General features: G+C 41.3%; 3 long non-coding RNA genes across 3 annotated transcripts; 1 reads left to right on the top strand and 2 right to left on the bottom strand.

Annotated features, from left to right (window-relative positions):
• Positions 1-16,040: 16,040 nt before the first annotated feature.
• On the bottom strand, positions 16,041-28,215 carry LOC123478013 (uncharacterized). The gene is made up of 5 exons (XR_006653108.2): positions 27,970-28,215; positions 22,761-22,909; positions 21,652-22,338; positions 17,369-17,560; positions 16,041-16,182 (listed from the first exon to the last, which is right to left on the bottom strand). It is a non-coding gene; the product is annotated as an uncharacterized lncRNA (long non-coding RNA).
• A 1,577-nt stretch (positions 28,216-29,792) lies between these two features.
• Positions 29,793-55,100, bottom strand: LOC128780638 (uncharacterized). The gene is made up of 3 exons (XR_008426579.2): positions 55,027-55,100; positions 53,739-53,965; positions 29,793-29,982 (listed from the first exon to the last, which is right to left on the bottom strand). It is a non-coding gene; the product is annotated as an uncharacterized lncRNA (long non-coding RNA).
• Positions 55,101-57,478: 2,378 nt separating this feature from the next.
• Positions 57,479-68,236, top strand: LOC123478012 (uncharacterized). Its single transcript, XR_006653107.2, has 3 exons — positions 57,479-57,590; positions 66,659-66,696; positions 67,398-68,236. It is a non-coding gene; the product is annotated as an uncharacterized lncRNA (long non-coding RNA).
• The last annotated feature ends 3,853 nt before the right edge of the window (positions 68,237-72,089 follow it).

Below are 72,089 nucleotides of genomic sequence, written 5' to 3'. Positions count from 1 at the left end.
GGCTTAAAATGGAATGAATTTTGTTTTTCAAAAACCTAGCAAACTAAATGAATAAATAAATAAGCAAACACACAAACAAGCAAGCACATAAGCAGATCCCTAAGCCATTTAATATTTAGTGTAGATACTTTGATATGCTTCTATTTTTTGCTGGTTTGATTCTAGGGATTTAGAGTAAAAGATATAGGAATGAGGGTAGTTCCTGGCAGGGGGCCCTAACCCCTGGGCTAGGGACCAGTAAGTCCTCAGCAGGTTAGGAACCGGGCAGAGCAGCAGGAAGTGAGCTTGAATGTCATGCTCTCGAATTATCCCGAAACCATTCCCCTCACCACCTGCCCCCACCCCTGCAAAAATTGTCTTCCACAAAATTGATCCCTGAGGCCAAAAAGGTTGGGGACCGCTGCCAAGAGTAGAGTAAGAGAAGGTTCCAATCAAGTGAGCAGAGATGTATGGTGAAAGATTTTCCTTTAAGGGCATTGATTATTACATAATTCCATGTAGTATATATATATATATAACTGAATATAATAGTTTAATGCACATATAAAATGTATGGCATATGTTACATATGAACTTAAAAAATCCCAAAGTGGGAAATCGGTTGATTGTGGCTTACACAAACAATGGGATGCTGGTAGCCATTGGCCAATAAGAACCGTAATGTGCGTAAAACTTGTTGATGCGGAAGAACGCCTATGATGGATTTTTAAAAGGTAAGAAAGGGAAAGCAAAGCAGTTTAAAAACAATGTGTATTTTATAAATCAAATTTTGTTTTAAAAATCTATTTCTTCATATATCTGTATGTCTATGTATTTATAGAGAAAAATTTAGAAGTTGAGTTGCTGAAGGTTTAATAGTCATTATCTCTGGTGATGAGATTGTGCACAATTTTTCTTGTTGTTTTTATTTTCCCCTTCATAGACTGTGAGCAAAATAGAGACATTCCATAGAGTTGTATTTTATGATTTATTATTCACCCATTATGTGTCAGGCACTGTTCTATCTGCAAGGGATAAAGTGGCAAATGAGGGACTTGGCTCCTGTTCTCGTGGAACTTGTGTTTTACGAGTGGGTATATCAGTCAGAGTTCTCTGGTCGCAAAGGACAGAAACCATTTTGTGTAGTTTAACTAGAAATTTGATTTATCAAAGGACACTGGTCACTACCCAGAATTGTTAGAAGACATGGAGAAAGAGATTCAAGTCTAAGCTTTCAGGAGCAAATGCCCCAAACCGTATCAGAGCGCCGATCTGCTACGGTGGCTGCCTTTGCTGGTGCCGCTGCGAACAGGAAATGAAAGGAACTTGACTTCACTGCAGCTGCTACTCCTGCAGCACCAATGCTGCTTCTGTATCCAGAACTTATCTTTGTAACTCCTGCTACTCTTGAAAGCTGGGCCCATAGGTTGCCCCCTGCCCCAGCAAAGATGGAAGCTCCATGCATAGGTGGAATCCAGGGTGTGGGCAGTCAGATGATTGCCAGAGCCTGGGTCACGTGTTTGCATCCCAGCTGTCAAGGAGGCTGGGAATTTGGGTTCTGAATTTTGGGTTCTGAGTTTATATGCATGACGATGGGGGCAGTCTGCACATTGATGAGACTGAATTAATAATGTGGTATAGTAGCCAGGAATTTGACAAAGTGCTTGTAGGTTGTTTATAGTAATCAGAACTTTTGAAATTACATGTAATGGAAACCCAATTCAAACTAGGTTAAGGAAAAGAGGAAATTAATTGACTCACAAAACTGAGAAGTCCAGGTTCATAATGGCTTCTGTTGTGGTTGGGTGAGGGACTCAGATGATGTCGTCAGGCATCAGTCTCTTTCTTTCTTGTCAGATTCTCTTGTGTGGAGTGTACGATGGCCCCGAGGACTCACACACACCACCTTAAAATCATGAGCACAAACAGAAGTTTTCTCCAGGCGTGAAGGTCTTTGGTCCAGTTGGGATCACATGCCTGTCCTTGCACAGCTCCTGTACCAGGGAGCAGGGTCATATGCTCACCTGATGGGCTGAGGGTGAGGCAGCTCCACTCCCAAACACATAGAATATGTTCCCCACAGATCGAAGTTATTCCAGCTCCATGCCTTACTAGTTACATTCATCTTGGGCAAGTGACTTAACTCTCTGAACCTCAGTTATTTCATCAGTAAAATGGGAATAATAATAAGATTGTCTACATCATAGGGTTGTTATAGGGTTTGAGAGAATTCTTATTCAGAAAAAAATGTCTGTCATTTTTGGTAAGTGTTTGCTATTATAACTGTTCTGTTAGTTAGAAGAAAGGAGAAGAAATGACAGGCAGGTGAAACTCTACTCAACCCTAGATCAGGGTGCTGAAATGTGAGTCCTGAATTTAAAAAGGGGTCTTGGCTAGAGACTGCTGAGTGCAGGATTTCTGTCCGTTGCAGTGCTCAGTGAAGAGAGGGGAGCGGTGTGGGGCGGGAAGGAGACGAGCCAGTAGAGAACACAGCTCCATAAGCGGCTGACACAGCACTGGTGTTCTCACGTCACGCTCTGTGCACCCAAAGTGCAGTCTCCCACGTTAAACATGCTCATCTTTGGTCACTTTCCTGCCTCTTGTCTATGCCCTTTCTTGAGATTCTTCTGAACTCTACACACTTTAATAATTTTAAAAGATAACAGATCACTTGACTACATTAAAATTAAAGGTTTTTGTTCAAATAAAGCAAACTGTAAAGTTAACAAATTGCTAACAGATTAAAAATAAATGCAATATCTGAAACTGACAGGGATTAGTGCCCAGAATATGAGGAACTCCTAAAATCAAAAAAGTAAAGAATATGAACAGAGATGTAGAGTTATCTTTATCCCTGAGATACCCACGAAGAGATCCAAAATGTTATCTATATAAGAATATTCCTAGAAGTGATGTTATAATAGCACAAATTTGCAGGCAACCTAAATATTCAATAGTAATGTTATAGGTACTGTAAGTACTAGTTAACAAAAGCTATGAACTACATGTATAAATAGCAACATGAATAGATCCTAAAAACATAGTGTTGAGTAAAAAAATAAGAAACAAAATGAGATCTGTAAGCCAATACCTCTTGATGAATTAGAAATGCAAAATACATAAAATAACACTATACATTTAGCAAGGATATGAGCATGTTTAAGGGCAAGTATATTAGAGTGGATGGCTTTGAGAGAAAAGGAATGGGAGAGAGAAGAGAATTGAAAAGAAAAGTAAACTTTAAAAAGGTCTCTTTTCCCATTATCTCCTCAAAGAGAATATATATGTGAGAATTTGTCAAATCTTAACTAAGCCAAAAACTTGGGTAAAGTATTACCTTTTTTTTTGCTGCAGAATAGTTTTGTATGTATGTGTGAAACCTGGAAATTCTCTCTCATCTCACATCTCATATTCAATTAATTAGTATATCCCTTTGTCTCTTCCTTCAGATTATATCCAGAATGTAGCTTCTTTCCACCCCTACTGCTACCACCTTATTCTAATTCATTGTCTCTGTGTACATCGTATCAGGGTTCAACAGGACACCTGCCCGTGGTTTCCCATCCGACAGACTAAAACCCTTGGATACATAGGTCTGCAAGGCTCTGCATGATCTGTCACTGCCCCCATGCCAGTGCACCTCTTGGACCTCAAACCCTTTCTCAGGGCTCTTGCTCTGGCCACTTCCTCTGCCTGGCACCAAATCCTTGCTCAAGGTCATCGTCAGAGAGGCTTTCCATGACCATTCCCTCTAAGATAGTGAATCCATTTTTTCCCTTCCAGCTCTATCCCTGTTTTATTTTTTCTTCATGACGTTTATCGCCACCCGACAGAGTACTCGTTGCCAGATGCCCCAACCCTGCTAGAAAGGAGGTGCCTTGAGGTTAGGCATGTCTTTAGTGTCCTTCTCAATTTTGAGTGCACTCAGTGAATACTAGCTGAAAAGCTAAACTGATGACTGAATGAAACAGGAGGAAAAGAGAGAGACAGAGACAGGTAGAGAGAGAGAGAAAGGAGAGAGACTTGCTTTCCTTTGGAGCTGCCACGCTTGAAGTAAGAATGATTCTTTTGGACGACTCCCTCACCTTTTCTTCCCCCATTTGACTTCCTCCTTGGCTTTCTTTCAGGAGAGGGGACTGACCCGGAAGCAGCTGCAATATGTAGTAAAGACTTATTCTGACTCTGCTCAGGAAGGGCCACGTCCTGTGACATGGGAGACCTGCAGATACCCCCTGATCTTTACCAACACCGGGAAGAATTTGTACGTCTCAGGAAGCTAAATAGTTTTTCAGACAGGTGTAGATAGCACCAAAAACAGATGTTAAAACATTTTTTTCTAATGTAAAAGCACATGTTCATTGCAGAACATCTAGAAAACACAGGTAAGCAGAAAGTAGAAAGTATAAATACCCAATAACTTCAGTATCCTGAGATAACTTCAGGTAATATTTTTATTTATTTCTTTGCAACTTATTTTTCTGTACATATTCACTCCTACATGTTCACATCCACCTTCAAAAAAAAAAAAAGAAAAATGGGACTTAAAAAATGATACTTTATCAAAATAGCGTTTTACCTCTTCCCACTCCCCCCACCCCAAAATAACCCTAGTTTAATCATGAGGAAAAACATCAATTTTTTTGAGAGACATTCTACAAAATATCTGACCAATAATCTTCAAAACTTTCAAGATCATCAAAAAGAAGGAAAGTTGGAGAAACCATTGCACCCAGAGGAGCCTAAGGAGATATAATGACCCGCTGTTATGCAGGGTCCCCGGGAATGGTATCCTTGAACGGAAAAAGGACATTAAGGGGAAACCGAGGAAATCTGAATAAAACATGAATTAGCTAATAACTACTTATTAATATTAGGTCATTTATTGTGATAAATGTGCCACACAAATGTAAGATATGAATCCTGGGTAAACTGTGCATGTGTTGTGGTGGGGGAGGAATATATGGGAATTCTCTAGACCAGCCATGTTCAACCCTTTTCATCTCGCTGCACACACACACTAATTACTAAAATTCTGTGGCACACCAAAAAATACATTTTTTGCCCATCTGACCAAAAAAAAAGATATAATTTTCATCCACTCACACTGGGTGGCTATTTGTGTTGGCTATTGTCATTTTTAATCGACAGCCTGAGGGAAAAGAGGTCAGTACGCCTGACTAAATAGTCAGGTATTGCACGTTTTAAGAATTCTTGCAGCACACTGGTTGAAAATCACTGCTTTATACTATCCTCACATTTATTCTGTAAATCTAAAACTTCTAAAGTTAAAATTTTATTTTAAAAGTGGCATTCAAAATGCTGTCCCTACAATGTATTAGTGCCCGGCGTAGGAGGTCCACAGAGAAGGATTGCTTCTGGCAACATCTCAAGTTTAGTAGAATTTTCCATCACCGCTCAGTCTAGCCCCCTCCCTTGGCAGCAGTCACTATCGAGTGAAGCAGGTGGATAGAACTCGCTGCTCCCCGTGAAGGAAAACCTGCGTGTAAGTAGCTCTCTATCAGACATAGCCCGAGGATTTACTTGTTTTGCCACGTTAGGTTTCAGCTTGGAGCTCAGGCGTGGTATTTTAAGATCCCTGGCCTTTACAGGAAAAGGGAAGCATGGAAAACACATCAATTTTTATAAGACTACATGTCTAACAAAAATGATTTACACGGAAGTGAGCAATTGGGCAAGACTTGGAAGTCAGCAGTCCTGCTCAGAGAACCGTCTGCACGGAATTTCCTTGTTTTAAGAGAATCCTTTTGCATAGTCTGTGAAAAGGTTAGCTTCCCTCTCATTTCCTCCTCTGAAAAGGGTGAAAAATGGGATCAATTTTGCAATCAATTCACCACAACAAGAAGTAATAAATAATACATGTGTATTTATTCTATACTTGCATGTATACGTTTTTTGTATTTTATGTATAAGATATATTTATATATAGCTAGATCTAGTGCATTATATCATCCAACATACATTAGATCATATTATGTGTTAGCTATCCCTCTCTTTCTGTCTCTTTCAAGATTAAGAAAAATACCCATAAAAAACACCTCTCCACTCATCACACAATTTAAGATAGGGACTGTTTCAGTATCTTTGAATCTTCCTCGTACTCCTCCCTAATCACATCACTCACCCTTTCTCTGGAGGTAACCACCTTCTTGAGTTTTACAGTTGTTATTTGCTTCTTTTCCTTACATATTACCAGACCAAAAAAAAAGTACATCTCTGAACAATATCTTTTTCGATTTGCACATTTTTGAATTTACATAAATGCAATTAGATTGAATGAATACTTCAGTGACTTGTTTTTTTCACCCAACAGTATGAGCATTTTTAGTGTATGTTTGTTTGCTGCTTATGCTTTCTTATCTATAAAACATTTTGTAATAATTTACATCTGCTTTCCTATTGGGCTATGATTTTCTTGTTAAATTTTAGGTGTTTTGAAATATTTACATTCTGGATAATAATCACGTATGGGTTGTATTATGGCTAGTATTTTGTCCTAGTTTGTAGTTTATGTTTTAGCCTTTTTTACAGTCTTTTGAAAAAAGTGCTCTTAATTTTCATTTTAATTAAATCCATCAAAAATTTTTTTTCTACTTTGTGGGCTTTGTGTCTTGTTTAAAAAAGCCTTTCCTATTTCAAGGTCCTTAATATATTCTCTATTATTTTCTTTTAAAAGTTAAAAATTGTTTAGATTTACATTTACATGCTTATCCAACTAGAATACATTTTATGTAAGATGAGAAAAGTAGTCCCATTTCATATTTTGAAAATACTTGTCTGCTGTCTCCTGATTTTTCAATGCTCCTATTGAAAACTTAATTTTTAATCTAACCATTTCTTTCTATCTAATATATATTTTTTCTTTTAAAGATCTTTGTTATCGTAACCTGTGGTTTTATCATGATGTATCCAGGTTTAAGTTTCTTTGCTTGTGATTCGTTGGGCTTCCTGAATCTGAGCATATGTGTTTTTCATCCATTCTGGAAAATTCTTGGTTAATATCTCTTTTAATATTTCATTTCCCCCATTTTCTTTATTGTTTCCCTCCGATATCTTAGATGTAGTTTACCTTCTGCATCTCCCTTCTAAGTACCTCAGTCTGCCATGTGGCACATTATATAGTCTCTCTGTACTGCGTTCTCCCTGTACTTCAGATCTGTCTTCTGGTTCACTAATTTTCTTGTCAGCTCTATCTTATATAAAACATATCCACCGAGTCTCTAATTTTATTCAGTATACTTTTCTATGTTTAGAAGTTCTATTTGGTTTTTGTTCATACTTGCCTGCTCATTAAAAATACTTTTCAATATGAAAAACTTCAAGCATATCAAAGTAAAAAGCATAGTATAAAAAACCCTATGTACCCTGCATCTAACGTCAACAATGAACAATTAAAATTCATGGCTAAGCTTGTTTTTCTTTGTTTCTCTACCTACATCCTTTCCCACTCCAGATAATTCAGACATCATATCTGCAATAGTTCAATGTGGATCTCTAACAGACAAGGATTCTCTTTGAAAAACAAACAACACTACTATTTTTTGACCCTCTTAATAACCTATTGTAATTACTTAATATCAAATATTCCTAGACTTTAAAATTTTTTCTGGTTGCTTGGTCATACTTTTAGTATCCCCTTTAATTTCTTTGACTCTATTAAATATATTTAATTAAAATCTAATTTAACTTTTCATATATATATATATATATATATATATTCCTGTGGTCTGATACTATTATTTCTGCTGGCTCTTATCCATGGCCATTTGTTTCCTCATGGGCTTGTGATCTTTTTCCTGTGAGCTTGTGGGCATTGAAACTTTTCTGTGACAATCCTTTGAGACTTGGATTAAGGTTCATTTCCTCAGAGATTTGTGACTGCTCCTTCCAGGTACTTTGGGTCATTACAGACCTGCAATCATTACATTAGGTTCTCAGGTTGGGTGTTTCATGCCACCCAAGTAGTGTGAATTTTGACACTAAGCCCATATGATGGCCGCCTTAGAGGAGACTTACTTTCCTTCTTTACCCAGAGTCAAAGCTGACAGAGGAAAGAGTTTTTACTGAGGCAGTAATTTTATTTTTTCAGTTTGCCTTCTCTGAGGCTATCGAATTTTATAGGACTAGCTCTATGCAAGTGTCTCAGTTTGCCTTCCCAGCTTGTGTGAAGCCGCGGGCATTGCCTCCTGTCCCCAACACATGCTTATATTCTGTTAAAACAGTAACAAAAAATTCTTTATAACCATGTATTGGCAGATTTCCTGAAGATAAGATTTAGCTTTAATGCCCAATTATTGCTTTGAATTTATGCCTCTTTACTATTTTCATCCTATGAGTATTGCTTTCATTTTCTTAAACTCAGCTAAGCATTTAAAGTGATTTTATAAATATTTCAATCAGCATTTTAAGGTGTTCAATACTGGGATTCCTCAGGCTATCCACTGTAACACCACATTTCTAGAAAGAGTCAACCAAATCATGCCTTCAGCCCCACCAAATTGCCTGCCAGAAATCAGCCTTCTTCAGCCCATCAGTCTCCCTGAGACTTTCCCATTTGGGGTTAGGGAATGGGAAACAGTCACATGGTGGGTGTCGGGGGCTGTCTGCAGGTCCCATGGATTCATATCCTTTACACTTTGCACTCTTCTCTTCTGGCTGCTTCTGCTGAACATCAAACCTTTACTGCTTGCGATCATGTGATCATTGTTCACCTAAGATTTGTTAACACCTGTTATGTGGCAGGCCCCGTGCTAAAAACAAACAAACAACAACAAAACAAACCTTTACTGCTGACACCCTTCACAAGTTGCTCATTCTGCTTAGCAAAACTGCCTTTCACCTGTGACCACCACTGTTACCGCTCTTCTTGGTCTTGGCCTTGGCCTGAGACACTCTTCTTCCCTTTCTTACTTTATCCCAAACATTGGGTCAGCCCTTGTCATCAATTCTGTAAAGCACAGGAGGTATGAGAGACACTGTTATAACTTTGAGTTCTGCTTATAACCTCTGTCCAGGGCCAGACCCATTCTCAGGGCTTCTGGGTCACCTACCTCTCTGCACCTGGGCTGTCTCTTGCTCTTGTCCTTGAACGTCCAGCCCAACTTGGCCAGCCTGCTTACTCCTGAGTTAAATAAGTGTTTATTTTTGTATGCTCTGGGGGGTTTGCAGTTGTTTGTTATGGAAATTTATTATGGCAAGAGATAATTAATATGTTTATTAGGAAATCTTAGTCATTAATAATGCTTATAATTATCATTACAGTAAAATATGCAACCATTTTTCAAAGACCGCCTCATTTGGTGATCACAAAAACACTTTTCACCGTCATGTTTCACGTTGCATTGGGTGTCACATAAAGGCTTTTACTTAAGAAAGGGATTATTTAATTGATTTACTAGAAGGTAAGATGGAGAAGTATTCCTACCCAAGGTGACTCAGCAAGGTTCTGTTTCCAGGGCAGTTGGATTCAGCCACTCAAGAAGCGTCTTCATCAGAACTGCCTTCAGGTCCTTGACCTCTTCCATTTTCCAAAATGAAAACCCCAGTTCCTGACCATTGTTCTGGATCTACCCCAATTTTCATAAAACATCCCGTGGGATGTAGTTTGAATAATTAGGATTGACATTTTACTTGCAAGCAAAATAGAGGCCCTTTCCTTAGGAAACCACAGTCACGTGCATATCCTCCAAGGGCCTATTGTCCTCCAGATAACCTGATCTGTTTTTCCTAAATTTGCATTTTCATTTGATCATTGAAGATGAGTTGGTGTTTGTAACCTGAAACCTGTAACTCTCCTGATGGGTGTAGTTTGTAGTAGGTTACCACCGCGGGATCCTGGGGCCGATTGCTCACTGAACATTCAGTTTCCAGGGACTACCAGTTATTTCACAAAACCTTGCCACGGAGAATGAGTGCTCCCCCAGCCAGCAGTGAGGCTTGCAGTGAGGGAGTCTGAGGTTCTTCCACAGAGCCCACACCAATAGGATAAGAAAATATCAGTTGTTCAAAGAATTGTGTGTGTGTCTATTGAGGGGGAGAGAATGGAACACAGGGCGAAGTCCTTCACTGCCACCCCTTGGCACCAGCATGCCTCTCTCAATTAGACAGACAAAATTTTTGAATGAAAAACAACCCCGAATACTCTATGTCTTTTTGATAACAGGACAAGTAAACAGCCACTTGGCACACATCAGAAATGTATTTCAGTGTCCTGCAATGGCTTATGGCCCCGAAAGAGGGCAGATTTATCCAGGCACCTACTGTGTGCTGGGCAGTAGTCTGGGGGCCAGAGAGCTACAGAAAATGAGGTCCAGCCTCTGCCAACAGGGAGGATCTGTTCCATAGTGTTTGCTGTGTTCGTCTCTGTGACCCCAGGAGAGGGTTCATATTTTGGCCCTTTGATCACTTACTCTTAATAATACAATAGAGCTTTACCCACCCCTTATTAATTTCTCTCTCTCATTCCTTGATACTTGTGTTGTCATTTTTGTCTTCTTATATTTTTACTTTAAGTTGTTCTAGGGTTTGCATTTGGCACAGACACATTACAAAATATTCAATAGATGAATGCAGAAACAATTGTATTTTTTCACATGTCTCAAAATGAGTGGTTAATTTAGCAGAGTTCACAGGAGACAAGTGCATATGTTTGTAAGTGCGCACACCGAAATGCAAGAGTCTGATCTAATATGTATTTTAAGAATGTGTTTTTTCAGCTAAGGATCCTAGGTTGACTTGAATCAAAAGTTTGACTTACCTTTCCTCTAGTGTTTAAAGCTTGGTCTGAAACTTAAATACTTGGGTTCAAAGTATTTCAGCTTTTAATGAAAATCCTTTGGATTCCATCAAAATAGTAGATTAAGTATACTTATGCCAATCCCCTGCCTCACAAAATAGGCCTGCAAATCTATTTTAATAAGTGTTTTACATAAGTTTTCTCTTGAGAAATGGTTAATAGGTAAATTTAATATAATATGTTTCAGTTAGAAAAATAAAACATTTCTGAATGCATTTAAAATAATTTGTTTTATTAAGTGCATATTTTCATTACCCTTGAAATCATGAAAATTATAAGGAAATAAAATTATTTGAAAAAAATGTTTTGCCTTATTGGTGCACTTAAATGTTGTTTTTCCATATGTTAGTTATCATATGCCTATATATGTTATGAATTCATTGTTCTTATGAACTAAGATGAACGCTTGCTGTTTAGTGATATATTATTGCATTATCACCACTATTTGTAATCACTGAATGATACGCATATGCATCATTCACCTTTGTGTTTTGACTTAGATTCCTTTTTACTCTAAGTGACTGTTCAATCTAAAAGGATTTTAAAGCACTTTGTATCTACATATCCCGAATACAGATATAATTTGTCACCATGTAATTGAAGACCGTCTTCTAATTTGGGGGAAAATAATGGGTTGGGTGATCATATAGAATACAGGGTCCAGCACAAATAATACCCCTTTTTACTACAAAATCTTTTATTGCAAAATCATAAGCATTAATTCTGTAACAGAACAATATCACACTCAAGCACATCATATTACATTTTAGGTGAAATGTTCAAATTAAAACTATAAATTATTACACCCATATTATTACCCTACCAACCACACTCAAGCAGGCGTTACTTCTGCTGGACCCTGTATTCAATAATTATAGTACTGTAGACCTGGAAAGAGCCAAATGTAATCCAAGTCCTTCATTTTACACAGGTGATGACTTGACTCATAAAAAGTAGGTGATTTGTTCACCCTTCTAACCTTATATACAGTGGAGGAGCGCAGAAAGGACCAGGCTTTAGAAGGTAACAGCCCCAGATTTGAACCCTAGTTCTATTGCATAGTAGCTTTGTGGGTCATCTGTAAAACAGGGGTAATGAAACTACTCTTGCAACATGGTCTTAAAAATTAGATGAGGGTATATGCATGGTATATAGTAGGTGCTCAGTGAGTGGTAGTTGTGGTCATTTTCCTCCATCCATGTGAAGGAGGACAGTAATAACATAATGGTTTCCATTGCTGAGCCCTTTTTAGATGCCAGGCAAACACTTTATACACTCTCCTTTTGAATCCTCATAACAACCCTACGACCCAAGTATTATTGATATCATTGTTTATAAATGGATAATGTGGGCTCGGTAAGGTTAAGTAATCACTTGGGAAGTAAGAGGCACGGGCAGGGATCAAACCCACGTCTGTCTGGCTTTCCCCCACTATCCCACATACTTTCCCTAAGTCTTCTGGAATCAGGAGGCTGATTCTACTCCGTAGAGTCCTTCTGTCCATGTCTGTTAGACCAAAGCAGAAGCCATGATTAACTGTTGCAACAAAGATGATTAAAAATCTCAGAACTAATGCTTTGAAATGAATGCAAAGGGGGAAAGCTCCAAATTTCTGCAGTTTTACTTGAGACCCTCAAACCAAGGTGCAACTAGAAGACAGCGAGACAGATGTTTGACTTCCAGCTTACACAGTGGAAGTCTGAGTGCTCTGTATTTGTTTTAGAACATACTTTATAGTGGTTGCTGGTGAAATGATGGGAAGATAGAAACCCCTTTTAGCATTCAGAAATACTTTTTTGGGGTGCATTTTCATTTGAGTGGCAGTGTTACAATTGTCTTCAGAAGATGAAGTTTTTAAGACATTTGCGCTAACTTCCAATGTTACCTGACTTCCACGAGCTCTGCTGTAGTAAAATTCAGGTAAACACAGCGTGACCATGCTCCTGCGAGCCAGGTCATAAGATTAAAACATCCGAGGCCATGTTTTTTTCAGTCTAACAAAGCATGTAGCTGGGGTTACACTTACTGTCTTGGGGTTTTCTTGCTCTATGAAGACTCCGATTTCCTTGGTTTAGGCTGTCTAGTGACTCTTTGTTAGCCAGACTTGTCCCTGGAGATGGTAGTTAAAGGGGAGACTGCAGACTCTCCTGACTGTGCTGGGATTGTGCAGGTCCTTGGTGCTGACGTGGGAAATAGCCTTATTGCCAAGATGCGTATAGCCTGATTTGTAGAACAGAATGCCAACTTGTCACTTCACTGATTTGTCCTTTTGTCACCATTACTACCAGGGTGGGCTAAAAAAATAAAACCCAACAGAATTATCTTCTGGAGGGTGGGCCCCTTATAGCACAGGCTTCCCCTGCTAGGTGAGTGTTCAAGGAACTCATGTGCATCAGTGTAGCAGCTGGCATTGTTGTGAGAGGCTGTGTTCGGACTCAGTGAATGTTTTTTGAAGGCTCTTTCAACCCGTTTGCCCATCTCATGATGAGTGATTTATGAGCGCACCTGCCCACACCGTGCTGAGTGTTCAGCAGTTTTTGACCAAAAACTGCCTGTCCCCTGTGCCCCACCCTCCCTATTCACCCAATCCTGCCCTGAGCAACATTTTTTTGTTTCTCTAGATGAAAAAAGTCCTCAAAGGGAAACATTTTGCTGATGTGAAAGAGGTGAAACTAATAACGGCAGGAGCACTAAAAGGCATCAAAATCGACACTTTCAAAAACTGTTTTGAGCAGTGGAAAAAACATCAGTAGGTGTATTGCATCAGATGGAGACCACTTTGAAGGTGACTGAAGTGTAAACATGTAAGAATAAATACACAATTTTTCATAAATAAATTCCAGGTTTTTGGGTTCCCCCTTATATATCTGGAAAGACAAATTACAACCAGTTAATCCATCAACAGGTATTTTAGGAACATTTAAAGGGTATTGACTTTGCTATAGACACCATGGAAGTACAATATACTGGAATGATCAAGAGGTCTGGGGCAAGAAAGCTCGAGTCCCGATGATGGTGATGGTCACGATGGCAACAACAGGGCTGACCATGATAATGGTGGTGTTGGTGGTGACAACTTCCGATTTCTGAGCATCTTTCATGTATCAGGATCAAGGACCTATGTGTTTCTAACACTTCCGCTCCAACATGCCTCACTTCATTGTCCTCCTACAGTGCTCTAACATTGGAGAGGCTCTGTGGGTAACTCACATTAACAACCCACTGTTAGAAAGTTACAGGGTGAGGGATACCAGCAGCATGATATCAGAAATGTAAGTTGGTCTATGGCCATACCACCCAGAACATGCCCAATCTCGTCTGATCTTGGAAACTAAGCAGGGTTGGGCCTGGTTAGTACTTGGATGGGAGAAATGTACTGTATTTTTCAGACTATAAGGCACACCTTTTCCTGCCAAATTTGGGAGGAAAATGGGGGTGTGTCTTATAGTCCAAATGCAGCTTACCTGGCTCGCTGGAGGTGGAGTGGGGACAGAGGTGGAGTGGGTTTTTTCTCCTATTTTCCTCCTCTAAAACCTAGGTGCATCTTATGGTCTGGTGTATCTTATAATCTGAAAAATACAGTAAATTAAATCCCTTCCCTTCTCTACGCTTCCTCTTTCTGGTGATAATAATGTATCTAGGAGCTATCAAAGGGTAGCTGTCAGGGTCAAGTCAGAGGCTTATGAAAACTACAGGTGAATGGAAGACATTTCATGACTGGTAGTCATTAATCATATTATTACTATCGTGAGACATAGTCACGTCCTCTCGGCATCAAGGAAGAGAGTTTAAGAATATGATCAACAATGACAGATGCCAGAGAAAAGCCAAAAGTTAAAGAGACTAAGACTCAGGTAATGTTGCTTTGTTACCATGGAGTTGTCGGAAAAGGAAGTAAGGTAGGTCATGTGGCTGGGCATGAAGAGCTAACTGGAAATTCCTGGACCCTCCCTGTGCCTGCAGTACACTAGCCAAGGTCTTGCATCATGCTCTCTTTTTTATAGTTTCACTTTGGGGCTGTGCTCACCCCGATTTCCAAGCCTCATTTCCCTGGTCCTTGGATGGCCATGTTGGCGTCATTGGGGCAGACTCAGATCCACGTGCTCTTCGTCACTTTCTCCTGGAGCTGCCCTCCATGGCTCCTCTCCCACCCAGGCGAGGCTGATTCTGTTTCCAGGGAAGCTGTCCTCAACCTCAGTCCTGGGATTTGTGAGTGGAAGACACTAAAAAATTCTAGGCTACTGAAGCTGCACAAGGGTGGGATGATGAGAACCACCTCCTCTGTCTCCTGCTTGACTGTAATTGTCATCAGCTTTGTTTTCTAGCCTTACAGCAAACAATCAATAAAATGCTGTAAAATGTCCCATTTTGCAGAACAGTTGTTTCAGCAAATTTCAGTATTTGCTTTGGGCTGTGGTAGTTTGGAATAAATTTAAATTATATAAACAAAGTGTTACTGCTTCTGAATATTTCAGCTTTTATCTTTTTCCCCACGATTGCTCTAAATCTGAGGGAGAGCAGCCTTGGACGTCAGATGCCCCTTCTTGGAGACTGCACAATGAACTTGGCGGAAAAACATCTCAGAGCTGATTTTAATCAAATACTCCATGAATCAACAATCCTATAGAATTAAAAAAATAGACAATACATATTTATGGTAACATTTTCAAACAGAACAGAAGGGTAAACAGTGAAAAGTATGTCTTCTTCTCTGATTCCTCTCCCATTTTTTACAGCAAGTTGGTGGCATGATACAATCCAACCTGAATACAGATAAAATTTGAGGTTTTGTATTAAGAATAATGCATGTTTCCTACTTTATCAATGCTGTATATTTGCAAACTATGAAAGTAGTGAATGTCCTGACAAATATATATGACATCAACAACAGCAAAAGCCCAGACATAGACAAAGAGGACAGAGAGAAAAAAGAAAGCAAAATATAACCAGAGACATTGAAATAAAGAACAAACTGACAGTAACCAGGGGGGAGAGGGGAGGGGATACTGGGGGAAAGAAAGGGAAGGGTCATCAAGGAACACGTATAAAGGACCCAGGGACAAAGCCAAAGCAGGGAAGGATTGAGGGTGGGGGAGAGTGGTGGTGGGAAAATGGAAACAACTGTACTTGAACAACAATAAAAGAAAAGAAAAAAGAAGGCACTCAAGGTGGTGAAGCACAACCCTCTGACTCTGACATGGCCCCTTGGGTTGCACTTTACCATTTCTGCGTTACCACACACCTCGTTCACGAAACCACCAAGTCGGGAACGCTGTGGTGACATGTAGCGCAGAGTCAGACTCGTCCTCCATGTAACTGCTTAGAAAAACCGCCTCCTGTGATGGCCCCTTCGAATAATTCACACAGGCAGCCAAAGTCCTTTGCTCCAGCTTTACAAAAGAATTTCAGAAATTACTTGGAGGAAAACAAAATTGCCATGGTCATCTTGAATTTCAAGCAGTGTCTCATATTTCCCTGGCCCCATCCTGACACTGTTATTTCTTCCCAGCATGAAACAAAAACAGAAGTATCTGTTTATAATACCCTTAGGTAGTTTCTTACAAATACCTATTCTCATTCAAAAAAACAAAAACAAGTAACTGAAAACTAAAAGTCCAAGGAAAGCCTCAAGTCTATGTCAGTGCCCTCAGGGCGCCTTCACAATGTTTTTGCCTTTAAGCTCGGTTTCCTGGGGTCTACTGGGTTTGGCCCAGAGTAGATACAATCCAGGTTCTTCTCATGCCTTTTGTTTTTCGTTCACCTGCACAAGATGGTCACTGGAAATTCAAACACCTCTATAGAAGACACATACAACTTCCAAGTTAAAATATTTCACACATGGATCATAAATGAGAAATTCTGGATGGGATATCCCCCTATCCCACCCCTTCATCCTCCTTATATTCTCCAGGCTCTGAAGCTCTTCTCCAGTAGAACTCAGAAACCTAAACATTAGAAATGGATGCAATCTCAGGCCAACCAGAGCCAGGATGTAATCATTATTAACTCCTAATCAAGAATTTCTGTTTCAGTGACGGTTCTACAACGGTAAATGAGCAATTCAGTATGTTTTCTTCAGATCAGTTAGTTTCTGCAATTCTTCTCCACTCCCTTTTCCATAACCTAGTCCTTTTTTTCCTCTTTAATTTCTAAATTCACTTAAATTATATATCTCTCAATTTACATATAGCGAGTGACTTATCCTGGGATAGTCTGACTCTACAGAAATATGTAGTTTCTGGCACATAAATTTTACTTGAGTGTGGATTCTAAGTGTCTTGAGGCCAAGGTCTGTGTCTTACATTGTGTCTACAGCCCTGGAAGGACTATGCATGAAGGATGCGTGAGTTGGTAGATAGAAGACTAGGTGGAACCAGGGACAGATGGGTGGGTAGATGAGGTTGCTATGAAATATGAACTTGCCATATGAAATAAAAGTTTCAAGAATTGAAGATGGTCAAAGGAGCATGACCTAAAAGATAATCATAAAAGATTAAAGCAGCAGCTAAAATAACATATGCAGATTCCTTAGAAAAGTGAAAACCATAACAAACCATTAAAAGTTTCCAATACTACCGTAGCTGGTGTGGCTCAGTGGATTGAGTGCCAGCCTGTGAACTGAGAGGTCTCTGGTTCAATTCCTAGTCAGGACACATACTTGGGTTGCAGGCCAGGTCCCTGGTTGGGGCATGTGAGGGGCAACCGACTGATGTTTCTCTCACACATTGATGTTTCTCTCCCTCTTTTTCTCCCTCCTTTCCTCTCTCTCTGAAAATAAAGAAATAAAATCTTTTAAAAAAAAGTTTCCAATACTTTCTTTTTAAGTTACAGGACTAAAACCATATATTGAGTCTTTCTAAAGTTTTCAGTTGTGAAAATTAGTCTGCCTTCCAAACACGTTTAGAATGTATGACTTATCATCTGTCTTCTCTGCTATTTATTGAGAAAGGTTATGTTGAAAGTCATTAGAAAAGTAATTCTCTCTTGATTTTTCAAGAAAAATCCCAGATGTGACCTGCATATTGATAATAGAGAATTTAGTTGGCCAGCAAGAGCTGAATAGGATTTTCGTTGTATTTTCAATTAGGGTTTCTATCATTTTTCCCCCCTTTTTTCAAGGACAAATTCAAATATCTTCTTTCTTCCTGTCCATGACTGTTACTCTGGTGGGAAACTCCTATAGAATACAGAGATATTTTAGGTGGTTAAAAATCCAATTGACAAATATTTTTGTAAAAAATCCACCTTGAGATCAAAGTATCACATTCAGCTCTGAAACCTGATAAATGGGAATGCAGGGTAGGTCCCTTAATCTCTCAGTATCACTACCTGAGAAAGGCTGAGTGATTATGCAAATCAGACCCTGTACGTTAAGTTACTTTGTTAAAATGACCAATTCTGCAGTGGAATTTAATCACTTGAACCCTGGCATTTTTCAGACACCAGCTACCACGATCCAGCGTTCACACCGTCAGTCACATACCACCCTGCATCTATTAATGTCACCTGGGTAATCCTTTGCCCTGAAGTCATGATAATAAATTTTAATTAGTTAATACAAATGATGGCCCTTATTTGTTAAAGTAATTTGTGAGTGAGAGAAGGAAATTACTATGAAATATATGTTGTAACATCAATTTGCATTTTGACCAAATACTGGGTTGTATGTGGAACCCGAGGACAATATTAATAGGTTCTCTGTAACTTGTGAAGCAAAAACTTATGCCCAGGAGATAAACTTCCAAAAAACTACCAAAGTAAATATAAAATGACCATCACAGAACCAAGAGCATGATGATATTTAAACAAACTTCCCTTCTGAAATGTTTGATAGAATTCAAAGAAAATAACCACATCTCAGAGACTTTAGGAAAATATGCAAATTAAGAGAAGCTGGAAGGGAATTTGCAAACATGGAAACAGTTATGTTGGGCTGCTAGAATCACAAATAGGTTTTGTTCTTTTTTATTCCCCTATTTTATGAACTGTTGTAATAAAAAGAAAATGGCTCAATTGTGCACTTAGGTCCAGGGTTTGATTGATCAAGTCAGAGAGCTCTGGGCATCTGTTTTCTCCCTGGAATAGTCTACTGTTTGCAGAAGCTATTTGGGGTTTTTATTAAGACCTGGAGGAAAAGAAGAAAAGGTGTGTGCGTGTGTGCGCGCGCGTGTACACATTCAGTTCTTTCTTATAATGCTGTTCTTTTCAGCTACACGAGAGAGGGTGTTTTCTTTGTACACATTCTCTTTTTCTCCTCTGATGCTTGCTTTTTAGGACAACTTGCTGGAAAAAAATATCTAGTCAATAAGAGATCCCCTGGTTACAAGTAATTATATTTTCCTCTTCTATGTCATTGTCTCTGCCTTTCTAAAAACAATATTGTATTCTGAAAAAAAAATACACATGATTGCTATACCTTTCAGCCAACTTCCTGAAGCATATTAGTAGGTTAAGATAATTTTCAAGTCACTTGTCAAAGGTGATAAAAATGTAGCACTCTGTGTTTGTATAATCAATCCTCTACAAATAGTCATTCTGAGATAATAAACTGTGGCCTTAAATTGAAAAATAAAATTGAGGGAGAGGAATAGTGGATGAAGTAAGGAAATATGGATTCAAGTTCTGACTTGGCTACTTTTAGTCTCCCAGCAGATTTTAGACTCAGTTTCCCCATGTGTGCAATGGCCAAAGTGTTCTGACCCTTTTTTAGAAGACTTATGTAAAAATGCTCTATAAGATTGGCTGTTTTGTGGAAGGTTTTTTGTTTGTTTGGTTTGGTCTGTCTGCAAACCCAAAGAAGAAGTTTCAGCTCTTCTCTCCAAGAACAGGCCCTGCTCATCATAACACACTCCAGCACATGTCCTAGCCTAGAAAACAATAGGTTTCATCCTCCCTGGTGCTGGCACTCGCCGACCTGGGCCTGCGTGCAATCAGAGACCCCTCACGCTGCTGAGAGAATTATTTCCAGTGACTCAGGATGCTTGCTGAAGCCAGAGGGACCATCTAAAACCACCGTGTCAGGCTCTAAGTCTTTCCAAACAAGACCTCCTTCCTGGCAATAGACTGAATCACTCTCTCACAATAATATTCCATCCACCAAAATGTCTCTGGAGGACATTTTGTTTATTGTCATCTGTGGAAAATAGAAAGCCTGAATGAAGCTTTCTAAATTCTTTATTCATTTGGCAGGGTCTTGAAACAAGTCACAGCTAAGGGCAGAAAGAATAGAAAATGAACCCCGGGCTGACTTATGAAATATGTGAGCTTGCAGTTGCCTTGACATCCAGCTCCTTTATGATCTGTCCTTTTGATTGGGAAATATTTTACCTTCAGCATTTTCATGTGATTGTGTAGTGGTCGTTGTTCCCAATAAAAGATAAGGTCTTCGGGGCAAGGCTTCCTTTCCTTCAAGGATATAGCAATGGAAACAGGAGAGTTCTCAGTTTATCCATAGGCTGGAGGGAAAGTTCTAACAGTCTCTGAAATATCCAGTGAAGAGACAGGCAGGCGTTTAGTGGTGGGAGGCCCAGGATGAGGACGAAAGAATGCAGTGCAAAGAGGGCTCTGTAGACTTGGGCGGGGGGGAACACCTTCAGGAAGGTTTTGTAAACAGGAGCCAGAGATGAATTGTCTACGTTTAAAGACAAAACAAGGAGAAGCGAAACAGTGAATGAAGATCTGGCTGAGGGCTGAGACTGACTTTTTCTAAGGTGGGAGCAATAGAAATTTCTTAATGACCCCATAGGGTTGCTGGGTTGCTGGACGTGCTAACACTCCAATTTTCTCCATTAAAAGTGGCAAAACAGATCCATTTCTGCTGACATGAAACATATAGGAGAATAGATGTTAATCTTATAATCAACCAGATCCATAACAGTTACAAAATAGAAGTACCACGAATGAGAGAAAACTGCAGGGAGTTAAAAGGACATACACGTATCTTCTGTACAACGGTTCTAGGTGTGGGTAAAAGGTTTCCTAAATATAGGGACCTTTAACTGATAGGGACCAGTAAGATCTCCTGAGGTGTGTATGGGAGATTGGTAAATCCTTAGGAGACAGCCTCAGAGGGACACTTCTGTGATTAGGAGGATGATGGAGGAAAGTTCTGTCATGGATTGCAGATTCCCAAGGACTGAGCAGGAAGGTTTGGAAGGGAAGGAAATCATGGGAGGCTGGGTGAAGGCCTCATTCACTCCCCACCCCTTCCATAGCAAGGGATTAATGGAGTAATCCATTCTCTGCTTTTGCTGCCTTGTCCCAAAGTTGATCTGGGATTTTTTTTAGCCCCTGACCCTTACCCAGCCTGTTTGTCAGAAAGAATTAGAGTGTCAAATAATTCAAAGTATCTGTGACTACCCAGAGGGTCTTAACACTGAACTCCTCGGGAACTTTGGAAATGAGAAGTCAACCAGGAATATACTTCCCAGGTGAAGCTGAGGAACAGGAGCTGGGGATAGAATGGCTGCAGCCTCCTGCTGCCAGAAAAGAGAGCAAGTGAGTTTGTAGTTTGGGGCTGAAAAGCCTACAACTTGTAAAGATGAGTCTCAGAAGGTCCCAGCCACTCAGATGGAAGGCATTTCATGGTCTGGCCATCTGGCAGTTTTCTGCTTTATCTTACTTTCATAGAAGGTCTAGTCTTGTTTTGTCCAAAACGGTAGCCACGTGGTGCATGTGGCTACTGAGCCCTTGAAATGTGGCTAGTCCATTTGCAATGTGCTGTAGATATAAAATACACACTGGCCTTCAAAGACTTAGTATGAAAAAAGCAGGTAAAATATCTTATTAATAATTTTATATTGATTACTCAGTGAAATAATGTTCTGGATATTGGGTTAAATAAAAAAAAACATTATTACCATTCATTTCTCCTCTTCCTTTCACCTTTTCTTAGATGTGATTACTGGAAAGTTTAAAGTTGCACGTTCACATTTGTGCTTCACTCTATTTCTGCTGGACTGCGCTCGCTGGTCTAGTCAGAACATCACCTTCTCCATTTCATCTCTTCTTCCGTAGATGGCAATTTACCCACCACAGCAATGTGCTTATGGGATTAGGAGTGGAAAAGATGTACCACCGATTCTGTGTTCATTTCAATGTGCTGCATACTCCTCACCTTAACCACCTAAGAGAGAGTGAAGAACATGCATGGCCTGTCTACACCTTAGGCTTCACAATGGGCTTCCTTGAAGTTCCTGTCAGTAGAGGGAGGGGTTGGCTGCTCCCAGCTCCACTCCCCTGAACGCTCCATCTGCCTTGCCTCCCAGTCACTTGTGCATTGAGAATTGTTCCTGCCAGTTCTGCCTCTCACAGATGTAGCTTTAGGGAAGGACCTGCAACAGTTCTCAGGGCATCAGGGGAAAAGGCGGCATTGGGCCAGGAATTTTTTCCTTCCAAATGCAATGTTTACAAATGCAGCTGTGAAGCACTTGCTTCCTCTCAGCACAGAGCCACACACTTGCCACCTCTGTTCTCCTTGAGATGGGAAGAGGCCTCTCCCAGGGGAATCTGCATTTTAAGATGGAATTCTTGAAAGCTCCAAAAGCCTGCAGTATGGGGGGAAAAAAAAAAGAGGAGCTAATGAGGTAATTTGAAACCTGATGGCAGACAGTGAGGAGAGTTTTGTCTCCTACTTCCTCTCCTTGTCAAGTCAAACCCAGGAAATGTCTTGCGTTAATCTTAAAATGACCCATTGGCAATGAGTTGAGAGCAGAATTCTAAAGACAGAGGGGGATTTGGATCGAGAGAGACATGAATGAGATCCTGACAGTAATAGCTGGCATTTATTAAGCCCTTTCATGGGCTTGGCCCTATTATAAGCATTAATTCACTTAATCTTCATCACAGTCCTATAGGGTGAAGTCACGTATTACTTCCAAGTTACAGGAGTGTAAACTGAGGCAAGGGGTTGTTACATCATTTGCTTAAGCTATAAAGTCATAAGCTATAAACACCAAAGATTACTTACAGCTTAACTCCAGAGCCAGCGCACGTAACCCACGGTCTTTCAGGTGTGAAGGGAGTGCAGAAGAAGTGAGCAAGCTTGGCTTCCTCCATCTAAGTCAGCAAATTTAATCTTCCCATAGAAGTTCCAAAACTTGTACATTTTTGTAACCTCTGAAATATTCATGATCCTTCCTACACTTAATGCAAGAGCTCAGAGTGCCTTGGCTTCAGTGTTGATGAAGAGCACATTTGTAGTAGAAAACTTCCTATATGTGATATTTTAAAATGCAGCCCTCTGAAATATAAGTTTCTTGACAGAGGTTTTTCTTTTTTCTTCTTTTAAATTTGTCATTGTGTTCTCAATTCCTGGGATGGTGTCTGGCATGTAACTGGTGTTCACTAAGTACAACTAACCATTCCCTCCAAGTTTTACTTGTGTAGAAATGGAGAAGAGTTCATACCATTCCTTTTCCCAAAGAACCAAGGGGACAGTTAGTCAATAGAAGATAATGTTATTTATTATTATCTCTTATATAATCTTTTACATTCTTTTTGGCCCAGAAACTTTAATTACCAATGGGCAAATATTTCTTTAATTATTTGGACACAATTTTGATGTCATAGTCAAACCATTGGACTTGTACATTTTAATAAGAATAAGACTACAAGCAAGTAAACAAATGAAACAATGCAAACATTCCTATTTAACAGGCCTTGTTGGATTAAAAAGAAATATTTTTGGTAACTGATAATTTCAGAGGACCCATTATATTCTATTCATTGCATTTATCCCTCCTCAAAAAGTATAAAACAAGTGTTCCTTTTTTTATGAGTCAAAATTGCATCATGTATAAATAATTGGTTTTCAGTGATGCACGCAAATAATATTAGAATTTGTTTTAAATGTGGAAGCAATTGTGGAATATAATTACAGAGTATGCGATTCAACACCCTCTTGCTCATTAATATATATGGACCCTCTAATGGATGTTCATTATTTCTTGAGAATCAAATCTGGCAGGTCAGATCCAAAGACCGTTTTCCCTGGTTGTCAAATGGATAATAGTCTCAAAAGCAAATCAATAGCCATATCCCAATCAATCGCAACATTTAGACTAGCAAGATCCACTCAAAACCCCACTTTGATTAGTACTCAGAAAGAAATATTAATTATAGGGAAATAAAATCTGCTACATAAAGCTTACCTCTTCTCATTTGACCCCTCCCCTTTCCATTTCAGTGGGAAGTGGGCAAAAAGAGCATTTTGGCTTTGGTTTTAGTGGTTGGGGATGGGAGAGAAAAGCGTTCTGTATTTATATAACTCATGTACATGTTTGTGTGGACCCAATCACAACCACTTCTGGCATCCTTGCAAAATTCATAGTGATTTCTCAGTTTTGCAAATTTTGCAAACTTTGGCTTATTCACATTTGTAATTCTAAATTGTCATTAAAATTCCATGGCTTTGTGCCATTTCCTCTACAGCCTTCCCTTTGGGGGTAACCTGTGAAAATGAAGGAATGAGTGGGTCCTTATAAACTCTGTTAAGCTAGCCAGACTGGCTTCAAATACCAGCCTTGGAAGTGAAAGTGCACAGGCTCAAAAGCCCTTGGGCACCGCCTGCCATGTTTATGACAGTGTCCAATGTCACGAGCGCCCTCTCCCTATCCCTGAGCTGATGTAATATGTTAGCTGATAACTGAAGTCTGAAGAGGAGTTAGGGCAGGGAGGCAGGTGTTCCAGAGGGTGTGGACAACCCGTGCACGCGTTCAAAGGCCAGAGAGAGATGGCACACTCGAGGCGCTGAGAGCAGGTTGGGAACGACGGGGCACTGTTTGAGTGTGAAGATGAGGCTGGAGGCGCAGGCCAGTGAGATCTGGGGTAACTCACCCTGCCACTTCCAGACACACTGCTCCATTCAGAAGAGCAAGGGCCATGCTAAACTCAAACCCCAATTTGATTAGTACTCAGAAAGAAATGTTAATTATAGGGATCTAAAATACACTATGTTAGTGGGTAGAGTAGGCTAAAGGGGCATATTGGCTTTGGTTTAAACGTTATTCTCAAGGCTAAGGCTATTGGTTGAAATGTTTTAAAGATGAGAGCAATGTAATTAGAATTTCATTTTAGAAAAGACAAAAAGCGTTCTAAAATTGTGATAGTTGTGTGTATGTGTTTGGATGGATAGATCTTTAAGATGTAGAATTAAGTCTTTATGACTGGATGTGGGAGGGTGGGTTTGAGATGACACCCAAGTTTCCAGGTCAGGTAACTTAAAGGATGATGGTGCCATTGATCAAAGTAGGTATCATTAAGTACTATAGTTACTAGGAAACAAATATGGGCGAGGGCATGAAGACTTGGAAAAATAAGATAATGTAGCTTTATGAAGACTTCCCTGTAGCATGTAACTCTCTAATGTGCACAGAAGGAGAAAAAAACAGTATCATCAAAACCCAGGGATTCTGATTTAATTGGTTAGAATAGGGCTGGGCATTGTTTTTGTTTGTTTGGGAGTTTTTTAAGATAAAAATACACAAGCTGAATCTACCCTCTTAGAGTTTTAAGTGTGCCGTACATTATTGTTACCTATATGCACACTGCTGTACAGCAGTCCTCTGAACTTTTCCATCTTGCGTTGAAACTCTATATTCATTGAGCCGCAACCCCCCATTTCTCTCTCCTCATCATCCCTGGTGACCACCAGACTTTCAGCTTCTATCAGGTTGACTTCGTCAGACACCTCACCTGAGTGGAACCATGTAGTATTTGTCCTATGACTGGCTTATTTTACTTAGCACAGTATCCTCAAGTTTCGTCTATGTTGTAGTGTAAGATCTTTTCGAAGGCTCAATGACATTCCATTGTAGGTATATACCTTATTTTCTGTGTGCACTCATCCATTAATGAAAAATTCTTTCCATCTTAGCCATTGTGAACATTGCTGCAGTGAACATTGGAGGGCAAGTATTTCTTTAATATCCTGATTTCTTTTGGATAAGCAGCCAGAAGTAAGATTGTTGAATCATATAGTAGTTTTATTTTTGATTTTTTGGAGGAAACTCCATACTGTTTCCCATAGTGGCTGCACCATTTTACATTCCCACCAACAGTGCACAAGGTTTTAATTTCTGTACATCATTACCAACACTTACTATCTTCTGGTTTTCCTTTTTGCTTTTTTATAAGAGCCATTCTAACAGATGAGTGGGTGACGCGGTATCTCATTGTGGTTTTGATTTGCATTTGCCTGATGATGAGTGATGTTGAGCACCTTTTCATGTACCTGTTGGCCGTTCATATGTCCTTTTTGGAGAAATGTCTATTTAAGTCTTTTGTGAATTACTTGGGTTTTTGCGGAGGTTGTAGGACTTTTTTTTACATATTTTGGATATTAACCTCTAACTGGATATTTGGTTTGCAAGTAATTTCCTCTATTCTGTAGGTTTCCTTTTCATTTTGTTGTTTCCTTTTCCGTATGGAAGAATTTTAGTTTCATGAAGAATTTAGTTTTATTGTTTATTGTGCTTTTGTTCCCTGTGTTCGTGGTGTCATAGCCAAGACATCACAGGCATTAAGTGTTTATAAAGCGCCTCAAAGTGACTTTAATGTGCAGCTAGAAGAACCCCAGCATTATCCCTTGATGTAAATTATGCTTTGCCACGACATAAAGCAAACGGTTCCGCCGGGCACGACAGTTCTCTCGGGCACAGGCCAGCAGCGAGCCACGTCTTTGGCCCATTTGGCATGGCGACTTCTAGAGTTACCGTGTTGTGTCTGGATTTCCAGATCGGGTAGGGCCAGAGCAGAAGAAGTGAAGTTTGAAAGAGCACATTCAATATTGTTTCCAAGTTTTATTTCTGAATAATCATTCTTTTTCATAATTTAAGCTAGAAAAAGTAAAGCCCAGCAAGGTCTATTTTACTCCTGAAATATTCAGTGATTCTGAAGGGCAGGGTGTGTGTGTGTGTGTGTGTGTGTGTGTGTGAACACAAAATGAAAACGTCAGGAGATGGCATCCGCATTTAATTTTGTTTAGTGGGTTTTAAAGTTTAGGAAACCAGGAATAGAGAGTTAGTCCCTGATTTGGCAGGTGCATTCATTCATACATGAACTATTTATTGAGTGCCTCCTAGGCCTCCATGACTTTGCTGGACCTCTAGCTATATTGTTTCCAGTCTACTAGCCCTGAGAGGTAGGTATTGTTACACCTATTATAGAGAGAAAAGTGCAGCAAAGAATGATACAACAGGGTCACACAGCTTAGAAGTGGCTAGAATGTCAGTTCCTAATGGCAGGGCTCTATGTCCTGTCTGCTGCTGCAGCCTCAGTTTCAGGAGAGTGTTGGGCATATTGTTTTTTTGTTTTAAAGATTTTATTTATTAATTTTTAGAGAGAGGAAGGGAGGGAGAAAGAGAGGGAGAGAAACATCAATGTGCAATAGATGCATTGATAGGCTGCCTCTCACATGCACCCAACTGGGGACCTGGCCTGCAACCCGGGCACGTGCTCTGACTGGGAATCGAACTGTCGACCTTTCAGTTTACAGGCTGGCACTCAAACCACTGAGCCACACCAGCCAGGGCAGTGGTGGGCATATGTGAAGCACCCAAAATATATTTGTGGAAAAGGCTGAGATGAAGATTGGATGTGGTTCTGTCAGTGTGTCTGGAACTGCTGTTTTCCTCTCATACTCTCTCCTCCTAGCCTGCCTTGCTGTCCCCTCTTAGGTCAGAGGAAGCTATGTTCCCCCAAACCCACCCCCACCTCCGCTTCACATGGCTGCATCTTATTCTGGGAGGCTGTTCGGGCCCCATCTGACTGGGTCCTTCAGTGCATTGTGGGGAGAGCATTTATTCATCCAGGAAATATCCGTTTGCATCTGGTTGATCTGGAGTGTGAGGAGTACAATTACTACTGTGTGTCCACAGGAAGCTTAATATGTCAAATTCAACAGTATTTAACAAAATATCATGTACGATGGTCCTAGAGTGGAATCATCAAAGTGTTCAAAGTGAAAATAGAGAATGCCCTATATTGACAAGGCCATTTTAATTTCCTCCCTTAATGGAAATTATTTTCACTTTGATTCTAACAATCTTTGAACTATAAGTGACACTCTATTTCCAAACTATGCCAGCTAAACTAAAAACCACTGACTTGTTTCTACAGCTTAGATGTGAAGGCTTTCAAGGAAGAAAGAAAGAGAGAAAGAAATGGAGTACACTTACTGTTTTTGATCACTCTGGTTTTATTGTCTTAGAGCCCTCAGCTGAGGATTTGGGAACCCGTCATGTCACCGAAGCCACAGCGAGCACTTACTGCTGCTTCCACTTCCCACACACAAACTTTCTAATCATAAAAGGGCCTTTTCAGACTGATCCAGGGCCTATAATCTTATTTGCAGCTCCTAATTGGAGGACTGTGTTTGTTGAAAAGAACAGAAGTCTTCAGTCATTTAGAATAAAGCTGGCTCATCAACCCCTGTGGGAAGAAAAGAACTATTTATTTTATCCGTTAATCCCAAATACAAACACAATAAAGCTGTCTTTTCTAATAGTGACCTATTTCATGTTAAATTGGGATAAAGCTAGCTTTGCTCAATAAGAGTATTGTGGTCAACAGAAAAAGTCAATCTTATTAGGATGCCTGTTGAATACCTTTCAATAACTTATCTTTTAAAATGCTGAACCCAAATCCCACTTGAATTCTTTATGTTGTCTGACGCGAAATGCAAATCTGGAAGGGAAATAACCTCAACTAGTGAGCCCCATCTAGTGACAGGGAAGTAAATTGCTGTTCAGAAACCTGGTCTGTGATTAGGCTGTACCTCGAATCTGATTTTTTATGCTTCTCTCTGTGCCCAAGCCCTTATGTTTTTGTTTGTATCTGGTTTTCTTTGCCTACACTTTTATTTCAAGGACAGGTAACTTTTTGTAACAAGGAATTTTTTCTTGATATCTTAAATTCCAATGTTTCAAAAATTAACATTGCTTAAAATTAGCCACATTTTCCCATTTATAGTGGAATTCCAAAATGTGGGCAGCAATATCCCTTGAAGAGCATTACATACTACTTATAATTAAACTATTTTATGTCAATATGATTTTCTTATCAATTTTATGTTATAAAAAGACTCCAAAGGTTCTTTCCTCATAAGAACTTCGGAGGTGCAAGACCTAGTCAGTAAAACCTAGAGGCATCTAAGGGCATTAAAGTTTCAGAGCTTACTTTCCTGGGCAAAGTCTACATTTGATGACTGTACTAGCCTGGAAGTCGGTTTCTTTTTGTTGATTCCATTAGAAGTTAATTTGGGTGTGTCTGCGTCCCACGCTTCTGCCTTTCTTGACTTTTATTATCACAATAATAAATATGTCAAAAACTGAATGAGGCTAAGGCAGGGATCAGCTCCAGTCATACATGGGAAGTACTTTTGCTGACGATTCTGCCTTATAAATACAAACCCTCGTTGTTCCCAGAAGAAAAAAAAAACCAAGTTGATAATAGCCATATGTCATTTTAAAATACAGTAGGATATATTTCTCAACTTATATATACTTGAGTTTTTTAAAAAATATATCTTTCCAGTAGCTTATGTGCCCAAACACCAGAAGCAGAAGCAGATCGAAGTATAAGAGGCTTCTGGGTTATGGATGAAAGAACAAAGGGCTCAAGTTCAAGTTCTAATATTGTCCTTCACTGGCTGCATGACCTTGGGAAAGCCATACCTCCCATCAAGGTGGCACGAGCTCCGGCTATGGAGCAGACAATTTCTGCTCCTCCCCCTCCCAGCTGTTTAATTTTATACAAAATATATACTTCTCTTAGCCTTGACTTCCTTGCTGTCTATCATGATATTTACCTATAGAGTTGTTATGAAGGTTGATTGAATAAAGTATGTGAAGTTCTTAGCTCAGAATCTAGCATGTAACAGAGTGCTCAGTAAACATGGTTATTATTTACAAAATGAAGGCACCAGCATCCACCTGTCAAGACTGTTGGGAAGACTCAAGAAGATGATGTGTGGGAATACGCTGGTGAGCTCTGTGGCGCTCTGTAAATGGCATGGATTGGAACAAAGCTCGTCAGAGCCTCAGAGAAGGCCTGACGAAAGAAGGCAGGTCATTGCAGTTGGAGAACATGGGACTTTTAGAGAAGAGCACAGGCTTCATGGGTCAAACAGAATTTTTGTAGGTCTAATGATTTGAACTGTTGGCTTCCATTCGATTTGGAGTTACACATTTCTGAAGAGAATAGAATGGTAGAGTTGGAAGGGAGATCATATAAGTTTCTTTCCTCATTTTTTGGAGGAAAAAACCTAAAGGAAAAAACTTTTCCTCCTCAAAGCTCTTTATACACCTGAGATTATTGAACAATTAAAAATTTTTTGTTGAATGTCTCCCTCTGCTTCTGGACTGTGAGGGCTGTGAGGATAGGGGCCAAGTGTGTTTGGTCCACACTGTACCCTCAGCCATGGCAGCAGGGTGTCCAGTCTGCCGTCTCCACGTGGTCATTGTTGACAAGCCCAGAGATGCCACACAGCAAGGGACATGAGAGCATGGGCCCCGCAGGGAGAAACAGCCAGGGGTAGATCTGACCTCTCCGCTTCCCTTCCTGTGTAACCCTGGCCGCGTTACTTCCTCAGTTCCTTGTCTGTGAAACAGGACGAATAATGACAGGACCTGTTTCATAGAATTGTGGCAGAATTTAATGAGCTAATTTATGGAGAGTACCTGAAACAATGTAACTCTATTAATTTTTCTAAGTGACCAAGATAACAAAGCCAATTAGAGGGAGGTCTGAAACTAGAATCCTACCTAGGTATCGCTTTTATTTTTATTCTTCCAATATCCCTCAACCCCACTGCCCAGACCATTTTCCACAACCATTAAATCCAATGTGACAAAAATAAGGACACAAAATCAAGTATGGGGTGATTCACTCAGGGGCGCTGCAATCCCTCAAAGTACTAGCTGCAAGTTTCAGGAACTCGTTTGAATGACGGTAAAGGGCTTATTATTGCTAATAACCTCCCAGTATGTAAAGCACGGAGCTGAACAGAGTATCTCATATTTTGCTCTAACGGTTGGTCCTTAAGGCTTTGACTATCATACACAGGCATGGCTGGATTATGAAAATGGCATGTTTAAAAATATCTCTGCAACTCACTCCTAGATGACTTTCAGCAAGGGAACTAACGTTAGCCCCCTAGAAGAGGAGATGTCAAGATAATTAGCTCTCTGCCACATGGATTATCTATTTTTCAAATCTCCTTCTCTTTTCTTCCCTATGTCTCTTAGTTGACACAGCTCATTATTACTTTATGCTTAAGTTCTTCCATTTCTTTTCAGTGCACTCATAAACCATCTCCATTTCATGACTTATCATGCCTAACACTCAATTCACACTATTAACTTTGATGTTATATTTTTACAATTCAGTTTGTATCCAAATATCATAGAAAATAAGGAGCGAGTTAGGCAGGGGAAGCAGGTGCAGGAGGGTTGCCTGTGAGCACCCATCCTATTCTCTCTCCTGGTGCCGGGGAGACGTGAAATGCACATTTTATGACCAGATGTCTATGAATTTCTTATTTTACTGTGTAATGTTGGGGTGTGTGAGCTTTCCCTCTTCATTATTCTGTACGACCTGGACTTGGCCTCAGGCAACTGGGGAATAACTTTCTCTTTTCTATCATAAATGGAGTCAATGAAAAACTAGCCTAAAAAAGAATAAGATGGAATGGGGAATAATCCGAAGGACCATAGAAATTTTTGGCTAGAAGAACTTTGAAAGGCTGTCTGCCTACCTTTTTGTGCTTTAGTCTTGCCCCATACCAGTCCAGCAGATAATTAAGGCTCCTATTTCAGAAGAATCCATAGGATACCACACCTCTGCCCTCCATTTAAGAAAGTTCTGCATTTCTGCAGCTAAATCCCTTTCCTCCCTCCAGTTTTGTTTTTTCCGTGTTGGACACAGTGTTGGCTAGTTTCAGTCACCTAGAAATCTAGGTGTCCCACAGGCAGAAAGGTGAGACTACATCACCACCCAGCTCTCTTACCTGCCTTGACCTGTGAGGTTTGCTCTCCAGCTTCCCTGGGTCTTATGACAGTTTCATTAATTGTGGAAATTTCAGGATTTCCTGAATCTAGTCCTGAACTGAACCAGTGGTTGAGGTAGAAGAAAAGAGAACGAGAAAGGATTTCCTTGTCTTTCTTTTTCCTTCACCAGCATCGTCACCACTCCTTAGGCCAGTGCTGACCACTTCCTCACCCCACCCCACCTTTATAGCTCAGAAAAGGTGGAACCAAGTCAGAGATCCCATCATCCAATGGTCCTTAGCTTTACGCGTGGCTCCATCCCTTTTCCAGCTCTTCTCAAACTCTAAGGAAGGGCCTTGGTCCTAAGGGTTTTCTAAGATGTATTCAGGCCCAGGAATTATTACCTTGCAGACCCCAGACTTTCAGGGAAGCCCTCCTACATCACTCCCACCTGCAATCTTGCATATAGGTCCTTAGCTTTTTTTTTTTAAATGCTGAGCATGACTTGATAGATAGTGACTTGCTGAGCTATTTTCAAGGCATGCATCTATCTTAGTTTTTGAACCCCAGCAATCCATCTATGGGACTTTAAATGGCCTGGCAACATGTGTAATGAGAAGAGCACTAGTGTGGGGGTCAGGCTGACCTTGGCCTGATGCTCCACCATGCCATTGATTGTTTAACCTCTGAGTTTCAGGTTCCTTATGTGTAAAGTGGAGCTAATACCAACTTCAGGGGTTGATAGGGGGATTAAAGAGAGAGGCAACATATGTAGAGCACCCAGCACAGTGCCTGGCCTACACTAATTGCTTCAAACAAATCTCTCTCCTCCACTGGCTTGAGGGAGAGTGATGTGACACCTTGACGTTCACTGGCTTCATCAGTCAAACTGAGCTGCCTTAATGGCAACAGTCACTGCAGTGGCTAATAGCATAACTAATGGCTGTAATTATAGAGATCTCTGTTCTGCACTTGCTCTGCGGCCAGTATCGTGCTAGATACTGAGGATAGAAAGGCCGTAAGCCTCACGGTCCCTGGTCTCATGGAGCTCACAACATAGAAGCAGCAGCAGCCAGCACGCGGGAGGCCCTTTCAGGAACACATAAGCCCAGAGTCCTATCAGAATTGGATTAAGATTTTAGAGGACCTAAGCACTTAGAAGATTATGGTGCTGCCACCCTTGTACATAATTAAAAATAAAAACAGTACTAAACCATAATTAAGTGTGAAGAAGCAGAATAATCTTCTGATACTTTTCTCACTGTGATGGCAGTTGTAGTGCTTCTTTCGAAATATTAATTTTTCAGGTTATTTTCAAAAAGATATTTGGGGGTGTCTTTATTTTGTAGGCAACCAGTTTGTTTAGAGGGTAACACGGCCCCGGCCCCCCAGCAGAGCCCCGAGGGCTCTCCTAATGCCCAGTGAGTGGGTCAGGCCGAGAGCGGAGAAGCTGAGGACCTCAATGTTTCACAAGCTACTCGACAAATCCCACAAAAGATGGAATAGTGATTGTATATTTTGAGCCAAGGTTACATTACCTGTTTAAAAAGTAAATTGAAATTAATTTCAAACATACGGAATGTTTTTCTCTGGGATGGACTTTTCACCAATGGGACAAAAGAGAGGTTATATATTAATTTTATTCATTGATTTGAGGGAGAGAGTGAGAGAGAGTGCAAGACATCAATTTGTTGTTCCACTTATTTATTAATTCATTGGTTGATTCTTGTATGTGCCCTGACTGGGGATTGAACCCTCAACCTTGGTGTGTTGGGATGATACTCTAACTAACTGAGGTACCTGGCCAGGGCCAAGAGAGGTTATATTTAGATTAGCAAGTTGTAGAGTCTATTATCTATTGTGTCCTAAAAGATGACCTCACTATCCAATTGCACCCTGTGACTTTACTACAGTAGAGACCACCTGCCAGGAACATCGGTGGCATGAGACATTCACCAGGATGCAAAGGTTCTTTCTTTTCTTTAGTGGAGGGTGTTGTCCCTGAAGGACACAGTCCCCTCCAAGGCAGGGTCAGCGGTGCCTGGTGAGGCTTATCTGCAGATCTAGCTAACAAGCCTCACGTTTGAAGCCACTCACCTTTATACCACAAATCAATGAGATAAGCACCAGGAAAGGCCCAGAATCCCTGACAGGGAACTTTCCCAAGCATGGATTAAAACAATTTACATAGCCACTGTAAATAGTTAATAAAATCCATTTTACAGTCCATCTACTTAGATTTCCATTACGTCCTGTTCTGTTTCAAACATGCATTTTTCTTTTGGATTGTTAGACAATAAAGAGTCAAGCCATTTATCAAGTAGTGTCTGAGTATTTCTTTAAAATGTTCTACCATTTTCAGGAAATACCATGGCTTCTATAATTAACCTCCCAGTAGAAGCTGTTTTAGAAGGACTCCAGTGCAACGGAAAGAAAAGACTTCTTCAGGGGAGTTTTTTAGTTCTTGTGAGTGGAAATGTTCAGGAAGAGTTGCTGCTGGTATCATCACACATTGCAAACTGTTCGTTTCAAACAAAGAGGGGGGAAAACCCCAACAGCGTACAGTCTCACTTTCACAAAACTGTCCTGTGACAGAGTTGTTGTTAAATGGCCCCATAAGCAACTCGGTGTCGTACTACACTTAGAGAAGCTCTTCAGTGCGAGGCTGGGTTTCCACAGTTCTCAGCCCTTGAAGGGAACAGGAATACCTGTAACGTGAGGGGTTCCTACCCTCCCATTCGCCATCTGCCAGCCCCAACCCACTTGGCGTAAGCACCTCAGCTACCGCCTAGCCCTTTCGCTTTCAGGCATCCTTCTAACACTTGACCCATCTGTGCTCATTTCGCCTTCATAACAACTCTCTCAGGAGAGGTACGGCTATTATACCAATTTTCAGATTAAGAAATTAATGTGTTAGAGGACTTGCCAAGGGCAGACTTTCCACAGGGTGAGCCCAGGATCCAAACTGAGGCAGCCTGGCAGAGTCCGGCCTCCCAGTCTCTGTGCTCTGGGCCAGCAGGACGCACCGTGTCTAAGTTCCAGCATCTCGTTCGCATGAGCACACGGTAGGCCGCTCGGTCGTCCCATCCTCCAGAAGAGGAAATGAAGAAGACACATGGATGCTAAGTGGCTTGCCAGAGCTGCACACATGACTGTTAGGGGCACAGTGTTCTTGACTTTTAAGCCAACTTTTCCTCCTTTCCAGCCTAGTATCTTCTTCTTTCTCCTCTTCATGTAAAAAACCAAAAATAACCCAAAACTGTTGCTTTACTTCTTTCTATGACTTCTCCTCCTGGGTCACAGGAAAGGACAGAAGGCTTGGTTGGCCTGTAATACTGAGCAGAGCAAACCCCACACCAGGCCTGGGTTCTGCCCCAAACAGCCTGGACTTTGCTTATTGAAAGCAAATACATGGTATGATTGGCATCCTGCCTGAATTGCAGGTTTTGAAATGGTTTAATCTTATCCTGAGACAGATTGATAATAAATATTATGAAATGCTCCTGAAAGGGATCGAGAAAACAGTTTGAAAAACCAGACAATTTGGATGATCTCCAGAAGAATATTCTGGTTTCTACCAAAAATTTTGATGGGACCTTTATGTTTACTTCTCCAGTGTCAAGGTTACATTTTGGTTTTTAAACAGAGTTGTATTTAGGGCTTGGGTGGCTTTTGTGGGAGAATCTGACCCCCAGGTCTGCCTCAGTCTGAAGACATTTAGGTATTATTTCATACTCACGACAGCCTGAGGCACTTACTGGAGCGTTCTCTCCCCAGGGGTGGGGAAAGCGTGGACGCGATGAAGTCAAGGCAATGAAGTGCACAGGGAGGACTCGGTCTCTAACAGTGTCCTTGGGTTAAGTAGGCAGTCGTCTTCACGCGAGAAGAATCCTGTCATGTGAAGGCCCATCTGTGGTCATCAGAGTACAGGAAACAGGAAGAGGTGGCCCACTCCACATGGGTATTTAGGAGAGTTTAATAAAGGGGCCATTTACAAAGCTGGGGGCAGGGCATAGGGAGACACACACGGGATGGTGCAGTACCCCAGGGCTAACACCAGCCTGGAGTCTTCACTCCCGACGTGAAGAGAGAGAGACAGCTGTGCGAAGAGAACACATGACTGGACCTGTGGCTCCCTAGAGGGACACAGAAACCCACAGTGAACCCACACACAGGGAGATGGGAATAGACGCTCCAGCCCCAGCTCTCCTTCCCGTGGACCCAACCCAACCCGAGGGCAAGGCGGCCCGTGGGGGCGTCCATGGGGGCATCCTGCTAGGGCCAGTGCAGAGAGAAGGGAGATACCCAGCTCACCATCTCATTAAGTTACCAAAGTGCAGTAACATCAGCATGCTCTCCTACTTCGACATGAGTAGTTTAATAAAGAAATAATGAGGAAAAAATAACCTCTGCATACATGGAATTAGATGGCTAATTTTATGCCTATGGCAGAAATCAGAGCTGTAAATTCCTCATTGTGTTTTATGAGTCCGAACTGGATGCACCCAAAGATCTCAGGAATGTGAACCTCAAAACAGGCCCTCCAATAATTGGCAGAGGGGAGCCAGTGGAAGTCCACTCCAACCAGGATGATAATCACAGTCAAAATTAAACAGAGCCCTAGGTTTAGGAAAGAGGGTCGTGGCAGTTTCAAGTTACATTGGTATAAAATCTCTGGAGGCACCCATTGGACTGAGAGGCCCACATTTGGGTGCAATAAATAAAGCTTGGTTGTTCTGTCCTGTATTGTTTTGTCTGGTTTCCTTTAGCAGTTCGGCAAAAGACCAACCAGAAGGGAGAGCGATGGGGAAATCTGAAGCAGTGTCCTGGGGCACTCCGAGGGGCCGAGGGTGCCCAAAGTCAATCAGTATATAATCGGGAACCCAGGGCCCAATCACTTGGTTAGAGCCCCTCTTATCAAAGAGAGAGGGCCATTCAGTGTTTGAATGCGAGCAGAACATGGTGTTAGAAGCAAAGGCTTTGAAGTCCAGTGATTAGCTGGATCAACTTAGCCTGTAGAAGCCTCTGTTTCCTGCTCCATGAAATAGGGGTAATACCTACCTCTCCTAGGGTTGTTTTGTGATTTAAATGAAATCACGTATTTGAAATGCTTGAAACAGTATCTAGCACATAATTTGTGTTCAATAAATGGTGTATACATATATGTCTATAAACTATTCATATATATAGACTCATATGCATATCTCCTTACAGCTAGAGCCATCTGGTCTCAATGAGGAATGGAAGTGGTCACAGTCGGTCATAGAGCCTTTGGCCATGAGAATGTAGAATATGACAAGGGGCTCTTCCTTCTTCTTTCTCTTTATATCCACCCCTCCCCAGAAAATATATATATTTAAGCTAACTTCCTCTTTCCATCTATACACCCAAATTCTTCCTGACCCTGTACCCTGGCACACATATACCCATAGAAGCACATTAGAGATTTTTTTGTCTTTAAAACATTCTGATTGAATAACTAATATATACTTATTAATATCATTAAAAAATTTCAAAATTTAGGCTATCATAACAAAGTCCTGGATGCTCCAATTCTCTTCCATCCTCTTTTCTTATCTCACAAATTGCTTTTTTTGGTAAAAGGTGAAAGATTTATACTATCTGAAGAGAAACCAGAGTATAAATTGCTTTTTTGTGTGTGAAAGCAACAGTTTTCTCCCCAAAAAGTCTGATATGATTTGAGAGCACAGGTCAGAAAATTTTGTTTGTTACACTTTAATTTGGCCAGAATGGAATTAAAGATTTCAATTTAGTGGACATACATGTTTCACTTATTACTGACTAGAGAATGCACCTTAGTCTATTCATGAATGTTGGTTTTAAAATCTTACATATTTTTAATGTTTTTAAGGGATTTTAACATTTGCTGCCTTAGATGATTAAAGCAAATGCAAAAGATTCAACAATTGTCCTTCGAAATTTCATTCATAGGCCCACATCCTTGAAAGGTATTGACCCTACAAACAACTAATAACGTGAAAGTTGACAGGCCGGTTTAACCTTCTAATTGTATTCTGTGCTTCATGCACTTGACCTTCCATAGACAACTTGATGAGTTTCTGCCATATCAATTACTCCATGCTGTTTTGCAGTGATCCTTTAACAATCCAAACCCAGTGGAAGAATGTGTGAATGTTTCCAGACTCCAGGGAAAAGCCAGAATGGCAATTTAAAGGCACCCAGCAAAATTTTCCACTACTAGGCTTACCTTTTCCCCTAAAATGGTGAACAAAGACCACTGGAGTGATGTTGTATTAATTATTCTCTGTGACTTCTTGCAAATTTTTAACTTTGCTTTCTAAAATATCTTTGAAACCACCAGGCTTTCTTTGGAATATTCTCCTTTAATTATTACACATCTTGTAAATCAACACGTTGATTACAGTTATTACCTTCAACGTGTCTTCTTTGTCTTAAGTATCATTAATGAGACCTAATGTGCAAAGTTTCAAAATTTCTACTCCTAAAGATGCTTTGTTCAGTTTTGAGCTTTGTCTCCCTAATGAATTAGACAATAGTCATGGTTACTGAAAGATCTTTCTCTCTCCCTGTTTGTTAGATTTGAAGTTTAAGATTTCCCTCTTCCTCTCCTTGGTATGGAGCAGGAGGAAGTCACCTGTGTGGGTCATTTATATCTACCTGCTCTTTCATGGAACATTTTGAGCCATCTCAGAATTAGGCCTGAAGATTTCCAAGGGTTGTACCAGAAGACTGCTTCCAGCTTAGCTTATTCTTATGCCCTGTGTGAGGGTATTAAACAGCAGGTCCCATGTACCAAAGCTGGATTCAAGAATCTAACGTTTTTCTGCTCCCTTGTCTCCACTCGTTACTTAGGTCTTTGGATTCAGCAACTCAATCGCCATATTTTCTTTAATGGCAAAATGTGATTGGATGGAGTTAAATGATTTGGATCTCATTTCAGTTCTATTTATATGCCTGTTTCTCTGCTTATGCATGTGTACATTGAGTGTGTGCTTTGTGTCTGGCATTGTGTAAAGCTATTCACATTTAATCTACACAGAGATCCTGTGAGAGAGGTCTAGGATGGAGACTTTGCAGAGGAGAGATAACTCAGAAGGTTTAAGTAGTTCATTGCATTGGGTTTACATAATTTACCTGAGTAGGTAGTAGTGGACCTGAACTTAAAACACAGCTTTGCCAATTTCAGAGTGTGTTCTTTTAACCACTGTATCACACTGCAAATCTTACAAACTTAATTAAAACATTTAGTTGTTTTTTTCTTCTCTTTTTCCCAAAAGTTTGATATGATTTGGGAACAGAGGTTAGAAAATTTTGTTTCTTACTTGGACAGCCTGGATTCGAAATCTCTCTCCTTCTTTCACTAGTTGTGGAACATTGGACAAGGTATTTTACCTTTCTGCACCTTGGTTTCCTCATCTATACAATGGAGGTACAAATGTTAACAAGGCAAAAAACCTTAAGCCACATGATGGATTAGATTGATGTAAAATACTAGGTCAGGCCTGACACATAGTAGGTACTCCTTCAAAACAAAATAATAAAAACAGCTCAGTAGCCCTGGCTGATGTGGCTTTGTGGGCTGAGCATTGGCCACTGAACCAAAAGGTTACCAGTTCAATTCCTAGTCAGGGCACATGCCTGGGTTGGGGGCCAGGTCCCTGTTTGGGGCATGTGAGAGGCAACCAATAGATGTTTCTCTCACACATCAATGTTTCTCTTCCTCTCTTTCTCACTCCCCTCCCCTTTCACTAAAATTGCTTTCTAAAAAAATTTTAAAAACACCAGCCCAATAAATGTTAGCAAATATTGTTGTTATTGCTTTATTTGCCAATAAAAAATAATAATAAGGAGAAAATAAAAGAGCTAATGAGAGTGACTGTGTATAGTCTAAGTGACTGCTGTAAAGATGCTCATCGAGCCCGTGAAAGTATGAGGTTCTCTGGTTGTATATGGTTGGTAAAAGCCTCTTTTGGGGCAAGCTTGCTTGGATGTAGACACTGGGTATGGAATCAAACAGTAGGAGTGATAAGTCTTGCCCTCATCCCCTGCAAAAAGTGTGTGGTTATATGGACAAGACCAGGAGAGAGGATTAAGAAATTTGGCTTCTGTCAACCTGAGCTATATACAGTCTTGTTATCCAACCTCAAGTAATTAATATAGCCAAAGTAATTAGCATATCCAAAGCTTAAGCTCTTATCTTTTCTATGAGGAGGAGGATACCATATCTATACAGAGCAAGATTAGGAAACAGAAAATAAACTTAAACGTAAAAAGGACAATAATAGCTTTATAACACCGAATACACTCTCCTTTAGATAGAAGAAAATGGATAGGGCCAAGCGAGACAGGTAGTTACTAGGGAACAATGAAACAGGTATCTAGCAATCAGCAGCGTGCTTACTATGGAGTTGCGCTTGACCCCATCCAGTGGGGTCTGCAAAACGAAGTCCTGCCTTAAAGGGGGTGTGAATAACAGATGCCAATAAAATAATAGTTAACTAATTTCCAGGAGTAAATTGATTTCTCAATTTTTATATCGTTGGCGAACTTCTTTAGATTTAATTTTCCTTCTGTGTTTTAGAATTTTGATTTGTAAGTGCATCTTGAACACAAGAGTTTTGTTTCTCTCTGTAATATAAACCTCCTGCCTCTGTAATTCTATAGATGTTCCAATTAGACCCTTTGGGTTCATAATCCAGAACTGTCTTCCATTGGGAGCTCAGGGCCCCTATCCTGTGGTGAGAATGAAGACAGTGTCTACCCGGTTACCCACTCTATTGGGCAGCAACAGGCAGCTGGGTCTGCGCCCTCCCTCTTCCCTGGGTGCGGAGATGTGTATGTATTTTTCAGGTGGGGAGAGCAAATCTCCTGCTTTGTGCTTCTGAGTCATGTAGAAGTTTACCTTGTTTTGGAATGAGAGTTGTGTCTGTTTTATTTTCTCTTTTAAATCTTTATCTAGCATTTATTTGAAGTAGGTCAGTCCCTAAAAGCATGAATTTACAATGCTCTTGGGCACAGAAGACATGTTTCAGGTACCCATTGTACAAGTTCAAAGGAAGCATAACAGGTGACCAGCAGCAGGACTAGGGGTTGGCGAGTAAGAGTCCTGATTCCGTCTTAAGCAGGTGATACTATAATCATATCAAGTCTACGGTGATCATAGCTCAGCCTCTAACATTTTTGTTGCTTGCAACATTTAGAATCTGGACTGTGATGGAGAAGTCCTATGGTGGGTAGGCCAAATGTTCCATTTAAAACTTAATCACAAGATGTTTCTACTTCAGAATCAGTGATTTCGGCCTACAGATGTCTGAGCCACTGGCCCAGCTTCATAACGCTCTTTTATTGTATTGGTTCCTTCATTTGCTCTATGCAGAAAATGTTATGAGGATTTCATTTCCCTCTCCTTGACCTTCAGTTACACAGACTGTTTCTAATGGCTTCAAAGCCACACCACTCAGGCTTTTCCTCTCCCTCTAATCTTACATCTTTGTCAAATTTCATCCCCTAGAGATTAGAGCCCCTGTACATTGGTGTGGGAGGGAGGGGGAGTAGGGAGTGTTTATGTTTATATTTTTCTTGAATTTTATGGACTTCATTACCCAAAGCTGTGTGAAATTGAGAGAAACACAGTTGGCCTGAACCCCGGAACCATCTGTTCAACCTGCTCAAGTTATTGGTGGTTGACTGTTTACTAAACAGACTACCCTGAGTGGCAGCCCAAAGGCAGAGAGGCTGGGGCTTCTGTTAATCATTAGGCATTTAACAGACAGTTGGGGCCCTTGCTGGCGTTGCTATCATGGCTTTCAGAAGCAACGTTCTGTGCCCTGCTGTCAGCCACAAATGAGAGATGGAATGGTGGCGTGTTTGCTGAGAGGATCTCCAGCAGGTTGGGGTTGCCACGCCCAGGCAGTGGTGGTCGTGTCGTCATTCTGCAGGAGATGTGACATGTGTGCTTTTGTTGTTGACTTATCTTTGCCAACACACCTAACGTGTTGTCTAATGTTGGCTGAGAAGCTGGGCTCTAGGGTGGAGTAAAGGTTTAATTGTGTTGACAGTTTAATGCTTGGAGAGATATGTGCTTTGGTGAGGACTCTCCCTTGAGACTTTTGCCCTTTCACTAATCCTTTGCATAAACACTGCCTTGAAAACTGTTTATGAAGTATCTGCAAAGGCATGTGAAACTGTTGGTAAGCCGTCCTTGTGAAATAACATTTATTCACGGTCAGAATTCCTAAGCATTTTTTTTTTTTTGAGATTTACTGCCTGGTGCAAATCTTTGTGAAGCTGCAAATACAGGTTGAACCCCTCTGCCTGACTCTTATGGCAGATTAGAGTGCCTGACAGAAATGGTAATTTTGTCTTGGGAATGGTATGAAAAACTCCAGAAGTCTTTGTATTCTAATAATTAGCAATCTCTACTAGTTGATAATATTAAACCAAGAAAATGATCATGAAGTTGCAGACAGTTGGACAGAGGCAAGGAAAGCCCATGTTTTAATTAAAGAGGGAAAAGCAAAACATGGATAGAGAGCAGGCTGACAGCTTAGGGGGCTGGGGTTGAGGGGTGGAAGGATCAGGCAAAAAATAAAAATGACTCATGGATACGGACAACAGTGTGGTGATTGCCAGGGAGGGGGGAGGGGATGGAGGAAGAAGAGGGTATAAGAGGGATAAAAATATTGCAAAAAATAATAAAGATTTAAACACACACACACAAAGAAAAAGAAAAGAAAAGAAAAATATGGAGGCAAGCACACCTGAGATCTAGTGTGGCAGTGGAGCTGGCTAAGAGCCGTTTTTGTGTGTCTCTTCCCAACTCCGCTTTCCAGGAGATCAGGGTAGTAACGTCAGACCAGCTACGCTCAGAGCATTGACCCCACTGAAATTATCAAAGGCTACCAATCAGTGCTTTTCCTGCCTAGAGAGCCCAGCCAAATGTTTACCAGTGCATCACTCAATGTGGAAGACTAGTTCTTAATTTCATTTCCAAGTAGTGAAGGAGGTTTCATCATTTCAGAAATGAAGACATGTTCACAAAAAAGTAATAAGAGGCCCTGGCTGGTGTGGCTCAGTGGACTGAGTGCTGGCCTGAGAACCAAAAGGTTCCCAGTTCGATTCCCAGTCAGGGTTGTGGACAAGGTCTCCAGTGGGGGTCGCATGAGAGGCAACCACACATTGATGTTCCTCTCCCTCTCTTTCTCCCTCCCTTCCCCTCTCCCTAAAAATAAATAAATAAAATCTTAAAAAGAAAAAGTAATAAGTGTTTGATCAAATGGCATGCCTGAGTCAAGAATAGCCTTTACAAAGGACCTGAATAAACACTTCTCCCAAGAGGACATACAGATGGCCAATAGACATATGAAGGGATGCTCAACATCACTAATCATCAGAGAAATGCAAACTAAAGCTACAACGAAATACCATCTCACTCCTGTCAGAGTGGCTGTCATCAATAAATCAAAAACAAGTGCTGGCAAGGATGTGGAGAAAAGGGAACCCTTTTGCGCTATTGGTGGGAATGCAGACTGGTGCAGCCACTGTGGAAAGCAGTTTGGAGATAGCTAAAAAAATTAAAAATGGATCTGCCTTTTGACCCAGTGATCCTACTTCTGGGAATATATCTGAAGGAACCCAAAACACTAATTCAAAAGAAGCTAAGTACCCCTATGTTCATTGCAGCATTATTTACCATCACAAGACATGGAAGCAGCCCAAGTGTCCATCAGTAAATGAGTGGATAAAACAACTATGGACATTTACACAATGGAATACTACTTGGCCATAAAGAAGAAGAAAAATTTACTCTTTGCGACAATATGGATGGACCTGGAGAACACTATGCTAAATGAAGTAAGCCAGTCAGAGAAAGACAGATACCATGTTTTCACTCATGTGGAATCAAATAAACAAACTGAACCAACAAGGAAAATAGAGACAGACTCACAGATGCAGAGCAGGATGACAGCTGGTGTGGCGGGGGCTAGGGGGTGGCGGGATGGAGAAAAAAGGGAAAAGGACTCATGGACATGGACAACAGTGTGGTGATTGTTGGGGGGAGGGATGTGTAAGGGGACTAAATGGTAATGGAGAAAAATACAATAGATATACAAAGAAAAATACAGAGAAAAATCCAATAAAGATAAAATTTTAAAAAGAGAGAGAAAAAAGAATGGCCTTTACATTTAACTGAGTTCTTTTCTCTGGGTAAAAAATATTTATGTTATATGTGAAATACAGCCATTTTAGAGATCTTGGGGGCCAGGGGTAAGTATATGATATTAGCAATTTCCAGACCTTGGCTGTTATATTCTGCTTGGTTTTACTGGTTTGGTTCATTTTATTCACTTATTTATTCATTTTACAATATTTATTGAGTACCTCTTATATGCTGTTAGCTTTTGGATGAACAAAAACAGATGTGGTTGTTGTCTTCGTGGCACTTACAGTCCAGTAGGAAAGACAGATATTAATCATGTAGCCATTAATAAGTGTGTAATTATAAACAATAGTAGATTTTATAACAGAAATGTATAGAATGCTAGTCTAGACCTAGGTCTATACTGAGGGTGAGTGCGGGCGATTTGCAATAGAAAGTGTGGATAGAGCCGATAACTGCAGGATTGGTAGCAGTTTAACCCGGTGAATGGAAGCCAGTGATAGCGGAGGTTTAAGCAGAGAGAGGAAGTGTGTGCTAGCCTTGTGTAGGAACCTGGGTAATTTTAAGAAAATTAAAGATGAACTGAATGGCTGGAGAATAGGGGACAGGGGTAGTGGTGTGTGAGGTCTGTTAATAAATTTATATTAGAAATAGAAAACTTTCTATTAGGAATAGAAAACTATTAGGTCAGAGCTGCAAAAATTTAAAAAAAAACTTTTAAATAAATTTTACATCAGCTGCAATGTGGAGAACTAACTGGAAAGGGAAGGGGGTGTATGAGGACACAAGTTAGGGGCTATTATTTCCTATTTCAGGTGAGAGATAGTGGAATCCTGGATAGAGCTAGTTGCAGAAGTGATGAGAATAAGCAGCTGTATTTAAGAAATGTTTAGGGGTCTTGTCAAGGATGACCCCCAAATTTTTGGCTTTGGAGACTGGATCAATAACTGTTCCACTTGCTAGGATGAGAACCAGAACTGGGACAGAGCCATGAATTTAGATTTGGATACATAGAGTTAACCTTGTCAACATCTGTAGCAGATTCTTTGGACATACAGATTTGGAGAAGCATGGAGAGGTCTAGTCTGGATTGCTACTGCTTCTAGATAGTAATTGCAGCCATAGTCATAATAAGGTCCTTCAAAAATAGTGTATAGAGTGAGAAGAGGAGACGGGCCCAAGAGGCACCTTTACACATTCAAATATTTAATGACTCATGAAAGGAAAGGGTCTTGTCAAGGATGACCCCAGGATTTTTGGCTTGGAGATTGGATTGATAATTGTTCATGATTTAGCTCTACAATGCTAAGCAGTACAGTAGCAAAGCTCAGAAAGGCTCGGTACTGTATCAAAAGAGAAGACCAGATCTATGTGCATAATTTACAAGCTCTTTCCATTTAGAAAGAATCTACTAATTCTTTATTTTACGCAAATCAGTTTAAACTTGTCAGGCAAAAATATGCATGCAAATGAATCATTCTCCTTTTACCTTAGCATCTTGTGGAATTTATTTTTGCTATAAATTTTGTCTTTTTTATTTATTACCTTTTATTTGAACCATTAGTCTGACAATGATATTTCTTTCCATTTGTACTTCTTATCCTAACCAATAGATGCCTCCAGCTTCTAGATTAAGCCGCACTCAAGAAAATATGTACCAAAGGCTTGTTTCAGTTGTGATTCTTAATTTAGGTAGCTGTAGAAGGCTATTGACATATGATTTCCAACCAAATTTTTTAATGAAATGTTTCAACTAAATTTAAATAACTTTTCCAAGTTGGTTTTTAGAAGATGCCTAACTCAGGTCATTCAATGTCTAGTTAATTTCCTGAGCTCATCTTATCCTTTCAATAGCAGCCCAATGTCTTCTCTGAAAACAGGAAATCAGCAAGCAGAACTACTTGATGGGGGTGTCTCGGAAGGAGGAAGTCAGTGAGAACAGATGTGACCTAGAAATGACCAGTTTGGGACAGAATTTCAGATAAGGATAAATGTGATTGTGGTGTTCTGTTAGATCTGAAACTTTAATAAGTCTTTCCTACTGACACTACTATTTTTCTAGCTGGAATTCAAATGTTAGAATAATTGTTCTGGGTTAGAAAATACTGGACGGGTGTTTCGGACTTTGCAGCAGTCACACAAAATTAGGACATTCACTCTTCAGCCTCTTCACTGAAACTCTCCAGTCAGTGGTATTTGAGATCTAGGTGGCTCTTTCGTGGTCTGTTATACTTCTGCTCCCACAAGTCAAGTTGTATATTTATTGAATCCATTGTGTCTACTTATCATTACCATTATGGGATTAATGCATATATGAACATTACACAGGGTGATGTCATATCAGAGAAAAAAGAATATTTCTATGAAACTAGATTGAATGCTTTGGAAAGATTCACTAAAATGAGTCACTTCCAAATGCTGTTGGATTAGGTGTGAATGAGGCAACTATAAAGATTGGGTGGGAGGATATTACAAAAGTATACTTTCTGTTTAAGGTTGCTTTATAAGTGTTTTTAAGTTCTTGCTTCACTTAAAAAATTAAAACTGGAAATAGTGTACAATGCAATATGGATTTATTTATACAAGAAATTCAGCATGGAACATTAATCAGAAGTCCATACTTCAAGGAAAGGTCTGGGGCTAAAATCAAAAGGTTGGTGCCAACACACCCATTTGTAGGTTTTAAATGCAAATAAAATGTTTAAGGCATGCAAAAATAATTTTCTATAATTCTTCACTTTCACCAATACTTTTGATGGCCATAGGGTAGGAGGACTTCAACTTTTCTTATGCTTTTCCCAAAGCACCCTCTGCTATTTCCTCTGTCTAAAATACCCTCTCTCACTCCCTCCATACACTTACTTCTCCATAGTTTTCTCTGTCTGTATGTGTTACTTAAATTAACACTTACTCCTCCTTTATGTCCTAAGACAGCAGCTCAAATGCTAATACCTATGAGGAGTCTTTTCTGTCCTTTTACTCCTTTGTTTAAATTTTTATTTTATTTTAATGTATAAGCACTGCTATTTGTTTGAATTGTTCACGAAGATCCATTGCATCCAAAAAGAAGATATAGTGTTTCTAACAGACCAAGCACAGTTGGCATGACCTACCCAAAGTCGTCCACAAGAGTCTGAGGAAAATCTAAATGGAATAAAATCACAAACTGGATGGTTTTATTCTTTGGACCACAAGAGATTTTCAAAATCACTTTGATTTTTGAAACCCAGCAAATGTTTTCTTTTTTTAGATGATAGTCTCTATGGTGTGCCACTTCTATGCTGAGTACTTAAGGCACAATTTGTATTGTATTCTAATAATTTATTTAACATACTTCATTATCTTTGGGTCCCTGTGGGGTCAGTCTCCTTTCTCTAGAGAATGGGTTACATTTTCCTATTCTTTGTATGTTATGTAATTTTATCGGATCATGTCCTGGACGTTGCGGAATGTTATGTTGTGATGACTCTGGATTATGTTATATTTCTCTAAAGAGTGTTTATTTGTTTTAGCAGGTTATTTACTTAGCTAGATTCAAAATGCACACTCTGTCTTTTGGGCAGCAACTCTAAATCTCGTTTCGGTTTACTCATCCTCAGCTGGCCTGCCTACAATCTACTGACATATGCAGTGTTCTAGGGGCAGGTTTTATGCACAGAATTTGGGTTCCTTCTCTCTGATTCTTTCCTTTCTGTGATCTCCTTCTTACTCACCAGTTAATTTAGCTACTCCACCCTTCATGGCACCCCAAATCTAAAAGCTATAAAAATAGGAAACTTACCCAGTATTATTACATTCTTTCCACTGTCAATTTTTTTTCCAGAATCTTTCTGCTCCTGTTCACTCTCTACTTACTTTAAGTAGTAGTTGTTGGGTTTGTTTTTTTTTTTGCTTGTTTTATCCAGAGTTTACAATTACGTGTGAGATATTTGGTCTACTAGGAGCTTACGCATCCTACCAGAAGAAGAAGCACCTCAATGTCTTTGAACTTCTGCATCTAAACATGTCTGACACACTGTGTAGGCCCTCAGAAACGTTTTGTGTTCAGCAGAATTAAACAAAAGGGCATGGTTAAAAGAACAAATATATTAAAGGGAAGGGAAGAAGAAAGTTTGTTCTCATTAGTTCATATTAATTAAAAAAAATAATTAGATTTTAGAAAGCACACAGATTTTAATCAAGGGGGACAGCAAGATCCTATGATGGCCAGAGTTAGCCCGAGGCAGGAAGCCACTAACGCAGGCACCCGTGAGGTCAAGAAGCATCTGGGAATTTTAACTTGTCCAACTCTGGACTCAATTTCACCAACAAAGGGAGTTTCCCTAGAACTTGCCATTATTGAGCCTCAGAGTAAATATCTGCCTCATAAGAAATCCCCTTCAAAAAATCTGTTAAAGTTAGTTTAGAGAATAACAGTCACATTTGGATAAAAGACGATACACAGAGCAACACAATAAATAGCAATTACCCACCAGGGAAGTGTCTTCAGGGGTGTGAAGGGGTAGTGCTGGGCACTTTCTCATTTACTATGGTTACTAATGACCTGGAAGTGCTGTGAACAGCCTGCTAATGAAGTGGCAGCCAGGCCTGCAGTGGGAGCCACTGCTGCTGGAAAGAGGAGAATACAAAGCAGGCTAATAGAATGAGGTTAGTACACCAGGCAGAAGAACCAAAGGAATGAGGTCCAGCAGGAAAGGAATATTATAACTGTCAAGAGAAGAATAATCAGAAAGGTAGCTTGCTGCTGTCAGGAAGTAGAGGAAACATGAAAAGAAACAAATGCCTGGAAAGAATCTGAAAACAGAAGGCTGAATGAAAGAAGGCAATAAGCTGGTGGCTTGTGTAGGAAGATATCCCATAAGGGTGTCCCCAAGACAGACAGACAGACCCCAGGAATAAGGGAAGGTTCTGCTCCCTGTTATGCCTTCATGGTTCTCACTACTCTTTGGTGCTGGTGGCTTCCGAATTTGAAATGGACCCAGGCCTAGCTTGGTGCAGCTCCTTTACAGTTTTGGTCCACAGAAGGGATGTCACAGGCAGTTGGACATATGTCTCAAATGCAGAACCTTAGGAACCCTGGCTGTTCCGTGGGAAGAATTACCTTTTACTTGTAGTCATTTTTGGATGGGATTCACTTCACAGTTCTTAGGGCTATCGAGATGACTTGTTTTATTTATTGTCTTCTGACTCTCAGAGCCATGCCCCTTCCTCACCTCCTTCAGGTCTTTCATCAAAAGTTACCTTATCGGGAAACCTGTGCTGGCCACCCTGTGGAAAACTCCACACTCTCCACCCATCCAACATGGCACATTCCCTTCCAGGCTGTTTTCTTCCTCAGCACTTATTATCACTAACATATACCATATATTCTATGTCTTTCATCATGTTGTCTGTCTCTGTAGAATATAGGTTGCACAGGGCAGGCATTTTTGTTGTGTTCACTGCTGTATCCCCAGCAACAACAATAACAATAGTTAATATTTATTGAGCATTTGCTATGTTCCAAACACTGTGCATGGATTATGTCCTTTAAAATCCCTAGCAGTCCCATGAAGTAGCTATTGTGAGTAAGCTCATTTTACAGATGAGAAAATTGAGCTTAGAGAAGTCAAGTTACCGGCCCCAAGTAGTGAGTGACAGTTGCAAGAAGAAACCAGTGCCATGGGGGCAGGTGGCAGAGTTGTCTAGGGCCCCAGGCCTGGGGGAGGGGGTTGTCTGGCATTCCCCTTTGTGCTTCTACAGGCAGCTGCTCTCTCCCTGTGACTCAGCTGTACTCACAGAGGAATCAGATGAGGCTGCAAGTTAGCTGGGTGGGTAGAGCCCTGGGCAGAAAACAGCATGCAGGGCCTGTGACGCTCCTGACCTGCCATTTAGGCTGGCGTTTCAGCTGGTCACATGACAGTATAGACCTTTAAAAAGGAAGACAGGAGGCAGCCTGTCCTCCACTTGGAATTTGTGCAGGAGGCTCCTTTGGCCTTACTCTGTCACTGTCTCAGAGGACCTGCCTCCTGACCTACAAGGCTTTTGCAAACACTCCCAGAACCAGGTAGGAAGATGCCAGCTCTCAGTTATCTCCTCTCACTGTTATTCGGGGATTGACTTCAGTCTGCAGAGCAGAGTGTACATCACGCTGATGGCAAGGCCCAGGCAAAGAGTGAAGGGGAGCAGGAAGGTGCTTTCTCACAGGTCCCCCAACATGCACCCCTTGCTCATACTTTCTACCTTCTCAACACTCATTCCAAGGGGCTTCCTATGTATTCCTTAGATTCTTAGGTCCAGGGACCCTATTGTGGATTCTCATGGAGTCAGATTAAGAGCAAGGGAGAAATCATGTTTATTGAGCATTTACTATATACATCATTTAGTGAACAAGTAACCCCATTACATGGACGGGAGGACTGCGACTCAGGTGAATTTGCCCCAAAAGTAAAGGTACTGAGAACACAAGTTTAGTTTTAAAGTTTTATCCACTTGCCACTCATTTAAGTTGCATCCATCCTCTGGAAACTGTGTCCTATAGTGTCCCTAGAGGCAGAGGACCATAGTCTTGCTCATCCATTCCTCAGAAGCAAATATTGTGCTCGGGATACAGCAGTGAACACAACAGACCAAAATGCCTGTCCTCATGCAGCGTATGTTCTACAGAGAGGGACACAAAATGAACGAGATAAAATACATCGAGTCTGGATAAGTGCTCGTGGGCTGGGGGGCGTATAGAGTAGAGTAGGTGAAGGGAGTGTTGGCTGGTGGAGATGTGGCATTTTCCACAGGGTGGCCAGTGCAGGTCTCCTGAGGAGGTGACTTTTGATTAAAGACCTGAAGGAGGTGAGGAAGGAGAATGGTGCTGGGAGTCAGAAGAACTGGGTTAAGGGCAAGTCACTGTTGTTGTTTTGTGTCTTCTGTAAAATGAGCCCATAGGATAGGATTCATTTCTTCAATAGTTCCTTCTGCAGATATTTATCTCCTAACTACTATGAGTCAGGACCAGCTCTAAACATAGATGTTTCAAAAGTAAACATGACAGATGAGGCCCTTGTCCTGGTGGGCCTCATATTAGTGTGAGGAAGACAGGCAATAAATAAATGAGTAAACAAGGTAATCTTTGATGGCCGTAGAGCTACATAGTGTATTAAATATGTAAAATACTTATGCATGTACAGTAATTCTTTGAGTAGAATAGTCAGGGGTCGTAATGTTTTGTATTTCCTATCCTACCACACACCTGCCTGTGCCATCTCCTGCAGGCAGGTTCTGTCCTGTCAGACCATGTGGTCCCCACAGCCAGAGAAAACACTCACCAGGTAACAAGCCCCAACCACCCCATGCAGGAGATGAGACCCAGTCTTGTGGCTCCTTTCCAAAGGCATTGTGATTGCGGGTGAGAACTGGCGAACTCAGCCAACGGACAGTCGGCAGGTGCACAATGTATTTTGGAACTCTTGAAAACATTCTCCTCCCAGAAAAGCAAGCTCAAGCTTGCAGGAAACAGTAGGCTTACACTTTCCATCTCTTCTATCTTTGCAAACAAGTTATTAGCAGTTTTACATTTTCCCTTAGGGGAATCAGTGTTCACCTTGGCATCTTTCTGGCACCATGCCACCTTCTCCTGCTCACAGTGCCTTAGCTACAGGAGAAGAAAAGGAAGGAAAGAGAAGGGAAGGGAGGAAGGAGGGAGAGAAGGAAGGAAGGAGGGAGGGAGAGAGGGAAGGAAGGAAGGAAGGAAGGAAGGAAAGAAGGAAAAGCATTAAAATGAAACCTCAGAGTCTTTCTACAAAACAGACTGAAACTCACCTTAATGACCACCAATGATGAGTGGGTTCTTGGGGAACAAATGTCCCCAAAGGATTCCAGTACATTTTCTGGGACTTTTGCTTCTTGTAAAGATTCGGGGGAAAGGTGCTTGGGTTCATTAGCCCATTAGAGAAGGGGCCTAAACTTTCTTCACCATAGTAATCTGTACATTTCTCCATTTTCTCCAGGGCCAACAGACATTGAGTTTCAAGGCATTGAAGGCCTTGCAGGCCAGAGGTTGGAGAAACTATTTCTTAGCCCAGGAAATAATGGCAGGTCACACAGATTGTGTGTCACTCTCCACGCCCTGCTCCCTCATTTTCATTTGGAAATCAAATTTCTTACTATCAGCAGCAGCTCACGTTAGCTGAGGCACAGATCAGTGCCCCACAAGCATCATCCCTTTTTTTTTTTATTGTTATTCAATTACAGTTGTATGCCTTTTCTCCCCATCCCTCCACCCCACCCCATGTGAACCCACCTCCCTCCCCCCTCTCCACCCTCCCCCTTGGTTTTGTCCATGTGTCCTTTATAGTAGTTCCTGTAATCCCCTCTACCCACTGTCCCCGCCCCCACCCCCCACCCCTGCCCTGGCTATTGTTAGATTGTTCTTAACTTCAATATCTCTGGTTATATTTTGTTTGCTTTTTCCTTCTATACAAGCATCATCCCTTTTAACTTGAGTGACCTCGATCCTTGCTGGGACGCACTGTTCTAGCCCTGTCTTTGACTGGGTAGGTGAGTTTGCCTGATGCTGGAATTCAGTATCGAGAAGCCTGTGTATGTGAGCCACAATATCCAATATCAGCTTTTTCAGTAAATGCAGGTGATGCTTTGGTTTTCAGGCTGCTTTACTCTGCTGTCTTACACTAACTTGGTCAGGGAAGAGAGTGCCAGGTGTTGGGCTCTCCAGACACAGAGGGGCTTGTTTTATACAGCTGCTCTCTGCACCCCACACACAGCCCTGTGGGTTTGTTGCATCCTCCTCTCTATCACAGAAGACACTGCCCGGGGTGTTCAACCCATGACCTGTGGGCCACAAGCAGCCCAGGATGGCTATGAATGCGGCTCAACACAAAATCATAAATTTACTTAAAACATTATGAGATTTTTTTTGTTTTCATTAGTGTTTATGTATTTAATGTGTGGCCCAAGACAACTCTTCTTTTCCAGTGTGGCCCAGAGACGCCAAAAGGTTGGACACCCCTGTGCACCTTTATGCCTCCCTAGGAACAGACGCTGGGCAGGCAGTGGCCTCTCTCATAAAATGGGAAGTGAGGCCCACTGACAGAGCTCACCATGAGATAGAAGTTCAGACCCTGTAGGAAACGCAGAGCTCAGAATGTACCAAGTCCATAGTTCCGTTGGACAGAAAACGAGCCCCAGAGCCTGTCACCCCTGCTACAGTGCACTGGCTTGGTGGGTGCCTGGACCCAAGAGTAGCTGGTCCATAGGCCCATGTGAGGCCTGGCACAGGCCATGCACTGGGGCAAATGTCAATATTAAAGATACAGGTGCCTGGCACCTACTGTATGTTCAATAAGTATTATTAATTAATACCATTCTTCTTCCTTACCTACAAATAGCTCCATGTTGGCAAAGTTATCAAATACCAAATTTTTCCCCTAGGATGCTATTATTATTATTATTTTAAAGATATCTCCTAGACATATGCCGAAGGATGCTTTTTTCATGAGTGGGGAGTGCCATGTGTAACACTCCTGTTTCCTCTCTCTGCCCTACTCACTGACTCGATTAATATTTGTTGAGCCCCTTATACACACCAGGTGATTTTCCTAAGCACTGGGAATATAGCAGTGAATAAACAGCATAGATTCCCACCCTCCTGGAACCTATAATCAAATGAATGAGACCATATTTCCTGAACGCTTGTTCGGTATTTCGAGAACCTTCTACTATCCTTCTTGTGAATCGGGGCCTGGACACCGTCCCCTTGTCACAACTTCACAGCTGCCAGGGCTCAGGAAAAGAGAAGTGGCTTCACCTGATTAGCCAGCGTGGACGGGGATGCTGGGGCCCAGGGCTCCTTCTCCTCTGCGGGCACACACATGCTTCTGTGTCCTTGCACACTCTCACGTTTAGGGGCTGCGTCTGTGGTCGCCCAGGCCTGTCAATGGCAGAGTCTGGTTTGCCTGATTCTGGAGTCCAATCTCAAAAACCCCAACTACTTTACTTTCATAAGTAAGCCATGCTCTTCAATACCAGTTTCATCTGGGGAAACAAAAGGGGGTGATTTAGTTTCCCAGCTGCTTTATTCTTTTGTCTGATTTCTCGTCGGGCTCAGCACTTGCTCCTGGAAGAGGAGTGCTGTTTACAGGGCTTTCTCAGATGCCAGATGAAGCCTACTTTGCACAGCTACATTCTGTATGCACAGCAGACAACATTTAATACAGGGCATGTATGTAGCTTCATATCCAGCAGCGGTCAGGGATTGACTAATGTTCGTTATAAAACAAAAGGCAAGAAAATCTTTCTCCCCTAGGGGAGCACACTAAGTGATTTAATTTACTGAGCCAAGGGCATAAAAGAGTCGGGAAATCAAAGGTATGCTTAACAACTTGAGTGGGTGTTTTCTGTTGCCCATTTAGAGTGAATGATGAACATTACTCAACAGTTAATGGTGGGCATTAAATTGTAATTATACATTAATTAAAATGTACATGTATAAATGCATATTTGTTTTATATGTGTATACAGAGTTTACATTCATTCTTAGTTTGTTTTCTAATACCCAAGGAGTCTTGGCTTAGCTCAAGAGGGCATGGCCTATGTTTGAATTTCTATAATTCAATTAATGTCTGAGGTGAATCTTCAGTCTGAAGGAGACAAGATAGTCTAGATGGCTCATTGGTGGTGGGACGGTGAGGTGGGCTAGAAAAACGGAGATTGTGTATAAAACCAAAGGGAAATATTTTCCCAATTTCACAGTTGGAAGGTTTGACACCTTGATCTGATCTTCAAGATCTCTCCCATACATATTTCTACAGTTTCCTAAGCTTCACAGTGTGTCTTTGGTCAAACCACGCAAGATAAGTTTTTCTTACAAGCCAACTGCTTTCATCCAACATAGGATTGATTGTACTTCATAGGTAGAAACACTGAACACTGAACAGCTACCCTTATAATTCTTAAGCCCTTTACAGTCACAGAAATAACTTTTTATCTGTGTTTCCCAACAAGTTTTTAAAAACACCAGCTTAAGAGCATATAAAACACTCCTCTATTTAATTCAAAGAATCGCATACAGTCATTTTGGATATAATGTGACTTACAGTTTGCCAGACTTCAGCTGGTGTCCCAGAAGCCTTAACTTTCCCTTTCTACACGTCCTCCTTCCATGCCGTCCTCAGCCTCACCTTTCCCCTCAGCCCTCCTTCAGCACGATCTCTTCAACCCTTGGGGCCGGTCCGACCTGCTGGTCCAACTCTGGAACCCTCAGGGCAGCTCTCTCTCCAATCAAACTTGTTCTTAGAAAACAGGAATTTTTTTCCAGCTAATAGAGGTGACAGTAGTGAGACACAAGATAGAGCCATTTGTTTATGTGTTCACTTTATTCAATATACTTTTTGACTCCCTGCCATGCTATAGAAACTATGCTAGTGACTGGGTGTGTGAGGATGGCGCCAGCCCTCCCCTGGTCCTGGAGGTGCTCAGAGACGAGATAAAGATCAGCAGTATTTGGGAGAACTTGGCCATCATCTCTTCCTCCGGTGCCCAAGGCAGACGTTGATAATCACAGCACTTTTTTTCCTATTGAACTTAGACTCAGCATGGCAGTTTGTTTCAGCCCCGTGCTCCAAGAGCCCAGTGTCAATGAATTGGATCCAACATGTGGGATGAAATATGTTTGCCATGCCCAAAGTCAGCCTTGGGAGAGAAGGTGGGAGTCGGGTGGGGAGGAAGAATAGATTATCCCAGGTAGACTCTTTTCGGCAAACTCTGGTTAAGTTGGGCTTCTTGATTAATGGAACCTGATATGTAAGCATTATTATAGCCAGTTCTTTCTAAAGGACTTCATACGGTATCTCATGTAATCCACATAACCATCCCATGAGGTCAGTACTACCATCATCCCATTTGAAGAAGAGGAAACTTATGTGGAACAAGGTTATGTGACTTACCCAAAGCCTCACAACCACGGTGATGGAGTATGTGGATTCAAATTCAAGCTGATTAAGAGCATCACAAGTTTCTAAAGTAGAGTGTGAGCTACTGGGACATTGCAAGCTTCTTTACATGTTTATTTTCTATCCAGAAACAAAACAAAAGATGTATTATGTAAATAATTACTGGCACCTTCAGTCTGAATGTTAAATGGTTGCTTGCCACTCACAGCGTGTGAGATACCCTATACAGAGAGAGCAGTTGTCCAAAGCTGAGGGTTGACCACGGGCCCTCCATTCTCTCCATATGTGAAGAGCCACTGCTGATCACGCATGCCCGGTTACTAGGGTATCTTAGACAGCAGAATCACCAAACTTTCTATCGAGATGGAGAGTGTGCATGAAAATACAGCTTCTGGCACAAATAATGCCCCTCCTTTATTACAAATTCTTTTATTAACAATCATAAGCATGTAATTTTGTATCATAGCAATATCATACTCAAGCACACCATATGACATTTTAAGTGAAATGTTCAAATTAAAACTGTAAATTATTACACCCATGTTATTACCCTACCAACCGCACTCTCACGGGCGTTACTTCTGCCAGACCCTGTGTTTTGGATCACCCAGAGTTTCACTGGTTGTCTTCTGGAAAAGTTCTGGATAGATTTGTCACACTTAGAGATGAGTTTCCCATTTTTCTTTTCTAAGAAAGAAGTGTTTTGTATTTGCAGACCTTTACTAAGATGACAAATATCACCAAGCAGATATTTAAAAAATAAAGTAAAATAAACTCTTCATCTGTCCCCTCAAGGTAAAGGTGACATTTTGACAAGAAAGTCTTTCTAAAAAATCTTACGTGTGAAAGAGCACTTTGTAAATGGTTTGGATGTTTTATCTGTTGGTACAAACAGCATAAATGTGCCACATGTCATCACTCTTTAAAATGTTGGAAATACAATGTTCTAACCTGTTCAGAGATCTCCCAGAGAGTGTCAGTGGGTTTTGGACCCATTTGCTAAAAATACAAACAGCATAAGAACAGTGTGTGATTACTTTGTAAAAACTGGTAGACATCAGGAAAGATACAAATTTCCCAAACAAATTTTAAAAAATTGCCTGATTTACAAATGAGACTAAAAAATAAACTGTTACGAGTTATTAATTTCAGCCAGGTCTGCATTTCTTTTGTCTCTGTGTTCCTTGGTGAGGAAACTTTCTTCGTTTTGAATCTTGAAACCAAGATTTGAGCTCTTCTACCCTAGCCTAGAATCAGCTAGAACCAGCTTGTCAACTTGTTTTATCATAATGGATTAAACAAAGATTTACTGGCCCACTGCTCTTGCTAAAACATTTCCATTCTTTTTGATGTAAGCAAAATATTCTTGCACTGTTACAAAATAAAATAAGTCTAAGAAATATTCATGTCATCTTTTACCTCATTTTTAAAATTTTGTTTGAAACTTTTGCTGTTGCTTTTACTATAGAGGATATTCTGGCAGAGTAGTCCATGCATGTAATTTACAAAGAGATATGCATATATTGGAGCATGCTTGAAATTTTCTTCATTAAAGATATACAGCAAAGAATCAAAACAAAACAAAAACCCACAGAGTGTTTGGAGCTGCTGCAACACTCCCTGCAACTCTGAGAACAGCAGCCAGTGGAGAGGAAGTGAAGGCACTGACAAGCATCGACCAGCCCACAGGCCTTATACCTTCACCTATGGTAAGGCTCATTCCATTTTATAAATGGAATCTAATCGTGTTTAGCGATTAGATTGGAAGCCATAACCTTAGATCCCTCTCCAATGGCCAGAGACGCTAGAGGTAGGCCCAGGCCATCTCATCGACTGCCCAGCTCCTTCCCGGTGGAGGCTGGACAAGAGGAAAAAAATGGGTGAGGGGAGCCTTGTGTCCTGATAGACTCTCACAACAGCTCCCTGAGCTGCCTGGGGTGTCCCCTGATCCTCCACTGTGCCAGCCCAGCTCAGCATGGTCTCCAGCCACGTTTCCCCCCGCCACTGAGGCTACAAGACTGCCCTGACCTCCCTTCTAGCAGCACAGGTAATCCAGGTGTCAACAGAGGAATCACGGATGGTTAGTGTAATCCTCAACAATTTAATGAGGGGGAGATTATCTGGAAGCTCAAGGGTTGCACGGAGCTGTTTGGATGTGAACCACTACAGATGCCCCGCCCAGAACCGCCTTCTTTGTCCCGCCTCTTGCCCCTCTCTCTCTGTGGAGTTGGCCACCTCACCCTCCGGGGAGTCAAGCCCTTCCACCTGTGAGGCTCGTTTTCCGGCCTGATGGTAGCAGGTGCTCCTGTCTGCAGGCGACTGGCAAAACCGACTTTCTGCCTAGAAGGCTTTCTGCCTAGAAGGCTTTCTTTAACCCACCCCTTGGACACCTGCTTAGCTGGTCTTTGAGTTCCTCCCTGCAGTTAGTGAAGGAAGGGCCAGAGTATTCAGGACTCCCCAGAGGCATTTGTTAGCCCTCAGAGTAAACACCTATTGTGGTACAGGAATTGTTTCCCCTCTGGTTCCAGGGCTTTCCCTCAGGTTACAGGTAACCTCTATCTTCCTCAACAGTCTGTTTTTTTTTTTTTTTAATTTTTCCTTCCCACTTTCTTCAACCTCAGAACCACCTTAGGCTAAAATGAAATTGTTCTTGGTGGCGGTGGCAGGAGATAGAAAAGCATGAAGCAGCTTTTTCTTTTTCTCTTTTAAAAAACAAGCCCTGAGAGAATACGGTGATAGAAGCCAGGAGAGTAGTTACGTCTGGGAGGTAGGGGTGGGGTAGGAGTGTGGGAGCATTGCCTGCAACTGGTGCGGGGCAGAACCCAGGGAATGAAGATGTTCGGTAATGATCTGGGTCATGGGAACATGGGTGTGCATGTAGTCAAAACGCACTGATCTGTACACTTAAGATGTATGCACTGTAGTGTATGAAAATTACATGTGAAATTCTAGAAAGAAAGTAAAATATGTTCTTTAAGCATGTGGGTATTCAGAAGCTGATAAGGCACTCAGGCTAGGAGCCCCCTAAGGTCACAGTGGCTGAGCAGACACCTTTTAGCCCGCTGCCCGACACAGCCCCTACCCAGGTTTGCTGGCCTCCATGGAAATCACTGGGTGGACTGAGCCTGAACCGACCCTGAGCGGAGTCCAGAATTTTAAAAAATCCATCTTGGATGTTATTATAAGCCAGATAACTGCTGAGTGCTTTACACACATGGTCTCATTTGATCTCCACAATAATCCTGTGGTGGGGTTTTCATTCCCATTGCACAGATAAGAAACCCGAGCTCCGGAGGCTGGGTGGCTGGTCCAGGGTCACACAGCTCAGCCTGTGACCAGCCCCGTGCTCCCTTCATAATCCCACAGCAGTGGCTTCTCAATTAGAGTGTCTTGTGGATAATTTTTCCCCCCAAAATGGGACTGTTCTTCTTTGCTAGTTAGGTGTTTTACTCCTTGCTGTATGTTGTGACAACAGGGAAGTGACATACTGATTGACAGAGGGGATGGGCTCCCTGAAACACCTGTTGCTCTGGGGACTTCGCCCTCCTTCTCCTAACCAATGAGGAAAAATGGAATAAAATATAGTCTCAAATTTAGTGCACAAGAGAGGGGTCTTGTGCCCTGGGAGCTTCCCTCCAGTTCTGTCTGCAGTGGTTGGCAACTGGCCCCTAAGGCATTTACTTCTGCATTTCTGATTTCTTGGGAGAGGCTGCTTTAACTTTTTAAAGGTATAAGTAAATAAGGAAGAATTCACACTTTCTTCTCAGCGTAACCTAAACTGGAGTGTTTATGTAGTTGCTTTTCAAGACACCAGTGTTGCCCCAGCCAGGTAGCTCAGTTGGTTAGAGCATCGTACTGATATGCCAAGGTTCCAAGTTTGATCCCAGTCAGGGCACATACAAGAATAAACCAATGAATGCATAAGTAAGTAAAACAACAAATTAATGTTTCTCTCTCTCTCTCAAATCAATAAATGAAAAAAATTTAAAAAGACACCAGTGTTACAGAACTGAAAAAGTTCACTCGCCAAACACTAGACACCGAGAATTGCAGTGGAGAAATACGAGCTAGTTTATTATGAAAGGCACCACCCAGGAGACAATACTCAAAACCCCAAACTCCTCAATGATGTGTAGCTTATGGATTATAAAGGGCAAAATCACAAGACACCGTGGATAGGGATTCGGGTCGTGCTGGCAGCTGACTGGTGGGAGGTGAGGTAAGAGTAACAAATCATTTCTTCAGGTCTTGAGGACAGCTCTGAGGTCTTTCCCAGCATCCCTCTGTGCAGTCTCAAGGTAAAGTAGCCAGGGTATGGCTCTACCTTAGGGCTCAGGAGCTGAAACCTAACTTAATCTTAATGGGCCACGGTGTTACTTGTAGCCTGCCAGAGGTCCAGACGGTGTGACCATTAGTCAGGTCTGGGCTATTGTCTTCTGCTGCCTTGGGGATTGCTGATGATCCAGGGAAAGGCTGGGTCTCTGGGTGTGGAGGTGGTGGGTGGGGAGAAAGAGAGAGAGAGATTATTTCTAGAGCTCTAGAGCTAGGATTTAAAACTAAATTTAATCAAAGCCACAAGGAACCTTGGTTTCACCAGTCCTTGTGGAGTTTTGGAGTCTTGCACTCACCTCAGCACCGTCCATCCGGTTCTGCCAGTGCGTCGAGTTCAATGCTGTGAATTGTCAGGGGGTCTACAGTACATGGGGCGTCGCACTACATTTAGTAGCTGTGCTATACCCTCTTCTGCCTTTTGGCATTCTCAAGTCCTTAAGTAAATTACTCAATTTTCTGAGCCTCGTTTTCCTCATTTGTAAAGTGAAGATGATGACTGCAACAAACCAGAACAAAGATTGGGCCCATTTAATGTGTCAGGTACTTTTCCTACTTGGATTCATTTAACTTGTACGACAATCCCATAAACTCAGAACATCGTTCTCCCCTGTTTGCAGATTAATAAACTGAGATACATGCCAGGATTATGTCATGGGGTCACGATTTAATTAGGTTTGCCTAATCCAGAGCCCAAAGTCTTCATTTCCATGCTTCTATTCCTGCCTCAAAAGGGTGCTGTGAGGCATTTGTAATATCAGTGACAGCACTTTGTAAACCATAAAGCACAGTCCAAACATTAATGCCATCATTATTGTTTGAACTACATGCAAGGAGAGTTAGAAATAAGAACACACAGTCCATGCCTTTGAGAAATGTATAGCCTGGAAGATTAGAAAACTCATGCGCACACCCCCCAAAATACAAACTAAAAATGCACAGTGGTACCAAGCACACAACGAACAAAATCTGTGTAGGGAAACATACGCATGCCCAGGGGCTGCTGGAATCTTTAGAATGTCTCCAATCAGATGGGTCCAGTGTGCCTTCCAGGAACATTCTGCTGTCTGACTAAGGGTAGGAGAAGCATTCGAGGCAGGGATCGGCCTGTTCTGTTTCAGGAGGACCTGGGGTTAGAGCAGAGAGTGCAGGTTGCCCGGGTAAGAGAGTTCAATAGCTGAGCGTGGTGCTTAGTGAGAGGCAACAGAGGGGTGAGAGAGGTGCTTGCCAGGGGCGTGTGGGGCCATTTTATTCAAGGCCTTAATTGGATTTGCAACAATATAATGAACCACCGTGGGTGTCTGACATGAGACGTGATGGGATTCAAAATGCATCCGAGGAAGGCATACCTAAGAGGGTGGGGAAGAGAGCGGCTCAAGGCAAACAGTGTGTTGCTAAGTAGTTCAGGGACAAGATGGACAGGTTTCTGGAGAGGAAGAATCGGGGACGGTTCAGTGAGTGTGTAAAGAAGAACCCCCTCACTGGAACTGGGCTCCTCAAAGGCCAGTCAGTGTCTGCCAGGCTCAGCACAGCACCCCCGTGCCAGGGCTTAGTAAGCACACCATAAATATTTGTCACCTAACCAGGCTGATTGGAGGACAGGATGAATATAGAATAGAAAAGGAAAAGGAGTCAAGGAATAGATTCACGGGTCACTAATTATCACTGAGGGACCAGGACACCAGAGACACCAGTGGTGCGAACTTGAAGAGCTGACATTCAGGAAAGAAATTAATTATCTTGGGTGGATTTGGAAGTGGCAGATGTAAGAGGAGATTCTTGGCTCAAAACAAGTTGTGGGGTTCAGAATATGTGAGGAGTCGGGGCTGGGATGTAAATTTGAGTCTTTGGTGGGCAAGTGGGTATCAGGATTCTGATTTGTGAGCAACAGAAGCTTACTTTAGCTGATTTATATAGAAAATAATTTACTGAAATGATAGTCCCTAATTCACAGGGAGTTCGGGGCCCCAGGCAAAGAGGATACACTTCTAGAACCCGTGCCAACTGCACTCCCAGAACAAGCTGGCAGGGCGACTTCTGCATCCGTGCAGGGGTGTTGGGTACAGGGTGTTGGCGTCCTCATTAGTCCCCACGGGACTGTTGCCCCTGGGGGCAGGTTGATACTGCCTTCTCCTCTACCCCAGGAAGAATCCTCCACTCTCCTAGATTTTTGGGTTAGAGAACCCCAGGCACTGCATCTATTGGACAGAACCTATGTCATTACCACACCCGAGCAGCAAGGGAAGCTGAGAGAGGAGTGTAGCAGGGAGGGGCTGTGCTTCTCACAAGAAGACTACAGTGGGGCAGGTGGTTCAGATGCTGCAGACCACAGCACGCATGTTTACATCACGGAGGAGAGAGGAGAGTGGGGAATTCTGAGCTGGCAATGCCAAGTTCATCCATTAGGGTTGCTTCACCCACTGAGAGGTAGGTGGGTAGCTGATGTGGTAGACCACCTCCCCAATACCTGTCAACTGTCTTCTAACAACCCCAATTTATTGCCTGTAATTGAGTCATCTGTTTACATTAAGAGACCATGCCGGTTTAAAATGTAAATACCCCTGGAAAGAAATGCACTTCACTTTGTTATCACTATTAACCTTTCATGCATTAACATTCAGGGCTGGGGGTTAGAAGTTGACCCAGACATGTGGCAGGGGCTGAGGCCAAATAGAAATCCCTTGTAAAGATTTGCAGCCAGTCTGCCCTTGCTTAGAGACCCTACCCCCCAGCCCCCACCACCTTGGCTTTTTTCACTCATGTGAAAAACTAATCACAACATGGCCAGCCTGGTGAGTGTTTTGATGGGAGAGAAATGACAGGATGGAAGGAAAAGGGGATTTTGTGTGTGTGTTGCTCTTCCTTTGTGTGATGCCACGAGAATGCGGCTCAGTTCCCAGTTAACAGATGGGCAAATGCAGCTCAGGTGACGCGACTTGCCCAAGGCCACACAGCCGTCCTGGTGCACAGAGAGAATTCAAAACTAGCTCTATTGGTCTCTGAAGTCCAACGCTCCCCTTATACTACACCAGGGAAGGAGAGGGGGCCACAGAGCAGGAAAAAGTTGCACCTTCAGTCTAATGGGTGAAAGGAATGGAATAGGTTTTCAGGATGTCCTAGGGGTGCCTCAGCATACACGTGTTGGGTTTCTCTGGGAGTGGGGGAGCCCCAGAAAACCAACTCCTTTTTTATGACTTCACAGAGATGCCATTTGTCAGCTATCTTTTGGTTGCAAATAACAGAAATCCGACTCAAACTGGCCTAATAGGAAGTGGGAATTGTTGGTTCATGGGAATGAAAAACACGCTAGAGATTCTTTCAATCTCCCTCCATCTCTCAGCTCAGCTTTCCTCTGGATCTGTTTCCCATCCAGGTAGACTGTCCCTGCAAGGTGGCAGAGCTGGCCAGCAATAGCTCCAGACTTCCTTCTTTATGGCTAATTGCCTCTTCCCCCCCAGCTGAAACAGCAGACCTTCTCACCCGTAGCTATAGTGATGAACTAACCTTGTGACCGAGAGAGGCCGCAGTGCCCCAATTATGCAGGCCTTGAATTCACACCTGCCTCTGCAACCAAGGATTAATCGACCCCACCTTCATCACAGAGCCTGCGAAAGGCTCCCCAAAGGGACACCAAAGTGCTGACACCATAGGAAAGGATGCCAGAGAGGCAAAGTCACCGATATCCACTAGAATGTAAACTTCATAAAGACAGGGAGTTGATTTTTGTTTTGTTCTGTTTGGAATGTGCTTTGTTTACTGCTGTATCCCTGGAACTTCAAACAGGGCTGAGCATATGACAGGCACACTCAACTAACACTTGTTGAATGAATGATGGAGTAAACAAATAAATGTCCCTATAGACAGTGATGCCCAGGATGACCAGAAATGGGAGAGTGGGCACACTGTGGCTAGGGACTAACGTATAGGGAGCAGAATCACTTGTCCTTCAAATGAGTCATGTGTCATTCAGTCAGCCCCACATGACCCCCAGAATGCCAGTCTCTAATAAGGGCAGGGCGTTTATAGTCCAGTTGCTCATAATCCTCCTAGAATGAAGCAGGATGTGTCCCTTTTTCTTATAACGTGTGTCTACAAGATAGATATGCCTCCCGCATCGCTGCCCTTTCTCCCCAGATTCCCACTGGGAAGCGGAAGGCTAGTGTGGTGCTACCCACTCACTTGGAACTGCTGGCACTGGGTTGCAGGAGCCTGGGGCTGGCATTCCAGAATAGCCACTCAATTGCGATTCATCAGGTCTTATAGTCTCCCTCATCAGCATGCCGACCCAATGCCCAGAGTGTATTTTGGGAAGAACATGTACCTCACCCCTGCCAAATTATCTCCCACTCTCATTAGCACCTGGCACACTGGAACACTGGGACTTTTTGCATTAACAAGTAGGAGAATATTCTCAGTCAACATCTCTCGGCCAAACTCAGATTTCTCAAAAAAGAAAAAAAAAAAAAAGCTGCGAGGACATTGGAACCGGGAACACTATGAGAGACAAAAATGACATCGATGCTCAGAAAAGTCACTGCCATAAACTGCCTGGTTAATATGCACCCAGTGTATTTTGCCATTGTGGCAACATTTGTGATAACATGATGCAGCTATTTAGCAGTTCCTTCCCCTCCTCCTTTTCCTTCTAGTTAATTCTGAGTGGAGATGAATCTTGAAAACAGACTTGGAGGGCACAGCAGGAGTCCCTGCAAAGTCTTTTGGGTTGTAGCTTCCACAGTGCCCCTTTGCTGTTTTCTGAGCAATCAGAACCGATAAAGCAAGATAATGTGTTACTAACGTGACTCAGGAACACTACAGATCTTGGATGCCTGGAATACTTAGCTCCTGAGAAGGGTCCCCATGAGTGTTGATGAAAATCTCTGTTGCCCCAGTAGCTGCGAGGGAGGTACCCTCAGTAGGCCCACCCTCGGACTTGTACAGCATTCCAGAGCTGTTGGCAAGCTACCGAACTGTCAGTTCTTAAGCTGGAAACAAAGGCTCCGGGAGCTGAACCGTCTCCCTCAGGCAACTTGTCTGCGGCAGTGTCAGAGCTCAGGTTCTTCATCTATAAAAACACAATGGCGCTGCGCAGTTAACCTCTACATCCCGCCCTTCATTTTGAAGTTTTGATCCTTGATATTTCCTTTTTTGATCCAGGCAGTTGTGCCTACTGTTGCTTTGTCTGCTAGTATGAGGAGTCTCCTTTCGACCTTCACGTGCCTTCAGATACACCATACTTCACGGAGTCTAAGATACTATTGATTATAAGATGAACGCTGAAAAAAGGGAAACACTGCCCATTTAATATGACATGACGCTGACCATGATTTCGGAGATGTTAAAATGTAGGGGGAAAGAATCTTACAGTTCTTCAAATGTAGTAGTATATTATGAGTCTGCCAGGTTCAGAGCTCCTTCTTTTCTTTAGGAAACAGATGGGGAAGCGTTTCTTCCTTCCCTCCAACCTTGTGGTCCTACTTCAAGGTGTCGGTCATACATCCTGCTCCTCTGGCTACAGAACGTGAGCAGAGCAGTGGACCGCCCTCAGCTTTTAAACATTAGAGGGAGAGAAGAGAGCGCCTCCTCTCTGGTGACAAGAACCTTGGGTCTCCGAGGTTTGGGCAGCCACAGTACCAGCCTGGGGGATAAACCTGGTTTGAGAAAATGAGCTGCTCACAGGCAAAGCAGCTGACACAGAGACGGAAGAGTCTCCACAGAGCTAGGCTCTGAAGGCCGTTGTCCCTGAGGATGAGTGAAGGAGCACCAATAAATTCCCCCTTCACTAAATCTGGAACAGGTTTGTGTTTCTTGCTATACGAATCCTCTTTTTTAAAGACACCAGGAGTGCAACTAAATGAGCAGTAGCTCTCCCTGTCTCCTCCAGGCTCCCTTACTGTGAGCCCGCTGAGGACAGGGGGCAGGGTTGGTGGATGTCCCCTGCACCTACCTTGGGGGTTGAGCCACTGTCTTCCACAACCTTAACCAAAAAGATACAGTTTAATTTTTTTAAGCACTGACTTCCAATTTTTTTTTGAAGAAAAGTAAAACCAAAATATCTCTGGTGGGGGGGGGGTGGACTGGGAAGAGGTTAAAGAAAGGAGCCAGCATACCCTAAAAAAAGGCAAAAAAGAACAAAAAGAGCCCCAGCAATCTGACTTCCCCTTCTGTTGGCAATGGGTTCCTGACCCCCTCCCTTTTTTTAAAAACCTGGTTGGTGGGAGGAGTGGATAGTGGTCGAAAAGTAAGGATGAACTAGAAATAAACTGTAGAAATTGTAGAAATAAAAATGTGGACAAAGCCCAATAGAACTTAAAAATGGCCCCCAGACTGTGATGCTTCTAGGTTTCTGAGGTTTGCTAATGAATTCTTTTCAAAAACTTTTCTATACAAAACTTTAAAAACTGTTGGGGAATTATACTAATCCATTTACCCTATTTTAACTCTTCAGATGTTCCTAGAGCCTCTGATTTTCTACTGCAGAGAAAGGTAAGAGGAAAATTGCTTTTAAGGTTTCTTTTGTACAATAATAATCCTGGGCAGTACCCACCTTGCTGTGTCCTCGCGTGCACCTTGTAAATTGATTCCAAACTGCTCCCTTATTCAAAAACCCAATCACCTTGGAAACCGGAAAGAAAATGAATAGTGGCAAAAGCCCATTTCACTACTACTGAGATCAAAACCTTCATTACACAAATATGTTTGTCCTTTGGTGCCTCTTAAGTTAGAAATAGTCATTATGAATTGGTGTTAATCTCACATTTCTGCAATATTTTTTATCTAAATGGATCCCAAAGTTGTAGAGTTGTCTAACCCTTAATGAAAAAAACCCATTTCTTCCTTCTGCACTCAAGAATTTTATCACCTTTTTTCCTCCTCCTTCCTTCCTTCCTCTGTCCCTCCCTTCTTTCCTCTCTCTCTCTCTCTCTCTCTCTCTCTCTCTCTCTCTCTCTTTCCAGTAAAATGTCTTTAAAGCATTTCCTGAAGGCTTATTAACTTTTTATATGGAGAAATGTTAAGTGGAGGTGATATTATTACATTACGAGCCTTAGATCACAGCTTCCCCCCGAAGATGACTTTTTGTTGGAAAATACTGAGGGGAAAGTATAGCTTTCCATAGAACGATCACTTAAGTACTCTGCTTACTCTGAGCCTGTTGGGAAATGTAGTGCTGCCTGTTTTCTTTCTAGGGGAGAAAAAGAAAAGAAGTTTCAAACATAATCACCACAATGCCACCAGCTTTGGAAGTTACCTGAATGAACACTGTTCTCAATCTGAGTCAGTAATGAAGATGCTCCCTCCAGCAGAATATGAGCCAGGAATGCTCAGACGCCTTTGGCATGGGCCTGAGATTCCTGCAGTATCACCTTCTCTCCCCTCTTTCCACCAGGAGGTACTGAGGCCCTCCATAGATGTCCCAAATCTGCTCTAGTTTCTGAGCTAATTTGCATGGAGTCAGTTCCCTCGTTCCCTTTCTGTTCCAACCTATGGAGGTGAGGCTGGAAATGAACTGCTGTGAACAGGTCCAGTGGCTAGCGTGTCTCCAACATGTACCCTGAGTATCAATCAGAGCAGCCCAGTCCTCCTGCTCTGGGACTTTAAGTCCCTGGTAGGACTTAACCATTATCCACCTGACTCTGATTCTTACCAGTCTCCTCTCTCAAGGGGTCTCTTAAACATGTAGTTTTCTTACCTTCCCAGCATCTTTTCCCCCTTTCTTCTGATGTCAGACATTAATTTAAGTTTTGGTAAGCTGTCCACTACCTTGTTTATAGTGGTTGGGGTAGTTGTGACATGTTAACACATGGACCAGTTAACGCATGGTCTAAACCTGCCCAATTGGTATATTAAATGCTTTAGCCACAGCAATTGGTTTAGAGATGAGACTATGACACAAGCTGGTCCAGTGAGAGTCAGTCTTGGGACTTGGGGTGAAATTGTTGGGTAGGAGGGGCTCCGGGTACAGCATTTCTCAACCATGACACTATTTTTTAAAAGTTTTATTGCTATTCAATTACAGTTGTCTGCATTTTCTACCCACCCCTCCACCCCACCCCAGCCTAACCCACCTCCCTCCCTGCCTCCACCCTCCCCCTTGATTTTGTCCATGTGTCCTTTATAGTAGTTCCTGTAATCCCCTCACCCCACTATCCCCTCCCCACTCCCCTCTGGCTATTGTTAGATTGTTCTTAACTTCAATGTCTCTAGTTATATTTTGTTTGCTTTTTTCTTTTGTTGATTATGTTCAAGTTCAAGGTGAGATCATAAACCATGACACTATTGACATGGAAGTCCAGCTAAATCTTTGTTGTAAGGGGCTGTCCTGTGCGTTGTAAGATGTTTAACAGCATCCCTGGCCTCAATCCACTAGTTACTAGTAGCCACTTGCCAGCTCCAGTTGTTACAACCCCCAAAATCTCCTGACACTGCCACATATCTCTGGGGTGAGTGGGGAGCAAAATTTTGCACAGTTCAGAACCTCTGTGCTAGACTGAGACTCTGAGGCATCGTCTGGAACTGCAGTGGGTTTCCTGTGAAGGGAATTGGCCTGATGGTGATGCCAATACAGAGGAAGGTGGAGCCAAGAAAAGACACCTAATTATGTTCCTAAATTTTTTTTTTGTGCTCCTGTGCATTAAGCCCACTCCTATTTCTGGGAGAGGTCTCCTTTCATCATTTCTATTAAACACCTGGTAGGTGCTAGCCAGGACCATAATGCAAGAACTGTACGTTAAAGGCATAAAATTGACCAAAAAAAAGCTGTCTTTATTTACAGACAATATAATCTCTTCTAGGTAGAAAATTCTAAGAAATCTACCAGAAAAAAAAAAAAAAAAACCCTATTAGAATGAATAAGTAAGTTTAGTAAGACTGCTGGATAAAAATCGATGTACAGATTTCAATTATGTTGGGTTGGCAAAAAAAAATCCATTTAGTTTTATTTTTCTATAAAATAAAAGATATATATTTTTTCATTTTCACTAATAACTTCATTGATTTGGATATTTTGAGTATGTCACTATCTCCCGCGAGTAGCTTGTAGAGGCCAGGGGTGCTGCTAAATATCTTCTAATGCATAAGGCAGCCCCACAGCAAAGAATTATTTGGCCAAAATGTCCATAGTACCAAGAAACTTTGCAAATCACTTTTGACATGTTCAATCAGTCACAGCACCTCCTCCATACACTGCATAAATCTTTTTTTGCATTTCAGTTGTGTTTTTACCTTTCTAGAAAAAATAAAACATTATATGCCAAAAAGGTTGTGTATTTTCTTTCGTCTTCAATATTAAAGTGGCTGCACAAAAATTCCCTAATTTTGATTTTTTTTAAGCACACTCTGAGATGATAACTGTCACAATACAATCTAAAAAAGCTGTTTCAAATGAAATTAAAGACAATTAATCACTACTAGAGCCATCATATGGAAAAAACTATAGGAACTTTATAACCAATCCACTATATCTATATATTTGTAATAAAAAATTTAAATACCAATGTAAAAAAATAGACTATTTAGAACAGCATAAGAAATATGAAATTCTTAGGGACAAATTTAACAAATATGTGTAGGACCTGTTTCTTGAAAGGCCTAAACAAAAGGAGAGATATACTAGATTGTCAGAAAACCAAACTTTGTTAAGATGTCAAATCGCTCTCAGTTGGCCTATAGATTGAATGCATCCTAATTAAGAGCCAACCAGGTGTCAAAACTAGAAATTGACAATACAATTCTGAAATTTATATAGAAACACAAAAAGATCTATAGTAGCCAAGACAATATATTTTAAAAGAACAAAGCTAATGTACTTACACTACCTGATTCAAGACCTATCATAACACTACAGTAATAAAGATGGTGTGGTATTGGCATAAAGATATATATATATATCTCAAAGGTACAGAATAGAGAGTCCAGAAATATACCCAAATCTATATGGCTAATTGATTTTTTTTTACAAAGTCGTCAAAACAACTCAAAGGGAAAAGATAATCTTTTCAGCAAATGGTGCTGGAACGATTGGATATCCATATGCCAACTAAAAAATGGAATCTTGTTTGTTTTCTAATATTTCCTACAAAGATTAACTGTAAATGGATCATATATCTAAATGTAAAACATAAAATTCTAGAAGAAAACATAAGAGAAAAGCTTAGTGATCTGGGGTTAAGCAAACATTTTTTAAAATAGGACTTGAAAAGCTGAAATATAAAACAAAAAATGCTAAGTTGCATTTTATAAAATTACAGACATTTACTCTTTAAAAGAACCATTATGAAAATGAAAAGGCAAGATACAGGTTGGGAGAAATATTTGCAAAAATATACCTAATGAAAAAACTTGTATTTTGAATACATAAAAGTTTCTTTTAACTCAACAAACAGAAGAAAGTGACAAAGTAAAAATTGCAAAAGATGTGGACACTTTATCAAGGAAGATACGTGGATGGCAAACAAATACATGAAAAGATGCTCAAAATCATTAGTCATGAGGGAAATACAACTTAAAACCAAATGATATACCATAATATACACACCAGGATGGCTAAAATTAAAAAGACTGATAAAACCAAGTGTTGACAAGGATATAGAGCAATTGTAACCCTCATACAGTGTTGCTAGGAATGCAAAATAGTGGGGCCATTTGGATTGGCACCTTCTTAAAATCTAGGTCATTACCATGTGACCTAGCAATCCTATTCCTGTGTATTTGCTCAAGAGAAATGAAGGTATATATCTACACAAAGACTTATGCATAATTTTTTTCAGCTTTATTAATAAGATCCCCAAACTGGAAATAACCTAAATCCCCACCAACATGTGAATGGATAAACAAATTGTGGTATGTCCATATAATGGAATAGTATTCAGCAATAAAAAGGAATGAACTAATTATACATGGTCTAATAATGCATTATATTAAGTTAAAGAAGCACAAAAGACTATGTACCATGTGATTCCACTTATATTATGTAAAATGGAAAATCCCGGTGCTATAAAGCAGATCAATGAGGGGTCAGTGTGCTGGTCCCAAAGGGCCATGAAGCAATGTTTGGAGTAATGGTAATGTTCTGTGTCTGTTTTGGTGGTAGCTGCATGACCGTCACATTTGTCAAAGCTCATCAACTTGTACATCTAAAATAGATGCATTTTCTCCTGTGTAATTCTATCTTAATAAAGCTGCCTCCAAAATGCAAGGCATCTATACTTGTACTGTTTGAAAGTAAGAAGGATGCTTTGAATGAAGGGTCACGGTCAGCAAACTATTTCTGTAAAGGACCAGGTGGTAAACATTTTAGCTTTTGCATGCCACACAGTCTCCGGTACTACTCAACTCTGTCTTTGTAGTGCTAAGTAAGGTATAGACAATAGGTAAATGAGGAGGTGTGACTGTGTTCCGATAAAACTTAAATTTCATGTAATTTCCACATGTCGTGAAATATTATTCTTCCTCTGATTCCCTCCAACCCCAGCATTTAAAAAATATAAAAACCATGCTTAGCTAGCAGGCCATATAAAAACAGACGGCAGACCAGATTTGGCCTACAGGTGGCAGTTGGCAAACATGTTAGTAAAAAGACCACTATTCCACAATTATCAGACTATATCAAAGAGGTGATGATGCTGGTGAAATTTCTAATATTCTATTCATTTTATATCTTAGGGATTTGTGTAGATTAGAAGTAACAAGCTTTATTTTTACTTATTCTTCAATAGTACGTATCTGCTTGCTGTGTTGATATTCTTTCGGAGTTGTGGGCTTAAAAATCATGACTTATTAAATAAAATTCAACTTTCGAAACTTAGGATATACATATAAATTCACTTTCCCTTGTAAAAGAGCATCTTTAATACCTTTTAATGATTTTTAAAAGCTTTAAT

Source organism: Desmodus rotundus, chromosome 4 (assembly GCF_022682495.2).
Source record: "Desmodus rotundus isolate HL8 chromosome 4, HLdesRot8A.1, whole genome shotgun sequence".
NCBI classification, from domain to species: domain Eukaryota; kingdom Metazoa; phylum Chordata; class Mammalia; order Chiroptera; family Phyllostomidae; genus Desmodus; species Desmodus rotundus.
The sequence above is the reverse complement of the archived record's forward strand: the minus strand, read 5'-3'. Positions and strand labels throughout refer to the sequence as shown.